We start from the raw sequence: 72,089 nt of genomic DNA, 5'->3' as shown, positions 1-72,089 counted from the left end.
AAATTCCTCATTGATAATTAAATTCTAGACAATAAGCCTCTCTTCCAACTTCAGAAAGAAAGTTTCTAGAAAAATGCTTTTCTTCTCCCTGATTTTTTCCCACTTATTGTATATTCATCCATCTGGCTTCAACATTTCTCTCACTCTGAAACTGTTCTGATATAGTCCAATAGGACAGATGGTCCCCAGAACATCTACTATGAGCTGGTGATGATGAGAAAATTCTAACCAACACTTACTTTTTTACATTTTAAAAAGAAGCGTGAAGAAAATCAGATTCCAAAACATTATATATATTCATTTTCTATTTCTCAGATAAAACCCTGACAAAATTAGACTCTCCAATATGTATTTAAATTGTATGTACCTAATGGTTACCCTATATTGTTTTGAAATATTTGCTACTTTTATTTCCTAGGTTGAAAAGTTATTTTACAGGAATGGGAGATAGTCATTTGCAGATTCAACATATTATACTAATTAAAAATAACAATCAAGCTTTAGATTATGGTTTATACTTATATTCTGAAAACTGAGGCGTCAGAGGCAGGTGAATTTCTCTTTGATTGGGGATAGTCTGCCTACATAACAAATTTTGCCTGTTAGAGCTAGCTACACAGTGAGACTGTTTCAAAAACAAAAAAGAATCAAAGATATATGTATGTGTGTTTGTGTTTGTGTGTGTGTGTGAGTGATTATGTGGAGACAAGTCAGGCCTCCTTGACCTAAAACTGCAAAATGTTTTATGACAAATAATCTTGGAAATGTAGGCAAATATCTGTTCTAAGAAAACAATAGTAGAATCACTACTAAGAACACAGATATAGGTATTATATGATTTGCTTATTATATAAATGTTTATATGTACATTCAGAAAAAAATTTAAGGCTGCATACAAGAGCATGTAGAAACAGGTCTCTCATAATTTCTGAGATAAGAGTAATTTGGTATTGTATTTCTTGAAGAAAATGTGTTTAAAAGTATCAAATGGCACACTAATTGCCTTCGGATTTCATAGAATTAACATAATGTGATGTATTCTTTAATAATAAAACCTCATATTTAAAAGCAAAAAGTGGATGGTATGTTAAATAGGTACACATAAAACAGCACATATCAAGGACTTTGAAGACTGTAGAAACTAGATACAGAGTAAGAATCAGTGATTCTACATAAAAAGAAGGTTAAATGATAATAACTTCTGAATCAGTGTGTACAAAATGGCTGCAAAGCAACTTACCATCTCAACCTTTATGTGCAAAAAAGAAAAATATTTTGGAAATAAACCAAATGCTAGTCTTTTTTAAAGTGTATACTTATTTGCCATGCATTGGTGTTTTCCCCACAGGTCTGACTTATGAGGGTGTCAGATCCCTAGAAGTGGATTTACAGACAGCTGTGAGCTGCTATATGGGTGCTGGGAATTGAACATGGGTCCTCTGGAAAAACAGCCAGTACTCTTAACAGCTAAAACATTTCTCCAATCCCACTGCTATGTTTTTTTAAATTAATGATGAGTTTATTAGTATTTTCTGTTTTTATCCAGTTTGTTTCACACAGTCGTTTATATAATTTTAAAATAAAATGAAGTATATTAGCATGAGACCATCATATGAAGAAATGCTGGGAGGGTTTCTCATTAGCGGTCATCAATTAACCCATGCAAATAGAGGAATTAATTTAGTTAAGGGGTAAACTGTGAATCTCACCATAACACACAAGAAATCATATCAGACTTGCTACATCATTTTCCAATGATGATATCTGATTTAGAGTGGATATTTTAAAGATTTTTCAGCACACAATAAACAATTGTGATTAGCTCCACGGTTTTTAAGTCATTGAGTCAAGAATCCCTGCATTGAGTTGAGATTAAAAGCTAGTACAATAACAGGCTCTTCACAAAATTGTCTAACTTCTCCATTTCTTTTTCTTGCAATTCTCTGGGTGCCTAGTCACAGCTTTCTGTTTCAAGATGAAATGGCAATGCCCCCTCTAATTGGACTCTCACCTTTTGCTTCTCAGATGTAGTAAAGTTCAGGTTTACAAGGACCATTGTGCTGATGCTCCCTCTATAATGAACTTCTTGGTCAATGTCATGGGTAGCCTGTACATAGTTAAGAAATGTCTCACTGAACTGAAACGTTTTAAAAGCTAGTATTTTAATTTTCACATTTATAATTAATGTGAAAGGAAAATAATTAATAGAGAAATGTGTGATGATTTTCTAAATTCAACTTTCTTAATTTTAAACCATAACTTATAATAAATTACATTCAGCACATATATACACAATAAGAAATCTATATACCAAAGCTACATATTCCAGTAGTATATTCATACTTTATTATTTTTGTAGTTTTAATATTTATAATGGCAACAAATTTACAAATTTTCATAAATTTTAAACTTCATGGATTATTATACCTATACACTGTCATGTTAAAATATTACCAGTAGTTTTAGATTTCATCAAATATCCATTATATAAGAATTTAAATAGAAACATTTAAAGATAATTGTTATTTCTTTTAGAACAAAATGACTTTGTGTATAGACTACATTACTCAGTGATTTCATTTACTCTTCAAATTATGCATGATTTATTTATAAAAAATTTTTAGGAAAATTGTAGTTTGTTTATCTGTAGATATGCTTCATAATTTCTCATAAATTTTCCTGGCTGCCAAAGTCAAAAACCCATTTTATATAGGAAGAGAGCAAAATATAGTAATTTCTTTAAATTAAGTTTGTTATTATTTTAATTCTTGTGCAGTGTTTTGCCTTTATGTATGTCTATGAGCAACGTGCAGACAGTTGCCAGAGTCCAATAAAGGGAATTTGATGCTCTGTGAAAGGAGGTACAGACATTTGTGAGCTGTCATGTGGGTGCTGGGAACAAAATATGGACTCTCTAGAGAGCTGTCAGTGCACTTAGCTGGTAAGCTTTCCAGGAACTCTTAAAATATTTATTATACTTGTGTGTGTGTGTGTGGGGGGGTGTTTGTGGTGAGAGAATAAATTGCAAGTCAGTTTTTAATGTGGGTTCAGGGGATCAAGTTCAGTTCGTCATGTAACTTTATTTGCTGAGCCATCTTATTGGTTCTGCATTCTGTTTTAGTTTGTTCAAATTTAAATCATCTGTAACTATATTCTAAGATGATAAAGTATAATATGTATACTTTCCAAGGTATTGGTTTTATATGTTTATTTATTTAATGTGATCAAAATTTTAAAAACAAAGACTACACACAATTAGGCAATTTAAGAAGACCCACTTAGTTTGAAGGAAGCCATTTCTGGTGTTGTAAAACTGACCAACAATCCAGGGCTAGAAGAATAATGGATCATAACAGAGAACTCACTAGTATCCTCAAATTTTTAAGACATTCATTACTTTATATTTCATCTCATCAGTTTAAACACCTCATGTCATTCAATTTTGCAAGTTATGAGACTACACAGATTCTTGGATACCAACAAATATATATTTTAAATATATTAATTTAGAATTAAAACAAATTAATTGAAATGCTCAAAAACTTTAAAGGAGCAGAACAGTGTCTTCACCGCATCATGCTCTGTTAACAAGACTTACAAACTCACCTGAAGACCAAAGTGTCTTTATTTCTCACATGAATGCCTTCAGTTGTATAAAGCACAACTTGACCTATCAGTGTGTAAGCTTATGGGCATCAATAACATGGATATACTAATCTATCCTGTGACCACAAGCATCATTTAAACAAAGTTGAAAACTTCTGAAATGGCCATCATTTTGTAACTTAGCTGATATTTGTCATAAAAGCACAATTCAAAGAGAGAGCATAATATATTTCCCCAGAGTCCCAGTCAGGTCGAGTATCAATAGTATCAGGAGGCAGACATCATGAATTTCATATACACTTATTGAAAAATGCTCTCCTCCATTAAAGACTTCAATATCTCTTTCATGTATAAATGTGTGAGAAAGAAAAACAAAATACAATTATGAATAACTGATACACAATGTAAAGTTTCATTGTGGAAAGCGCCCTACTGTTTTAACATCAGTTTTCTGCTTTCCCACTTAATCTCTGTTGTTTTAGCTAACAAAGATGATGAAAGGCACATTGTAAAACACAAAATATTAAAAATCTGAAAAATTTGTGTTAGACAGATGCATTAAATATATGATTATCCCATGGAACAAAAGTGTATAATACAGTTCATTCAAATATAAAAATGAACAGACATAGTAAATATAACAACTTTGGTAACTTATTACAGTTTTAAAAAGTTCACTGTATGACATGAGGGTCAGAAACTTTATTCCAGCCTTGGCTTTGTCCATGGAAAGTCCCTTCAATTGAGATAAATGATCTATATGATATTTTAATGATTACATCCAAATCTTTATGGTATTATTTTACCCATAGAGTCAAAAATAGAAAAGCAGACTCTAAACAAGTAGGTTATGTTTAAGCTTGTTCAAAAGGACAAACATTATTATGCTTATAATAATTTGACCAAGTATAAAGGAAATAATTTAAACACAATTTGATCTAAACTTCATATAAAAATACTGGATAAAAATCTGTCTCAGATTTTCAATTAGTTCAGTTTGTAGGAACAAAATAAGCTTCCTACAAAATAGAAAAAAATGCATTTATTTAGAAAATTTATATGAAGCAAACGTGATAATGGTGCCTATATAACATTTAGACACTCAATGAAGGTATATGCTATAAAAATTCTCTATATATATAAAAATTCTAAAATTGAGTATGATCTATGTGAATAAAAATCTATTTTGATCTTAATAAGCAATGCTGTATTTTAATCATAAATGGACTATGGAAAATGACTTGAAATTAGTGTGTCCTCTGTCTTTCTCTATTTATAAGTTCACCAGAAATAATGTGAAGTCATTAAATAATTTCACCTTAAATTATATATATATATATATATATATATATATATATATATATATATATATATGTCATGATGCATTTCTCTATATATGATTTGAAAACTTTCAACAAGCATTGTTTCTCATCTGAACATTGTCTTGATCAGTTTATGGTGCTAAAGTAAGGTATCACTCCAGACTGTGAAAAGTCCTAAATAACTACTCTGGCAGGACTTGGAAACTGGACTGGATTTCCCAGTAAAAGCTACAATTTGCTACTGAATGCAATTTGTAGCCATGATTGGTTCTTGAAAACCAAAAGTGTCTTTTCAACCTTAAAAAAGTGGTTTCTGAAGTAGCTTTAAGTGCCTACATGCCAACTGGTGACTGTGATGAAAATGAGGTAATATATCAGGGAGAAAAATAAACAGTAAACAGAGTGAGTGAAAGTCATCGTTTCTGTTTCAGGTTGCCTCCTAGTTCTAGCAAGTTGATGAGATTGATTCTACATGTATGTCCTCATGCTTTTCTCATTGCATCATGAGCATCCTGTGATACATGTCATTATGGAAATATAATGTGTGTTACTTGTGTTTGTTATTTGCTTCCAGTTAGAAAATAATATAGGGTCTTACATTCTGTCAAAATTTCCTTTAGTTAACTGCCCCCAGACTTCCTTATATTTCTAGTTTTGTGATTTGTGGAAACTGTGGATTATTAAAACAATCCAAAATAAATTAGGTAATTGTTATAAGACTTTGAGGCCAACCCCAAAAAGGACATGGGAAGGTTATTAAGAGGAATAAGAACAGCAAAAAGTAAGATGACTCCACACCTGCAACTTGTTTCCACAGTTACCATTTCACAAATTTATCAGTCAATAAATCTTATAGATGGTGTAAAACCAACATTGTCTTTCTTCCATGTGCTTCAAAAACCTATGTTCATGGTAGAATCTTCTGTTTCTTTATTAGGACACATACTACTCTGTTACTTTGGATTTTCTAACTCAGTCTCTCTGCATATACATTTATGGATTCTTCATATTGGTTGTTCTTATCATTAATTTGTTCTTGGAATTGGCAACATTTTTATTAAGTTGTCAATAGCTTGATGGCTTAACAGTCAATGAATCAGTATTCTCTGTTGTATTACGATAGCATAATTTAACAATCAATGAATCAGTGCCCTTGGTTGTATTAGTATAGCATATTTTTGAGTTGTTCACAAATTTCAGTAGGCCTTTGGCTATACAACATTTTCAAGCTTCATTATAATCAGGTGCTATCATGGTTGTACATCTTGCTGAAGATTATGTGAGGAGAAATGATGGGGGCTTTTCTAGAATGGTTCTAGGTACTAGCTGATTGCCATTCGTTTTCTTAGTATTAACTGTCAAGGGAAGTATTCTAAAATTTCTGATTTGGAAGAACTATGATGTAACCTAAGCTGTGCCCCTGACACTCAGAAAGAGATGGCTGCTTACCTGTCCTGTAATTTGAACTGAGAAAGGTAGAAACTTAACTCTGTGTTAAGATAACAGAGATGAGCACAAAATTTTGAGGATTGGAATTTGTCAAACACTGTTATTGGTACTTATTCCTTAGAACAATTGCTACACTGCTATCCAACTATTCTAAAGCATAGTTTCTACTTCATTAATTTATATTTTATGAAAATGAACTTTTAGAAACGCACTAAAGTCTTTTAGAAACTTTATTCAAAATGGTTAATTTTGTAACTAATATTTTTAGGGGTTCACCAAGAATTTTCAGGAGATCTTGTTCCATCAAACCACATTAGCCTGGAAGAAACTCAGTTTTCCATCCTCTGTGGAAACAAAAGCAGAACTTCTTTTCCAAAGTAACATATACTTAAACTCAAATTTTGAAATTAAGATACCTTTAAAATGAATATGTTGGTTTAGCATCACAGTTCCCAGAATCAATTGTTTCTCTGCAGTCAAAAAATTTAAAGAAAAAACAATAATATACATCATCCAGAATCTCTCTGTATTTTCCATCTTTATGTGGTTTTTTCTTTACTGTTTTAAACTATGACTGTTCTCTTGTATATTACTTTTACTGTCTCTTTAAAGACTTCATTTATTTTTTAAAACTATTTCTTTTTATAGCTGTCTATACTCTTTTTCTTTGCTCTCCCAAGACTACACACATTTTTTTAAACACACTATGACCCATTCAGACGTTTCTTTTTTGTCTGAATCTGTCTTTGTTGCATATCTACAATCATTTTGTTATTAGGAGCACCTTTAAATAAATGATAAGCAGGTGTGGCTAAATAAACCCTGCCTATTTACTCCACTCTGTAGTACAATGGATGAGGTATGTTTACCTCCTCTGCAAACAATGCTCACCACCCAGCCCCAAGGACACAGTGGGTCTGCATCACTATTAACTAGTAGCAGCACACTGCTCAAAAAACCCGTTAAGGTGAAGGACTTCCCAAAAGAGCCAGAACTATTTATGGCACCAGCACAAACCTGGAAGCTGTCTCAAAGAAGTCTCATAGGTTTTGCTGCTAATCTAATGTCAGGAAACCTTCTCTTAAAGGAGTCATGCCAAGCAAACAAAGCACACCTGAAAAAAATGCTACTACCAAGAAGCCATGCTTAACTCTGTCCTTTTTTGTCTAGAATTTCTTCCTAAGCTCTCTCAGGTTTTATGTGGATGTAGTTGCCTCATGTCGGGTGCCAGTAGTAAACCGAGACTGCTCTTTCATTCCTGGCCACCCAGACCTAATAATCACACAGAAACCATAACTGTTTGGTTTGTTGCAACACTGTTTGGCTAATGGTTTAGGCATATTCCTAGCTAGTTCTTACATCTTAAATAACCCATTTCTATTAATCTGAGGCTATGGCTTATTGGAAAAGTTCCAGTGGCATCTTTCTCTTTCAGCATCTGCATGGCATCTCTTTGACTACACCTACACTCTCCTTACAGTCAGTTTAGTTTTCCCACCTTGCTCTATTCTTCCCAACAATAAGCTGATGCAGCCTTTTTATTAACCAATGGTAATAAAACATGTTCACAACACCCAAAGGGGAATACCACATACGGTGAAAAGCAAAATTAGAATAAATGTTTAGTTGTTGTTCATTCTATACTATAGACATATATTTAGACTTAAATATTTCCAGATACTGTCTTTCCCTTTGTGATTTCCAAAGTCATTGAATATCTACAAATCACAATGCTATTGCATCAATTTTTAATCAAGTTTTACTTCAAATGATTGCAAATGCTAAATGCTTCAAAAGCTGAGGTTTTACCTCTCCATTGAATGTATATGGTGATAGAATCTTTTCTCTTTTATCAATGTCCACTATTGCAAATTGGGAAATTTACGAATGCAAGTTTGTCTGAAGACATATGTCTTAGTTAAGTTTTTTAATGCTGTGAAGAGACACCATAAGCATGGCAAATATTACAAAGGAAAAAACATTTAATTAGGGTGTCTTGCATTTTCAGAGGCTTAGTTCATTATCATGGTGCGACATGATAGTGTACAGTCAGATAAAGTGCTTGAGAAGTGGTTTGAGATACTAGGAGATATCTTGAGCATAAAATAGCTCAAAACCTGATTCCACAGTGAGATGCTTTCCCTAACAAGATGACAAGCACTCCAACAAGTATATACTTCCTGACAGTGCCATTTCTTTGGGGCTATTTTCTTTTAAACCACCACAGTACATATTTCTAAAATATCAAGTGGAAAGATACATAATATTATGCAAAAAAATTTATTGTTTTCAAGAACTGCATCATAAATTTTGTGATTCATTTGTGTGAACATACATGTGTATGAGTCTCCTTTGTGTGCTGTGATTACCATTAATGAATAAAGAACCTGCCTTGGCCTATTGATAGGGCAGAAATTAGGTAGGTGGGGAAAACTGGACTGAATGCTGGGAGGAAGAAGGCAGAGTCAGAGAGAGACTCCATGGATCCGCTGCTGGAGAAAGACGTGCTGAAATTTGCTGGTAAGCCACAACCTCGTGGTGATATACAGATTACTAGAAAATGGTTAAAATAAGATGTAAGAGTTAGCCCATAAGAAGTTAGAGTTAAGGGTTCAAGCAGTGTTTTAATTAATATAGGTTCTGTGTGATTATTTTGGGTCTAAGCTAGCCAGGTGGCCAGTAATCAGCAAGCGGCTTTCTTCTTGCTACATGTGTAAGTGTGTATTTGTGTGTGTGTGTGTGTGTGTGTGTGTGCATGTGTGAAAGTATCTTCAACATGTATTTCAGAAAGGAGAAGAAGACTAATAATTATAATAACATTCAGATTATTTTTTTGGTGACTATCTTTTTACAGAATAATATTCTATAGGCTTCAAGTTAATCTGTAAACTGGATGAAAACACTGATTTAAAAAGCCTGATTTAAAAACTTAACTGACTTTTAAACTTTTACTAAAGTTGTGATTTGATATTTTTCTTGTTTATTTAATGTGTTCTGATGCTCTCAGCCATAAATTCTTTTAAGTCCCTCTTACTGTGTCAATCTTCTTCCTCCCTGAAAATAACCTTTTCACATGAATGTCTTTTGAAATACTTATTGGCATTATTATAAACTAATCTAAGAGATTATGCTAGTAGAGCCATGCATTGCTTATTATTTAGCTTTTCATAGAACATAAGAAAACCTAAGGTGAAAATGGAGAAAGAAAATAGTTGAGAGCAGCACACAAAGAGAAGGACCTCCTACACCAGAGAGAAATCCTGGACTGAGTGAAACTTCGTTTTTCTTGGGTGATGTGTACACACTACAAAATTCCAGTGAATGGAGCATTTCATTAGTGAGCACAGTTCCCTTGTCAATAAGATCCTATTGATTATTTTCAACAGATAATACTTCTGAAATATTTGGGCTTAATTGTGCCACCAATACGATGGTCAAAATGCATAAATAATTTTAAAATGTGCTTTTATGATAGTGCTCTTAATGGAAAGTCAGTCAAAATTAATTTCTTATTTAATATGTAGTTTTGCTACTGTATCTTTTTAATAATATGCAACTACAAAGACAAAAGCATGTTAATCCAATGACTATCAAGCTGAATTTGAAAAAAAATTCAAAAAAAATTGTTTGTTCTAATGTAAATCTCAATAATCTAGATAGCCAATAAAAGTTCAAAGGTAGCCAATAAAATTTTGTAGCAACCCTGCTCCCCTTCACTATGTTTTATGTCTTTGAATCATAGGCAAGGACCTTTAGGAGTTTTATAGTCATAACTTCAGAGTATACAGTATGTAGTAACTGTAGAAACCAAGAAAGTATGAAGGGAACAGGGTGTAAAGGAGGGTTGGGACTTGATAGGTGAAGAGGAGGATACTGGTGATATGAAGTAGGAGATGGAAAAAAAGATGGGGATTGTGCTTTAATAAACAGAAGAGAGGGAAGACAAATAATATCAAGACTAGGTGAAAACATCCTCAAGTACTCTCATGATTTTATATTTAATTAAAAAGATACATTTTATATACTCACATATCTATGTGGGGATCTATGTGCACTTGCATGCATGTATACATGTGTGCATGTATGTCTGTTTAGGAAATTATGCCTCTTGGGATAACAATGATCACAACAGGAACCAGAAACCCACACCCCCCAGTAACCGGAATGAAGAACCTACTTTTGAATAGTTGATCAGTATAAGTCATGTGACCCCCCACAACAGTGTGAACCATTGCCGTGGTCCTTAATTGCCTCAGTTATGGATGATACGTCCCTGTTGCTGAAGATACAGCATGCTGAGTGTTGAGTTAAACAAGTTGGATCTAACCTGGAAGGCTCCTTTCTGTGCTCATGATACCATGTTGTGCAAGCTGTCAAAGGAGGAAAACACGTAAAAGTCCTATCACAATGTGATAACTTTGAACCACAGCGGTGACCAGCATGGAAAGATGTATGTGAAGACACAATAAGAAGCACTCACACTTTGGAGGTCTAATTTGGCCTTAGAGCTCACTTAAGAGTTGTAAAGTTATGCCTGGCACTAGAAGCAAAGCTTCCCAGGGAGAGTGGGGACATGGACATCAGAAAATATTCTACTACTACCACTTTGTTAGACTTCATGGTTCTAACTACATTATGAATCATATCCTTACACATACAGATAAGTATAGCTAACATAATTGTGTATGGTAATCTGCTGAGAAACCATCATTATATCACCCCTGTTACTGAGAATCTCTCTACTATAAACCCACATTTAAAGCTTTCTCCTTCACAAATTTTCTGATTTTCTGCATTATAAAATGTGACTTTCTTAGTCTTTCTAATCCCCATGTGTTGCCAAGATTAAAGTTTTAGAAAGAAAGAAAGGTAGATAGCTAAATATATTCAGAGTATACATCTGGAGGAATAAATATCCAAAGAAGTTTAATCTCATTTTTAGTCCTGTCCAGTGGTATTTAAGTGCACAGTCTTTTTAATAATCGGAATCTGAAACCACAATTACCCAGTATTTTATGTCACAGTGAAAATGATAAAAACACTTGCTATACTTTGAGAAGAAAATTTACTTGATTACAGAATACTTGGATATTGCTTGTTTGCACAGTTAGAGGTGTGAAAATGAGACAGTGTAAACAGAACATGAAAGTCCCTTTGCTCTTGACATCTGTTACAGTCACTGTTATTAATATTGTAAGCATTTTAGCAGCAGGAATGGTTCAAACTTTCATTTCATATTGCACCAAATAATTTTGGAAATGATTAATGAGATTTTTAATTATGGATTGAGTTTCCTTTTAGAACAATCTGTGCCATTACAGCTGGAAAAGATCAAGCTTTAATTATATAGAGGGGAGTCTCTGCAGTAGAGCCAAACATGTGCATTTCGGGAGCCTGGAAGTGTTCGATCCCTGGCTCACCTTCACACATGGCTGCACATGCCTGTTTCTTAGAGCTCAGTGCTAATGAGGTTGTGGTCACATTTTCACTCTCCATATGTGACTGTTAGCTTCATTCTAGCAGAGTGTTACATACTGGTTTGGAAAGCTTGGGCTCTCATCCCAAGGATCTCTCCATTTATATACCAAGGAGAGTTGGAAACACACACACACACACACACACACACTCTACCACTATACCACCATCACCAACAGCAACAACAACAAAAACCACCACCACAACAAGGAAAATGAAAATTCATTATAAAATAAAAATATCTGATGATTTCTTGAGGGTAAAGGAAGAGGATTTAATCTTTAAAGTTTATTTGATCACATTTTTCAAAACTACACACTTATCCATTTGACTTGACTACTTTTCCTTTTTTAAATGGTAGGTACTTCAGAAAGGTGATATAGAGGAAATAACTCTTAGGTAGAATTGTGAAACCTTACTTTTATTCCATTCTCTTTCCCAAAGAAGATATGACCTCAGCCTGGTATCTCATTAGTCTACATGAATTATCTTTTTCTGGAAAGTTTTAGAACTGCATTAGATAATTGCCCACAAGGCAAGCTGCACATACTACTATTACTCTATATGCCTGATATCAGAAGTACCACTTGAAGATGAAGCTGCCAGCTGGGAATGAGACTTGATGTATCTTAAAACCTTGAACTGTCTCAAGCAGATGGTTGCTAGTTGTCAGGATATCTTGTTGAGCAAAAAATGTACTCCCCTGGTCTAACATGTGCTTCTGTTTGTAGCCGCAGTTTTGCAGTTTTGTTGCTTGCAGGAAAGTACATCACTGCCATCAAGCCAGAGGGGAAAACACGGGATGCTGGTGTGGATGAATTTGCTCACTGACTATATTTCTCCAGTTTATCTCTGCAGACTTCTGCCTTAGGCCTTCAATGAATACATTCATTCCTGTCAAGTTTTAAAAATTATTTCTCCTCATAGACATAGACTCATTTTCAGTTTTATAACACAGAATAAAGGTCAGGAGTAAGAAGTAGTCCTACTTAAAATGACTTTTTAATTTTACTCAATGAAATATTTTTGAAATGAAAGGTTAGTATGAAAATTTCTGGTGAGTCCACAAACACAGAGTCATACTCACACACACGCATACACACACAAACAAACACACATGATTGTGCACTCAAGGGTACTTATATACATAAGTAAGGACATATTCACAGAGAGACACACAGGCATATACACAGACTCATATATACATGCACACATATGTATACAAACATGAATGCACAGACATGGACACACATGTAAGCATGATTGTGAACATACATCTGGGAAAGCTTCTGTTTGCTAATTCAATGAAGAAAACTACAGTGAAGAAAAGTCCATAGTAGGAAATACAGTGTTTGTTTTAACAAATATCCCCAGAAAATAATTGACTGAGTTTTAATATAAGCTCTTCTTGAGGAATTAAATTATTATACATTCCAAGAAAAGAAGAAGTTACTTTACACTTTATCTCAACATAATAGTTATGTTGAGAGAGACAGAGTAGAAAGTTTTTATTCATAAATGAAGAGACATCTGTTCCTTTTGTGAGAAATGCCCAAAATTAATGTTCCATATACTAGTAGTATTATATATTGACAAATTACTTCACTTTTTTGTATTGACATGCATGCATTTATATATCTGGACATTTATATGTCTGCACAGATACACTCGGTATTACTGATCTTTTATTATATTTTTTTATTTATACTCTATCTATTCTTCTTCCTGTAAATATGTGACAGTGATCCTAAGTGGATTTATAATACTACCCTTTGAGTTTTAAAAACTTTGTAATTAAGACTGATTCTGTCACACAAAGAAAAATAATGTGATTTTAAGACTCATAGGGATTTTTAATTTGCATATTGCATACATTTAAGAAAATGAAAAATGATAAATGAGACTGCACCCTTCTTGGTAAAGAAAAATGTCCCCATTCAACTGAAGAAGCATTTAGAACTGAGTTCTGCTTCAGTCATCATGTATGTTGGTGATGAAATGTGCTATGGTATCCACATTTTAGGGAGAAAATAACTTACAAAAGATAAAATGCCAAGTTTTCCGGACACAAAATCTCCAAAGAACAGCCAGGCATTTGTCTTCACCTATTCTCCACACCAATTCTTCTACACAGGCACACACTGAGCAGGAGGGATTCGTGAGCCCTGTATTAAACAGAGGAACAAAAACTAATACAAGAACGCGTAGATGACTCCAACAATAGAGAACAAATAAAAAGAGCTGAAATTTCATGTTACTATCATTCTGTACCTGGGGGAAGCACGATAGAAGAATAAAAATAAATAAAAAGCGTAAATGGGAGAGTGGTTTTATTGTTCTTAGTGTGTTTGAGTCCTTACACAGAAACTGTAAAATAATTGGTCATCTAATTTAGATATAACAATTAAGTAAGACTGCAGAATGCACAATCAAGAGTAAACCATAATAAAATAATATTCTAAAAGACAATATATAGCAGGTCTTTCTTTGGATCGCCATCTCCTGAAAAATGACACAAAGACATTTTATTAACTACGAAAGCATGGACTTAGCTTAGGCTTTTTCCCAATTAGCGCTAAGAATTAAATTAATCAGTTTATATTAATCTATATTCTTCTGCATGATTTGTTACCTCTACCTAGTAGTGTCTATTTGAATTTCTCTGAGTTTTGCTGGCAAATTCTCCCCCTGAGATTTTTTCCCTGAGTTCCTCTCTCTCCCTGGATGCCCCAGCTATCGTCTTCTGCCTAGCTATTGACTATTCATCTTTTTTTTTTTTTTTGGTGGCAGGGTATTTAATTGAGGGAGCTTCTTCCCATCATAGTAGATTAGTAGATAAGAAGCAGAGAGAGTCTTTTTAATGAAACCATTCAGAAGATGTCTGAGACAGGTGAGGTAAAACAGAGATATCTTCACTCTGTATTCAGGATTCCATAACAAAAATATTCCTTCCAGCGAAGGAGGCACTGAGGGTAATGGCAGATCTTTTACATCTGTCTCTTCCTCCAAACCTGGTCCCCAGTCTCATTCCCGAGGTTCCACCAGATCACTGGTGGTAGCCTCTCATTATAATCAGAGGCTGTTCATTCATTTCCCACCTTCCAAGATCCAAATTAATCACACAGAAACTAAACTATATTATTTTCAATACTATTTGGCCAAGAGCTTAAGCATATTTCTAGCTAATTCTGACATCTTGAATTAACCCATTTCTATTGTTTTATATTTTAACATGAGGCTGGTGGTTTACCAACGTTCCAGCTGGCAGGTCATGTCTTTCTCCTTTGGTGGTTACATAGTTTCTCCCTGTCTCTGCCTAATTTTGTCCTCTATATCTGGAATTTCCGCCTTGCTCTATTCTGCCCTGTGATAGGCCCAAAGCAATTTCTTTATTAACTAATGGTATTCACAGCATACATAGGGGAATTCTCCATCATTCCTTTGCCCCCTCCTCTCTCCAGCTGATGACACAGACCTTCTGCCCCAAATTTCCTGTGGAGAACTGATAGAAGGATGCCTAAGAGTCATTAACACCTGAAGAATTGCTTTAGTTGCTCTCTACTATTGTCAGATTGGCTGCATAAGGAGAATAAGGGCTAACAAAACCACCAATTAATGCATGTATGAACATCCAGGAGGGATCCAATAGCCATTTTATATTATGCCAAACATTTTTTTTAAATGAGTAGTCAAAGGCCATAACCTCTGACCTTAATAATGGGGACTGATTGAGAAGCCATTGATAAAGGCACTGGGGCTTGTTTTTACTGCATATACTGGCTTTTTTGGAACCCTAGTCTATTTGGATGCAAAGCTTCCTAGGCCTGGATATAGAGGGGAGAGCCTTGGACTGCTCATAGGTCAGGGTTCCCTGCCCTCTCTCAAGCAGGGAGGGGGACGGAGGAGGGTAAGTGGGGGAGTGGGGAGATGAGAGGAGGGGAGGAAGTGTAAATTTTTGAATGGAAAAATAAAAAAATGTGAAAAAATAAATTCACTATGACAATGAGAGGAAGAAAAAGGAGTAATATACATTACTCATTCTGGGTTATTCCCTTATTGGTGGAAGCAGGCTGATCCATGGATAGACATACATCTCTTACAGGGTCCCATATTGGCATTGTGGCAATCTGAGAAAAAACACAACATACCCTCTCCCCCAGGTTACCAGGGAGGCTGGAGGTGGCCGTTGGAGCAAGATAGGTTCTCTCCATCTCACCAGGAACAGGGGTATGTTCCTTGGCAGGGATGCACAGTGCTTGTAAGCTGGGCTGAGGCCCTTGTCATCAATACTGAGGAAGTTCGTATGGAAAAGGACCTCTGTTTAGGCCAGGTGAGGATCTCCTTTAGCCTCTGGAAAGATAGTCCTGGCCAACAGCTCCTTAAGAACTCTGTTGATCTCCTCCACAGTGACTCCTCCCTGTGAATTGTAAGACAGGCCAGTGGTATGGGAAATCTTCCAAGAGGTCAGAAAGTCATTGAAATTTTGAGAAGCATAGGCAGGGCCATTATCAGTCTTAAGTGCCCAAGATACCCCCATAACTACAATGGCCGACTTAAAGGCCTTGATAGCATTGACAGTTTTCTCTCCAGAAAGAGTGAGGATATGAACCAAAGGGTTCAAGTCCCTGTCTGGGTGCCACGTTTTGCTGGGTCCTAAAGTCTTTCCTGGGGGAGAGGGTGAAAAGTTGTGATGTCCAGAGACACAGATGCTGGGAATCAGGTAAGAGATTTTACAGCAGACTCATTTATTTAACAGCAAGAAAAAACTTATATATTCTCCCAGCACCCAGACATTCTGATCCATTGACAGCTGACATTTCAGGCTCATCTCTTATTGGCTAGGCATCATCAGGACCTCTGATAGTGCCTGCTGTTTGTTGCTCAGGAAATAGTGCTTGGTCACTCTTTATTGGGTAGGCACAGACTGGACCTTTGACAGCTCCATGCAGGCACCAGGTTGGCTCCTTTTGTCCAGGAGACAAGATACCTATCACTATTTTTTTTCGAGCCTGTCCTGGAACTAACTTTTGTAGACCAGGCTGGTCTTGAATTCAAAGAGACCTGCCTGCCTCTACCTCCTGAGTTCTGAGTTTAAAGGCGTGTGCCACCACCGCCTGGCTGACATGTTATCAGAGTAAGTATCAGAGCTAGAGGTTCACAAATTGATTTTGTGTAGCTGTACATTAGAAGTGCATTGCAAGATTAGTGGCCATTTGACACCTCTCTTAAATGAAGGATGCCTTTGATATTTCAGTATATGTATCATGAAATAGAGGTGCAGAGAAAGTCTGGGTCTAAAACATATGAAAAAGTTTCTGTGCTTATGTGAGTTGAGGGCCTTTCCCACATCTTCTTATTTACAGTAAAGAGGATAAACCATTAGTCCCACAAGGGATTCAATGTCCCTCATTGTCTCCATAAAAGTTAACCTCACTAAAACTTGGAGAAATTACTCAATCTTGATATTAAAAATCAGTATAAACAACACATTTCCTCCAGGGTAAAATGTGCCAGAGTGATATGCTCTAAAAATTAATTCAGTTAACCAGCAGTTTAATGGGTTTAAAACAAAAATTAGAGAAATGGAAGAAAGGGTAAGACTATTGGCAAAACACAGTAGGGAGTGTCAGTAGAGTGTAAAAACTGCTGCGGAGCAGATTGCAGTTATGATTAGCGACGGCATTTCACTCTCCTTTAAATATAACTCCCTAGAAACTGCTCTGTAGAAAGGGAGCCACAGCTGTTTGGGCGTGCAGCTGGTGAGAATGACAGGGACCAGAGCCAGTTATATGCAAACATTAAAAATTAAAGTTGCTAAGTCTGTAACACCTGGATTAAGCCACAAGCACAAACTATTTTAAAGAAAATAAAATATAGAAAGTTAATAATATCTTTTTAAAAATGACTACATTATGCAAAATATATTTAGTACATACATATAATGATTTGCCCAGGCTTCAAAGTACATTACAAAAAAACTACAACTGCAAAAAGGGCTCCTTTATTCATTAGTATTATAAGCTCCATAATTAGATTTATTTTCAATTATGGAATCAGTTTACATTAGTTTACATTATATTGAACAAATGACCTTGTGGTCTAAGAAAATACCATTACTTTTAAATACAGAGAAATGTTTGAAAGAAGCAAAAGTAAAGCTAAAAGCTTTTTTAATTTAAATTTTAATTTATCTTTTAACTCATGAGTATATATGTATCTGTGTGTGGGTTTTTGTGTGTGAGTGGTGGGTGTTCATGGTTGCCAGAAGGACGTGTCAAGTCCTCTGTTGCCTAGAGATACAAGTAATTGTGAGCTGTTGGACATGTGTTCTGGGGACCAAATTTCAGACATCTACAAAGACAGCAATGATTCAAAACTACTGAGCCATCCCTTCCACCTTGCTTCAAAATTTAGTTACTTTCCTTTTCAGCCAGGGACTGGAATACATGGATAGATGGAATGTAGAAATGATAGATAAGTTTGCATATTTGTTTCAGAATACATCTTTCAATAACCCATATATTAAAGATCATGTGATCAATAACACTATTGCATTTCTCACATGAAAATTTCTCTTTTCTTGACACTTGATAAAATGAGTTTCTTCAGTAGTTATACTAAATTGACATCTAGAAATGATGTTTACACACTCTATGGCTGAGTTCTCAATATCTGTCTGCGCTCTTTGGGAATAATCTTATTCCTAACCCTTCTATTCTTTTTTATTTTTATTTTTTTATTTTATTGATTTTTATTGAGCTCTACATTTTTCTCTGCTCCCCTCCCTGCTTCTCCCCTCCCCTTCAACCCTCACCCAAGATCCCTATGCTACCAGTTTACTCAGGAGATCTTGTCTTTTTCTACCTTGGTCCATATTGCTCCGTTATTAAGGAATAAGGAAGCCATACTCTTTTGCCTCAGAGCTGCAACCAAAATTTCAGAAATACTTTATATTACCTTCTTTTTCTCTCATCTTTCCATGTTATCAAATATTAACAGCATCATCAGAATATTCTTTCAGAGAAGGCAGAGACCAGCTCTTCCAGTTCATTAGCTGCACAATTGCACAAATGGAATCATCTTCTAGATAATTTTTCCTGGGGTGGCTGTTAGGATCTTTGTAAGAACAAATTATCAGTATGTCTGAGAGCTGGCTAAGGTGAGACTGAGGCTTAAGTGAGCTAACTAAAATGAGCCTGAGCATGAGAGCTGCTTGTCATTGAAACTATAGAAAGGTGGCCAGGAAGAATTTGAAGGCTCCATGACCTCGTTCATTCCCATTATTTGTTCCCATCACAAGTCTTTGCTATTCAGGAGGGTCAGATAGTGCCCTTCTCTTTCTCTCAGGAGTTGATCAGTCTTCTAGGATTTAATGCACTCCATGAGGAAAGAGATACATTTAAAGAAGGTCAAACATCTGACAGGAATCCATATAGACAATCAATATTTTTAAAAATCACTTCCAGTTTACTTCTTTCTTATAAAAATTCTGCTTTAATAACAAGGAAAATGAAAAATAACCCTTATTAATCAATTGGAATTTAGATATTTAAATTTATATATATGAAGTTTACATCAATTTGGTTCAATAAATATTTGTTAGTTGGTAGTTGATAAACTCTACAAAGTTGAGATGGAGAAACCAACTCCAATCAATAACTCACTTATTTGTAAAGTGAAATATTTGCTATAGTTGCTATGTTTTTAATAGTCACTACTTTGTGAAACTTAACTGTTTCTAATAAGCAACATACTAGCACAATTGTTTGGAAGAAAACATAGTATACACAAATCAGACAAAGATTTTTTGAGAAAATTGATAGTGAACAAAGTGTCAGAACTTTACAGACCAGTAGAGAAGTTAACTTCTACAGTATCTAAAATCAGCTGGCTTTATACAATGTTGGAATAGTTTACACATCTGACCAAACAAATTTTTAATTGCTCTTCTCTGAAGCTCCAGTTTTATATTATAATCTCTCATTATTTTACACAGTTATACATATTTTTTCCACACTAGTAGTCATTTCATACCACAAAGATTTCCTTCTAAAGCAGACATATTTTCTTTTTTTCTCTGAAGAAGAAATGGGAAATTCTAAATGCAAAATATATTATTTATTCAGTTACCCATTATTTACTTACTAATTCCTTACGTGTGGAATGTCTGCACTTACAGAGTTTCCATTCATTCTACAAGAAAGTACAGACAATGACGATGTGGAAATCAATTTCTCAGTAAGCCAGGGTGAAACAGTAGAAACAAAAGCAGAAGAAGTTTGAGCAAGATTTTGGGTGCTTTTCCAAGCAGTGGATGAGATAGCATTTCCTGGGAGAATGCTGGAAGCATAAGCTTGAAAACATGAGACACTGCCAGGAATTTCCCAGGAATGTTAGGAAAAAATCTGACATCAGTAAGAAACAAAATTCCTGTCAAATATGTGGCACATATCTCTGTATGTTTGCATGTCACCTCTGTTTCCAAAAGATCCTTTGCATATTTGTTTGTTTGTTTACTCACCTTAGAGTGGCATGAATAGATTATCCATGAGCTATGTTTCACTGTTTTGATGACAGGAAACCAAATCCTTTTTTGACACCACATATTGCTTCTCCAACAGAACACTCACTTGTTCCACCTGAAAAAAAAATGGAGAAAATAGAGTTTAGGTGTAATAGAGCTTAAAATCAACTTTACAAAATTGAATTTCTGCGAAATTGAGAAGACACCTCACTTTTTCTATAGCCTTCAGGTAAACACTTACAAAGAGCTATTTCAATAATCATTTAAGCACACAAGGACAGTTGTTCAGGTGGTCTCAGAAAGGATGAAAAATTGCCTATGTCATCTGCTGGAACAGATACTAAATTGCCTTGGCCAAAAGAAACTTCTTATATATCTAGAAGGCATTTATTTTCTCACTTGAGGTGTTGAGAAAACAATAGCCTAAACTTCCAAAGACAAGAAAATACATCAATGAAAGCGCAGCACTGCTTTAATCTTTTATTATATCCTCTGTTACTAGTGGTGTAAACTTTCGGTGACAGATGATACATCAATAGAGATGCAACCTCGCTTTGATCTTTTCCTAGATCCTCTGTCACTATATCTCATGCTTATCATGAATGTATGTCATGAATTTGATCACTTTATCTTTCTTTCTTTGTCTTTTATTGATTTATCTATTTATTTTTCAGGACGATCTTTTGTAGTCTAGGCTAGACTAGAACTCTGTAGCTACAGACAGTGACCTTGGACTTCTGATATTCTTGGCTTTTCTCCTGGATTTTATATGAGCAAAGTTGAGCCCTCATACTTAGTACATGCAGCTCTAGAGTTAAAACTAGAGTTTGATGCTTGTTCAGCAAGTAAACTGCCAACTGAATTATATCCCTAGCTTTTGTAATGTTTTTGAGGTTTATTTTTTATCTATGAATATGTGTGTCTATATGTATGTGTGATTATATGTTCTAGTTTATACAACCACATGATTAGGCAGGTTGATAGTATCAAGCACTGGGTTTATTTTATACAACAGGGGCAGGCTTTGAATCTAATAAATATTTCTATCAGTGTTGGATCACTGTGTGTATCTCACAAGGCCAACTTTTATTGTAAGTCAATAAAATTGGCAATTGGATAAGACTGTTTGTCATCTATTCCCCCAGAAACCTATATAGAAACTTCCAGCACTGAGGGTCAAAATGGATGAAGTTTTCATGTGAAATTAGTTCATGTCCTATAACTATGGTATGTAGTATCTTCAGTAGTAATGTCTTCATCAAGTAGTGATGGGTTGTGGTCTGGTTATCCATTGCTTTACCTCTAGTATCCACTTTTGAAAAAGTACACACTTGTTTGTCTTTCTGGGCTTCACATGGATCACCCTGGAAAGCGGAAATGTAGGAATCTCCTGGGTAAACCAGGGGCTGGAGAGTAGTAAAGGGGAGGGGATGGAGGATGAAAACATGAGGGAACAGAATGGTTGTTGTGGAATGTTCTTCTGTTTATTGGATGCTTTTATGGATTGATGAATAAAGCTGTTTGGGCCAATGGTTTAGCAGAGTAAAGCAAGGCAGGAAGTCAGAACAGAGATAGAGATAGAGAGTAGGCAGAGTCAGAGAGATTCCATGGAGCTGCAGAAGGAGAAAGATGCTGCTGTTGGAACCTTTCCAGTAAGCCACAGCCATGAATGCCATATAAATGGGTTAATTTAAGATTCGATATTAGCTCAGGCTTCTTACTAATAGTTCAAACAGTGCTGCAATTAATACATTTCTGTATAATTACTCAGGTCTGGGCATCCTGGAAAAGAACAAGCAGTTTCTATTATAGATGGCCGAGTTAGGGAGTGATAGGGTAGGAGAGCAAGGAAAGAGATATTTTGATAGAGGGAACCATCATGGGGTTAGGAAGAAACCTTGTTCTATGGAAATTCCCAGGAATCTACAAGGATGATCCCAGATAAGACTTATAGCAATTGTGAAGAGGTTGCCTAAACTGGCCTTCCCCTGTAATCAGATTGGTGGCTATGCTGTCATCATAAAACCTTCATCCAGTAACTGATGGAAGCAAAGGCATAGATCCACATCCAAGCAGCAGGCAGAGGTCCAGGAGTGTATTCAAGGAGAGGGAGGAGGGATTATATGAGTGAGTGGAGGTCAAGATCATGACCTCGGTCCGATACTCATCTCCTAGCTATCACTGTTCACACCTCTTACTAGATTTCTGTGTTCTATGGGCACTGCAAATTAAACAAGCATCAGCAGATTCTATGCTAGCTTGCACATATGACATAATTTGGTATCTTTCTTTCTGGGTCTGAGTTATCTTACTCAGAACAATTATCACCAATTCCATCTATTTTCACGTGGATATAAAACTATTGTTTTATACATTGTTTGACAATATTTCATTGATTGTATAAACCACAGTATTATTCTCCATTTATAGGCATCTAGCTTGTTTAAAATTTCTGATTCTTCATATCTGTTTACAATGATGAGTAGAAAAAGAATGAATGTAAACAAACAAGTATCCCAAAAGTAAGGTATTGAATCCTTCCAAGTATTCCCATAAATTGTAGAGTGGGATCATGTGTTATATCCATTTGTAACATTTTTAGTACCTCTGTACAGAATGAGAAAAAAAAATTCATAATTTTATATATTTGATAGAGGATTGGTGCCCAAAATACATGAAGTGCTCAAAAAGATAGCATCAAGAAAATCAACAGCCCAAATATAAATTGTGGGCATGGAACTAAACAGAAAATTCTCAAAGTAATAACTACAAATTAATAAAAAATTATTCAACATCATTCATTATAATATAGCTAAATATCAAAAATTCTTTGCCATTTCATCTTGTATTTGTCAGAATGGCTAAGGTCAAAAAATAAGTGACAGCAAGCAGTTATGTGGATATGAGGAAAGGGAACACAGTTTTTTTATATGTGTGTATATGGAAAGTAAATTTTTAATTTATATAAATATGTGTATTTTTTTCAAAGTTTATTAAAATATAAAAGTTTCCATTTTCGCCCCTCCTCCCAACACCCTCCCACTCCCCACACTCCCTCTCTTCTTCCCTCTCCATCCCTAAGAGCAGTCAGGGTTTCCTGCCCTGTGGGTAGTTCAAGTTCCTCCCCCCTCCCTCCAGGACCAGGAAGGTGAGTATCTAATCAGACTGGATCCCCAAAGATCCAGAATATGCAGAGGAAACAAGTCCCAGAGTCATTGTCAATGGCTTTTTAGAAAGACTTCAGGCCAGCCACATTCAGAGATTCCAGCCTCCTCCAGAGACTCTGGTTGGATCAAGCGCTCCTTCAGTCCCAGTCAACTGGCCTTGGTGAACTCTCATTAGATCAGTCGCCTTGTATCAGTGGGTGATCGCTCCCCTTGCCGTTCTGATTTGCTTTTTCATGTTCTTCCTCCTTCTGTTCCTCCTTTGGACCTTGGGGAGCTCAGTCCGGTGCTCCAATGTGGGTCTCCGTCTGCATCGCCATCCATTGCCGGATGAAGTTTCCCTCTGATCTTGCCCTCCCTGCTCACGTTCTTCTTCCTGCTGCTTCTCGGTTGGACCTAGGGAGTTAAGTCCAGTGTTCCAACGTGGGACCCCATCTCTGTCTCCATCTATTGCCAGATGAAGGATCTATGGTGATAAGCAAAATATTCATCAGTATGGTTATGGGCCAAGGCCAGTTCAGGCACCCTCTCCTCTGTCCAGAGAACAATCTGGGGATCTCTCCTTGGACCTGGGATTCCATTTACAATCAAGTCTCTAGTAAACCCTAAACTGACTTCCATAGTTGAGATATATTCTTCCCTGAACCCATATCTATCCTTCCTCCCTCCCCCACTCCCAGTCCCCCGAGCATTTCCCATTTCTCCCCTGCTCCCTTCTCTCTAACCTCCTACCCTTCCAACTACCCTCCCAACCCCCCATGCACCCTTGGTTACCTGGAACTCTTGTCTATTTCCAATCTTCAGGAGGAAAACTACCTGAATTTTCTTCAGGTTCACCTTCTTATTTAGCTTCTCTAGGATCACGAATAATAGGCTCAAAGACCTTTAATTATGGCTAGAATCCACTTATGAGTGAATACATACCTTATTCCTCTTTTTGGGTCTGGCTTACCTGACTCAGTAAAGCGTTTTCTTTTTCTTTTTCTTTTTCTTTTTCTTTTTCTTTTTCTTTTTTTTTTAAATTAATGTAATGGTTTTGGCCTTAAAAGTATGTATGGAATACCATTCTTTTATAAATTATAAACACTTTTATAGACTATAAATTCATTTTATAGTATTTACCACATTGGATTAAAGGACATATGAAATATGATACCATATTTGCCTTCAAAAAGCTTATCATTATTGAAGAGTTTAGATATATAAAAAATAGTGATAATATTTATATTGTAAATATTTGGAGAGGGACAAGGGAGTCTAGATATAAAAAACTAATAGAATTGTGGAATTGCTAGTTGTAGCTATCTCTGTAGACATTCTTGTACAGAAAAAAAATCACTTCTAATCACAAGCACTTGCATTTCACTGAAAACAATGAGAAAAATTTTATCGTCTTTACCCGTTAAATTAATATTGCTGCTTATGTCACTCCTGTACAGATATTTACTGGCATCAGTAGATAGGTCAATGGCAAATATACTTGCAGTGAAGACATACCTCCTAAATATTTACTGTAGCACCTCCATGGTGGAAGGTCAGAACCCATTTCCGCAGGTTGTCTTATGACTCCCACACATGCTTTGCAGTATGCACATGCCTACACATGCATACCCAAACACACACACATATAAAAATTTATATTTATTGGTATATGCTCTGTTTTTTTTAAATAGTATTTGTCTATATAGCCTGATTGACCCCAAGGCCATTTACTGAAGCATAGAAAAATATCAGTTCCCATATCATCAATAAAGAATCAATGATTCTTCTGTCTCCCCCTAACATCTATCTATTGCTAAAAGCTCCATAGTATGAGTTGGGGAATGAAGATTACATAATATCCAGAATAGCAATTCATAGCACTTATCCTCACCCTCTGGCTTCTACATCCTTTCTGCCTCCTCTTCTGTCTTGTTTCCCAAGTCACTAGTGGTGGCAGAGTTAATAAAAATATTCTGTTTAGGGTTCAGTCTCAGTCTCTCATTCTCAGAACTTAAGTCAGCTATATATGTTTTCTACTCACTACAGTCCTCTGCAAAAAGAAGCCCCATCTGACTAATGTTGAGATTAGACTGAATCAATGGGTATGACATAAATATAAATAGAAGGCAATTTGACAGTACGGCCGGTAAGGAGAATAACAATAGCAGGCTCTTCATTGTGGAGTATGACCGCAAGTTGATGGCTGTGGTCCAGAAATATAGTACCAGGCTTAAAATAGTTTCCTGTGGAGTAGGCTTCAAATGAATCAGCAAACTGTTGGTCATCCTGTTAACAGTCTCAGCACTATTGCACCAGTAAATGAAGCTTGCCTGGCAGGTTGGTACTGAAGCATGCATGGTCTAGTACATTATAGAACATTCAGTGTTTTATTTCCCAGCAGCCTAAATAGTATTTTAAGGTACTGTGAATGCTAGTCAGAAGGGAGGAGATCTTTACGTTCTGAAGATAAAGCATGTACTGTCTATAGTAATAGCGTTTTACCTGGTAGCTATGACGAAGGTAACATCCTGTGTTGTTATGAAGTACACTGCAGCCTCAATGGCCAATGCCCTGCTTTGTACAGGGATTTTCGTTGAGTAACCCATGTCTTCTGGAAGCAGCATGCCCACCTATGCAGGCAAATTGCATTCCAATCTTTTTAAAAGCTGTGCTGTGAAAGTAACATACTAACTAGCAGGTTGCCATAAGGTTTATAAAAAAAATGGGGAGGGGGTTAAATGGGGAAAAATAATTCCAAACTGCCAAAGCTGTCTCCCAGGCAAAAACAAGTCACAGGGGAAAGATTTTCAAGGTTTACAAATTTTAACTAGTGAAAACTATTGTTTTGTGGCCACTTAAGAAAAAGTGTATACTCACACCTTGATTCCCATGATCTTGCATCCCAATATAGGTTGCTTTTACCAGTTCTTTTTTTAGCCAAATAAGGATTAATTTCTGTTATGCAGGTAAGATGGAGAATATGCAGTAGAGGGATCATGATTCTTTTATATCACACCTGACTTTTCACTTATGTTTGTTTTCCATTATTATATTTATCATTTTTGTGCTTACAAAATTGGATCCTGAACATGGAAGCATCACACTTGTATCCCAGTGAGGACAGAATAAAGGTTAAGGCCTATATTCCAGTGGCACAAATGAGTTCTCACTAGCATTTCAGCTCTAAGAATCTATACACAAGACATAAATCATATATTAATATATGAAAATACATAAATGTATATTTGATTTTTTCCATATATAGTTTAGAAAAAAGAGCTGGATAGATTATGGTCAAATTTTGAAAATTAAGAAAACATTAATAAGAATAAATAAATTAGGAAAACAAAATAGTAAATGAAGCATTTCATAATATTGATAATCATAAATAGCCTTAAAGAGTAGAAGCAAATTTTAAATAAAGGGTAATATCAAAGGTGTTACTTATCAGTTACTGGAAAGTGAAACATCAAAACTCTTCATACTTTTAATAATTTCATCATAAGAAAATAGTTGTAATTAAATTATATTCATTTTTCAATATAATAAAATTTATTTTAAATACATTACAATATATTCACTTCCCTTATGTGTTTTAAATGTTCATATGTGAGCAAAATTGGAGACTAAATATGGGTGATCCACAGATTAGAAAGGAAAGTGGTAGAATCACATGGGAAATTCTGCGAAAAGTTATTTTCATCTTACTTAGAGTATTTAAAATTACAAAATCAGTAGCAGATAAGACATGACACTCTACCCTATTCCACTGTTTCTAAAGACTAGGTTTGTATTTTTAAAGAGACTTTAGTTTCGTCATAAAGTTGAGAAGAAAGCCCAGTGATTTCTCATTTTCTTCTTCCAGCAACACTGCATATGTAATCAGCACGTGTGTTACCAGAGTTAAACTCAGAAACTCACATCCCTGCCCACTGCTGACCTTGGACTTACTTGTGCTTCTGTGGACACATTTAAATAAGCAGGAACTTATGGTGAGGAAATTCTCCTCATGAATACAAAGAAGGTAAATACTGTATTATCCTCTCCAGTTTAGTACGACATAATCCCTCATCTTAATATGACAAAATTTTGCAAAACAAAAGAATGCTTATCTCAAAATTAATTAATTTGCAAGAACAAGCTTTCACAACATATTTAAGTGAATATACAAGAATGTTCAATATATACACATTTTCCACAGTAAGCACATAAAATAAGTTTAATTAGGGAAGAATATAGTCATTTCCATAAACAATAAAATTCTTTAAACAAACAATTATTTCTTAATCATCTATCTAAACACTGACTTTTTCTGAATTACTCATTTTCAAATTTTTTGGCCTCTGAACTCTTTTGTAAAATATCTGTACAGAGATCTCTAATATAGTAAAAGTTAGAGGATAGTCTGAATTGAAAAGCAAGTCTCCAAAACACTGTTTCCTATCTCTCAGCCCAATTCTTTCAAGCAATACTAAAAGAACTTATTAAAAGAAAATAAATTAGTGCACTTCTAGTGTAACATGGGGCGTGAAACACAAAAGGAAAGGCTCTGTATTGTTGATCGTCCGAGAATGAAGGATTAAGAACAATAATGACATGCTATCAAAATTAGTCTTATGAATGTTCCCCACTGCAATCTATTTCAGAACACTCTACACTTGTGGGAATCAAACTGTGAAGCTGAGCTGTTTGCTTGTGTCTCCATTTCTTCAAACTTATTATATTGTACTGCCCACTACACATATTAATCTATGGATTCAAATTTCATTCTTTGGTTTATTTTAACAAGTTATTATTTGGTATTTAAATACATTGTGATTAATATAAAAGTGATATTTATTAAATTCCTGTCATTGAACAACTCAGTTGCATTAGGGCAGTGTAGAAGTCCTTACCATAAGCTTTGTCAATTATGAATGTTTTTATTATTTCTGAAGTCTGTCTTAATAAATATTTTAAAAACCTCCACTTAAAATGAAATCTTTGTTTAAATATTATCATAGACAAATCTAATTTTTGAGAAGCTTATTTGTTCCTTAAACTTTATGTGGTTTTCTTACACATTCACAGATATATTCATGCTACACACACATACACACACACATTCATAAAATGCATATATGTGCACATAGTATGTAAAGCTACATGAAAATATTTTATATCTATTTTTTACTGTTGAGAATAGATTTTTTCTCATATAATAATATTCCACAGTTTCTTCTTCCCCATGTCATTCCAGCCCTCCCCCACCTTCCTAATCCCCAAGATCTACTCCGCTCCATTTCCTTCCAGAAGAGAATAGTCCTCCAAATGAAAAAAAAAATATAACAAAACAAGATGCAGCAAGACAAGATGAAAGCCATCATATAGATGCTGGACTGGGTAAGTCAACAGAAGAGAAAGAGGGAAAGAGCAAAAGGGAAGGGAAAGATTCCCAAAAGCAGGGAAAAGAGTCAGGGCCACACCTGCTCCCACTGTTAGGAGTTCCATAGGAAAATGAAGCTAACAGTATTGTATATACAAAGTACCTGACGAAGTCCTAAGTAGTCCCTGTGCTTGCTACTTTAGTCTCTGTGAGCTCATTTAAGCCCTACTGAGTTGATTCAGTGGGCAATATTCTCCTTGTGTCCTTTATTCTCTCTGACTCCTGGAATCTTTCCTCCCCATTTTAAGCATGATTCCCCAGACTCTGAAGGGAGAGACCTCTAATTTAGACTCTTACAGAGAATTTTGTGTATTTTGTTTCCTTTTTGAGTGTCCTGTTTGCTGTTATGTTAATGGGGACTACTAGTTGGTTTTGTAAGCTGGGGGAAGAGAGATCGCGGTGTTGGTCTGTGAGATTGACAGGTGGCACTGTGGAGAGAGGCCACAACTGGTATTCTGTGGCAGCATTAGGAATGATCCTGAGGGTTGGGAATGGGATTACGGAGTGGAGACGGTCTTGAAAATGTTCTATTACTAGACAAAACAAAAGAAAAAAAGAGTACAAAGAAAACTTCACTCACTTTTCTATGCCTTTCTTAGTGTGTGTGTGTGATGCTATAAACACTGTAGCTTTCTTACGACTAAGAAAGGACTGATTTGAGAATTAGGACATAAAGGCAGTAAGGGCTTGTGTTCTTTATATATTTCAAGGAAAAAACCATGCAGACAGCATCCTCTATTACGCTATCATTTCTAGTTAATCCATTAATTATCATAATAGCAAGTGTCACTATCAGTTATATTTTGTTCCTGAGCAATCTGTAGACTCGCTGATACGCTGATTTGACTAGATGCGCTATTTTTATTATAATACATATTTGATCATATCTTAAAATACACATTTATATTGACTACATGTGCAATTTTTATTATAACACATATTTTATTATATCTTAAAATAAGGACTTGTATTATAAGAAAATTAAAGGAATCTTATTTATTATTAAGCCAGTCTCTCACTGCGTAGGAGTGGCTATCCTGGAACTCTGTCTGTAGATCAGGCTGGCCTTGAATTCACAGAGATCCTCCTGCCACTGCATCAGTAGTACTTAGACTAAAGGTGTGCACTGTCATACCTGGAAATATGAATACAAGTATTCTTTACACCTCTGAATAAAATACTAGGATTTCAAGTTTATTTTATTTATACTACAGAGACTGTTTTGGCCTTGGAATAGATGAAAATGTGCGTCAGACTCCTTTGTGGTGATAACCAAACACTTTATGAGGAAGAAAGAGGGAGGTTCAGGTAAACAATTGTACCCAACAAATTGGCCTGTGTCCATGTCTACATAAAACTTTTTTTTAAATTTACTTATTTATTTATTTATAAAAATTTCCACTTTCTCCCATCCTCCCAATACCCTCCCATTCCCCCCACTACCTCTTCTCCTCCCTCTCCAGTCCTAAGAGCAGTCAGGGTTTCCTGCCCCATGAGAAGATCAAGGTATCAAGGTCCTCCCCAGTCCCTCGAGGTCTAGGAAGGTGAGCATCCAAACAGACGAGGATCCCAAAAAGCCAGTACATGCAGATGAAACAAGACCCAGTGCCATTGTCAATGGCTTCTCAGTCAGCCCCCATGTCAGCCACATTCTGAGAATCCGGTTTGATCACATGCTCGTTCAGTCCCACTCCAGCTGGCCTTGGTGAGCTTTCAATAGATCAGTCCCCATGTATCAGTGGGTGAACACACTTCTCGTGGTCCTGACATCCTTTTTCATGGTCTCCCTAGTTCTGCTCCTCATTTGGACCTTGGGGGCTCAGTCCAATGCTCCAATGTGGGTCTCAGTCTCTATCTCCTTCCATCATCGAATGAGGGTTCACTCTGATCCTGCCTTCCTTCCTCACATTCTCCCTCCATCTGCTTCTCATTTGGACCTAGGGAGTTAAGTCCAGTGTTCCAATCTGTGTCTCTATCTCTGTCTCCATCCATCGCCAGATGAAGGTTCTATGGTGATATGCAAAATATTCATCAGTATGGTTATGGGCCAAGGCCAGTTCAGGCACCCTCTTCTCTGCTGCCCAAGGAACAATCTAGAGACCTCTCCTTGGGCCTGGGAACCCCTCCAGAATAAAGTCTCATGCAAACCCTAAAATGGCTCCCTTAGTTGAGATATATACCTCCCTGCTCCCATAACCATCCGTCTGCCCTCCCCCCAATCCCATTCCCCCAAGCTATCCCTAATCCTCCCCCTCTCCCTTCTCTCTAGCCCTCTACCCTTACTTCCACCACTCACCCCCCATGCACCCAAGTTTGCCTGGCAATCTTGTCTACTTCCAATATCCAGGAGGATATCTATATGATTTGCTTCAGGTTCATCTTCTTATTTAGCTTTTCTAGGATCATGAATTATTGGCTCAAAGACCTTTAATTAAGGCTAGAATCAACTTATGAGTGAGTACATACCATATTCCTCTTTTTGGATCTGGGTTACCTCACTCAGTAAAGCGTTTTCTATTTCCATCCATTGGCATGCAAAATTCAAGATGTCATTGTTTTTTTACCGCTAAGTAAAACTCTAATGTGCATATGTTCCACACCTTCTTTAACCATTCTTCTACTGAGGGGCACCTAAGTTGTTTTTAGGTTCTGGCTATTACAAATAGTGCTGCTATGAACATAGTTGAACAAATGCTTTTGTAGTATGATAGGGCATCTCTTGGGTATATTCCCAAGAGTGGAATTGCTGGGTCCTGAGATAGGTTGACTCACAGTTTCCTGAGAAACCACCACACTGATTTCCACAGTGGCTGCACAAGTTTGCATTCCCACCAACAATGGATGAGTGTTCCCCTTACTCCACATCCTCTCCAGCATAGGCTATCATTGGTGTTTTTGAGTTTAGCTATTCTGACATGTGTAAGATGGTATCTCAAAGTGGTTTTGATTTGCATTTCCCTGATGGCTAAGGAGGTTGAGCATGACATTGAGGGTCTTTTGGCCATTCGAAGTTCATCTGTTGTGAATTCTCTGTTGAGATCAGTACCCCATTTTTTAATTGGGTTAATTGGTGTTTTAGTGTCTAGTTTCTTGAGTTCTTTGTATATTTTGGAGATCAGACCTTTGTCTGATGAAGAGTTGGTGAAGATCTTCTCCCAGTCAGAAGGTAGCCTTTTTGTCTTACTGACAGTGTCCTTTGCTTTACAGAAGCTTCTCAGTTTCAGTAGGTCCCATTTATTCATCGATTTTCTTATTATCTGCGCTACTGGGGTTCTACTTAGGAAGTGGTCTCCTGTGCCTATGTCTTGTAGTCTACTTCCCACTTTCTCTTCTATCAGATTCAAAGTGGACAGATTAATGTTGATGTCTTTAATCCATTTGGACTTGAGTTTTGTGCATGGTGATAGATATGGATCTACTTGCATTCTTCTACAAGTTGACATCCAGTTATGCCAGCACCATTTGTTAAAGATACTTTCCTACTTCCATTGTATAGTTTAGCTCCCTTGTCGAAAATCAGGCGTTCATAGGTTTTTGGGTTAATATCCAGGTCTTCTATTTGATTCCACAGGTCCACTTGCTGTTCTTATGCCAATACCAAGCAGTTTTCATTACTGTTGCTCTGTAATAGAGTTTGAAGTCAGGGATGGTAATGCCTCCAGAAGTTCCTTTATTGTATAGGATTGTTTTGGCTATCCTGGGTTTTTTGTTTTGCCATTTAAACTTGATTATTGTTCTCTCAAGGTCTGTGAAGAAGTTTGATGGGATTTTGATGAGGATTGCATTGAATCTATAGATTGCTTGTGGTAGGATTGCCATTTGTACTATGTGGATCCTCTTAATTAAAGAGCAAGGGAGATCTTTCCATTTTCTTATATCCTCCTCAATTTCTTTCTTCAAAGACTTAAAGTTCTTGTCAAATAGGTCTTTCACTTCCTTGGTTAGAGTTACCCCAAGATATTTTATGCTATTTGTGGCTATCGTGAAAGGTGATGTTTCTCTGATTGCCCTCTCTGCTTCTTTATCCTTTGTGTATAGGAGGGCAACCGATTTTTTGAAGTTGATCTTGTTTCCTGCCACATTACTAAAGGTGTTTATCAGCTGTAGGAATTCTTTGGTAGAGTTTTTGGGGTCGCTTATGTACACTATTATATCATCTGCAACTAACGAAAGTTTAACTTTATCCTTTCCAATTCGAATCCCCTTGAACCCCTTATGTTTTCTTATTGCTATTGCTAGAACTTCAAGCACTATATTGAAGAGGTATCGTGGACATCCTTGTCATGTTCCTGATTTTAGTGGAATGGCTTTGAGTTTCTCTCCATTTAATTTGATGTTAGCTGAAGGCTTGCTGTAGATAGCTTTTATTATATTTAGGTATGATCCTTGTATCCCCAATTGCTCCAACACCTTTATCATAAAGGGGTCTTGAACTTTGTCAAATCCTCTCTCAGCATCCAGTGAAAGGATCATATGGTTTTATTCTTTCAGTTTATTTATATGATGGATTACATTGATAGATTTGCATTTGTTGAACCAACCCTGCATTTCTGGGATGAAGACTACTTGATCATAATGGATAATTTTTCTAATGTGTTCTTGGATTCAGTTTGCCAGTATTTTATTGATAATTTCTGCGTCGATGTTCTTGAGTGAGATTGGCCTGTAATTCTCTTTCTTGGTTTTGTCTTTATGTGGTTTTGGTATCAGAGTAACTGTAGCTTCATAAAAGGAGTTTGGCAAAGATTCTTCTCTTTCTGTATTGTGAAATACATTAAGGAGTATAGGTATTAGCTCTTCCTGGAAGTTCTGGTAGAATTCTGCATTGAAACCATCTGGTCCTGGGCTTTTTTTGGTCGGGAGATTTTTGATAACAGCTTCTAATTCTTTGTGACTAACAGGTCTATTTAGATTGTTCACCTGTTCTTGTTTCAACTTTGGTATATGATACTTATCTAAAAAACTGTCCATTTCTTTTACATTTTCCAATTTTGTGGCATACAGGCTTTTGTAGTAAGATCTAATGATTCTCTGATTTCCTCTGTGTCTGTTGTTATGTCCCCCTTTTCATTTCTGATCTTATTAATTTGCATGGTCTCTCTCTGCTGTTTGATTAGTTTGGATAGGGGTTTGTCGATCTTGTTGATTTTTTCCAAGAACCAGCTTTTGTTTCATTGATTCTTTGGATTGTTTTCTGTGTTTGAATTTCGTTGATTTCAGCCCTCAGTCTGATTATTTCCAGTCTTCTGCTCCTCTTGGGTGAATCTGCTTCTATTTTTTCTAGAGCTTTCAAATGTGCTGTTAAGTCTCCAATGTGTGCTTTCTCCATTTTCTTTAATTGGGCACTTAGTGCTATGAACTTTCCTCTTTGCACTGCTTTAATTGTGTCCCATAGGTTTGAGTATGTTGTGTCTTTATTTTCATTGAATTCAATGAAGACTTTAATTACTTTCTTTATTTCTTCTTTGACCCAGGGGTGATTCAGTAGTTGACTGTTCAGCTTCCATGAGTTTGTTGGTTTCCTGGAGGTAGCATTGTTGTAGAATTCTAACTTTAATCCATGGTGATCTAACAAGACACAGGTGGTTACTAATATTTTTTTTGTATCTGTGGAAGTTTGCTTTGTTACCAAGTATGTGGTCAATTTTCGAGAAGGTTCCATGAGCTGCAGAGAAGAAGGTATATTCTTTCCTCTTTGGGTGGAATGTTCTATAGATGTCTGTTAAGTCCATTTGATTCAATACCTCCAATAATTCTCTTATTTCTCTGTTAGGTTTCTGTCTGATTGACCTGTCCATTGGTGAGAGAGGTGTGATGAAGCCTCCTACTATTAGTGTGTTTTGTTTGATGACTGCCTTGAGTTCTAGAAGTGTTTCTTTTACATAAGTGGGTGGCTTTATATTAGGGGCATAGATATTCAGGATTAAGACTTCCTCCTTACGAATTGTTCCTGTTATGAGTATGAAATGTCCATCTCCATCTCTTCTGATTGATTTTGGCTTGACGTCAATTTTGTTAGATATTAGAATGGCCACACCTGCTTGTTTCTTAGGACTGTTTGCTTGGAAAACCTTTTCCCAACCCTTTACTTTGAGTAGGTGCCTGTCTTTGTGGTTGAGGTGTGTTTCTTATAAACAGCAGAATGTTGGATCCTGTTTTCATATCCAATCTCTATGTATGTGCATTTTTATAGGTGAATTGAGTCCATTGATATTAAGTGATAATAATGACCAGTGGTTGTTTTCTTTTTTTCCTTTTTTTTTGGTGGGGGTAGTAGAATGTGTTTGTTTCCCTTCTTTGAGTTTTGCTTGTGAAGGGTCGCTAAATGTCTGAGTTATTGTAGGCAGTATTGGGAATGTTGGATTCCTTGGGTTGTGATTTTCTTTCTAATACTTTCTGTAAGGCTGGATTCGTGGCTATGTATTGTTTAATTTTGTTTTTATCCTGAAATATTTTAATTTCTCCATTGATACTGAATGATAGCTTGGCTGGGTATAGTAGCCTGGTCTTGCATCCATGGTCTCTTAGTTTCTGCTGTACCTCTATCCAGGACCTTCTGACTTTCATGGTTTCCATAGAGAAGTCTGGTGTAAGTCTGATAGGTTTACCTTTATAAGTTACTTGACCTTTTTCCTTTGCAACTCTTAATATTCTTTCTTTAATCTAAATGTTTTGTGTTTTGATTATTATATGGTGAGGGGATTTTTTTTTATCCAGTCTATTCAGTGTTCTGTATGCTTCTTGAACCTTCATAGGGATATCGTTCTTTAGGTTGGGGAAGTTTTCTTCTATAATTTTGTTGAATATATTTTCTGGGCATTTGATCTGCAATTCTTCTCCTTCTTCTATCTCTATTATTCTTAGATTTGTTTTTTTTATTGTGTCCCACATTTCCTGAATGTTTTGTGATGAGAATTTGTTTTATTTGCTGTTTTCTTTGATCAGAGCTTTTATTTTCTTTATGGTGTCTTCAGAGTCTGAGATTCATTCTTCTATCTCTTGTATTATATTGGTTATGCTCGTTTCTGAAGTCTCTATTCTTTTACCTATATTTTCCATAGCCAGCTGGCACTCAGTCTGTGTTTTCTTCATTGCCTCCATTTCAATTTTCACATTTCCTCCATTTCAGTTTTCAAATCTTGAACTGTTTCCATTACCTGATTGACTGTTTTTTCTTGGTTTCCCAGGGTTTCATTTATGGATTTACTCATTTCTTCAAACTTTTTTTTATATGTCTTTTCCATTTCTTTACTCATTTCTTCAATCTTTTGCTATACTTCTCTTCCATTTCTTTACAGCAGATTTTCACCTCCTGTTTAAGTTCCTCTATTATTTTCATAAAGTTCTGCTTAGGGTCGATTTCTTCTGTTTCTTCTTGAGTAGGGTGTTCAATTCTTCTAATTTCATGATCCCTTGATTCTGGTGATGTCATGTTGCCTTTCAGGTTGTTGGAGGAATTCTTGCATTGGCGCATGCCCATCTCTTCCTCTCTGGATGGGACTCCTCAGCACTCTCTGGACAGAACTCCTCAGCACTCAGGATAGAACTTCTCAGCACTGAAATAGGGACAGCTGTTATTCCAAGGACACAGGAGACAAAAGGGCCACATTGGGGCAGGGAAGATTCAGCAGAACACCGAAGATCCTGCAGCAGAAACTGGGGGGGGGGGCGCTATGCTCTCTTTTGAGACAGTCTTCCCCAGCTAGCACACACTCATCTAATACTTTTTTTCTTGATTTAAAATTTATGTAGAAGGGTTCACCTCTTCTGGGCAGTATCATCCACAGACAGGAAGGCGTAGGTTACAGAGGAATTGTAGCTGAACATGAGCCGGAAACCAAGTGAATAATCAATCATTCGTCCTCTGTTTCTCCTTCAAGCTCCTGCCTTCTCTTCCTCCTTGGCTTTCCTTGGTGATGAATTGTAACCAGTAAGCTGAATAGGGTCTTCACCAGGTGTTTCTGGTTCTGTTGTTTATCATAGCATCAGAAACACCATGTAGCTAGGGCTCTCCTCTAAGCTAGTTGTTCACCTAGAGATTTGGTATCATTCACGAATAACCTTCCCACTTTATTAAGTCTCCCATTTTCTTAAATGATCACATACGATAAAATTCAAAACTTATTGTCATTAATGGCAATAAAGATGTAAATTTGGCTAAGCCTCAATAACTCTCTCTTATTATCAAATTTACTTTAATTTTTCAAATGTGTTTTGAACAATGATCCATTCTACCCTCATCAGTACTTTGTACAACACAACAGTAGCACAGTCTACTCAGAGTGTTGGCCATTTTCTATCTGCTTGTTTTAATGCAAATATTTCCAGCATCAAGAGGATTTTTATGTTGACTTGTGGATATTTGATTTTCCAGATTTCTTTTTAGGTTTTGCTTGAAATTATAATACAATTGCAACAAAACTCCTTATATTTCTTCACTGAAAATTCTAACAGATATTTTTTCCTTCTCTCTTCAAATTCATTGTCTTTTTCACATTAATGCATTATATGTACACACACACACACACACACACATATATATATATACACACATATATATATACATATATATGAGCATATATATATATATGTGTGTGTGTAGTCTGTTTAATGTTACTTATAGGTACATGTTTTCAGGAATGACCATTTCTTTCTTCTGCAGACCATTTCTCCTGGTCTCAGTCTTTGTTTAAAGTTTAGGTTTGAGCCCTCATGATTCTTTTCTCATCCATAGTAGCACGTAGCTTGATGTTGTCATTCAGTTTTCCATCTTTAGTAACTACCAACAGTTGTAAAATAGCTTATGTCAGCTTTCCCACCTGGAAGACCCCTACGGGTTCTCTCATCTTGTTTTCTTCAACACTATTTTAAGTGCACTCTAGTTAAAGCATAGATTTTGCCTTTTTTGGAAATGATTATAAATTGTACCTATAATTCAATTCACGAGACAAAGATGATCTTCGGAGTATAATTTAGGATCATAACAGATTCAGAGCACAAAGGGCAAATACTTAGCACTAATATTGACAGTTACGTTTCTAAAATTTCCATAACATTTATAATGATGTTTAGATACTTCTGGAAAATAATGATCTCTTTAGTTGTTTTCTCATCAATATGATAATTGCATAGTTTCTGGGTGTTTTCTAGAGTAGATGAGTATAATTGCATATAAAAATGATTTTAGGACACAGGACGAATATAAAAAGGAAAATGTGGAACTCTGGTGTCATTATATCTTATATTTAGAAAACAGATATGATGAAATATTTTTATATTTATATTTTTATCCACATACATTGTATATTAATGTAAATTATATATATATATATATATAAAATATACATATATAAAAGTAAGGTTTGTATTAGTGTTTTCCTCCTGCTTTGTGTTGCAATTCAGAGCACATTTTTGCAAAATTTTATTTTAATACTTCTCTGTACTTTATTAAATTACTTTCATCTTTAGGTCACCAACTGTTTTCTTACTGTAAGTGGAAGCTCCAAGTTATTAACTATTTTTATTTTTATTAATATAACTTTTACAACATTAAAATTTATTTTTAAGTGAATTCAGGTTAGACCATAAACTTTTTCCTTAGTTCTTCAATATCACCACTTCTGTATGTTCTCTCTTCAGCTGTACTTCCCTCTGCTGTGTGTTCTCTTAAAAGTTATCATGACCGATGCTAACATGAACCTCGTTTCTTGAGAAAAGCTCAGATCTGAAATACATATGGCACTCTACGTGAAAAGCAGCTATCTTCTAAAATGTCAAAAATAACTTCATTTCAAACACTGTGAGGCTGTTTCACAAGATCAGGAAGGGATTAAGATTCAAATTTCTAAACTTGGAATGCAAATGTTAGAAACTTTCTTAAAATCAATAATATCAGGACAAGGAAGACAACTCGGGAGGCATTCTGCTTAAGCATGAGGACCCAAGTTTAGATTCCTAGTATTCATGTAAAAAGAACTTAGCACTGTGGTGTCAGAGATAGTCTCATCCCTATAGTTTGCTGAAGAGATGATTTAGCAAATCAATGAGCTATAGGCTCATCCCTGGGGCTTTTGGTTGGCTGCTCTAGCCAATAGGTGATCTATAAGCTCATCCCTGAAGATTGCTGGATGGCTAGTCTAGCCAGTTGGTGACCTATAGGCTCATCCCTAGAACTTGCTGAATGGCTGGTCTAGCCAATTGGTGAGCTACAGGCACAATGAGAGACCATGTATCAAAACTTGTAGTTAAGTACTGCTCATTCCTAAAACGAATATTTCTGCCATACCACTTTAACACAATGCCCAAAGGTTATCATGGAAGAGAAAGAAGAAAATTTTAAGGGAGCAAGGGTGTGGAATCTGATGTGAAAGAGTGTTTTCCAGACATGATGGGGCCTGTTTATATAGGAACTCACATGCGAAAGATTAAAGCAAATTACATATGTAATTTGTGTATATATATGTGTGTGTGTGTGTGTGTGTGTGTGTGTGTGTATATATATATATATATATATATATATAGAGAGAGAGAGAGAGAGAGAGAGAGATCAACAACAAATAAAAGAAAGAGGCCACGAGTTTGAATTAGAGCAAGGTTGAGATACATGGAATGGAGGAAAGGGAAGGGTGGAACTGAGGCAATTTCTTATAAACTCAAAATAAAGTTAATATCAGAAAGCTGTTCAAATAAGAAGAAATTGAACAACTTAGAAAATCAGAAGAAGAAAGTGTTGGTTAGAGCAGTGAAAATGGCTGTTACATTTGATCAAAACACTTTATGGGTAGGTATGAAATACTTCAAAAACTCATTAAAAAAATAAGGTAGTGAATGTTTGAGGAAGACAGGCGCATCAATCACTGGTCTTCATAAGTGTATACACCAACATATACATCTTCACATACACATCTGCTCAGATATATGGACATAAACAGAGACTAAACCACAGAAAGAACATCAATGTTTTAATCATTTATTTTAGCTAAAATAAAATATAAAATCATATTAAATTGGTTATGGTGGCTTTACATGTGATATTTCTCTTAGAAAGTATAATTAATTTATTTAACCAGTTACAATACTGGAACAAAATTTAGAGGTTTCTTGTTGACATTCTGGTAAATTAATTAATTTGAAATTTATTACTATTTGTTTAAATACCTTTTATAAATTTTTGAAAATATATCCAATATTACTAATTGTTTATAATTAGTATTAACAAAGTATTGATATCACTTTTTAATAGATTTTAGCTTTTCTTCTGTAGTAACTAAAATAGTACACTTCCATTAATATATTTCACCATTTTTTATAAATGCATTTAGGAGACTACTCCACAGATACTACTTGCGGTTCTTTAAAAAGCTACCATGTTTCTCATTAATACTTAGCATGGAGGATAATCTCATTCCTTCAAATTATGACATACTATTATTATTTATATGTCTTTTTGTTGAATTGCAGCTGACACCTGCTTTAGTCATCCAAGCCTTCTATGGAAAAACTGTCCTTGGTACCTCATAGATTGTTCCGTTCTTTATTTTCTACACACCCTTTCTGGTCTCCAGTGATTTGTCATTCTGTATTTTCAATTCCATGCTGCTTTCTCTCACAAACTATTTCAAGTCTGTGATCCAATTCCATCTGGTCGGTTAAATCAAGTTGAACTTTCACCATCTGCTCTATCTGTCCATGCTCTGTTCAGTCCAAATGACAGAACGGGACTTTGATGAAGGCCCTTGACCTCTCGCTTCAGTATCTCCTGGAGATGCATTCCAAAGGTCAAACAGCATATTCAAGAAACATTCACAGAGGCCTCAATTCTAAGGCAATGGTCTTACTGCATGAACAACATTCTTTACCTTCAATCTTTATCTTGTTATGTGAACTCAGGTGGCCCATTTCCATCCCCAGTTCCAGCCACAGCACAGTTCCAGGTATGTACTGGATATAAATCAGGGGAACACTAAGTAACACAGTGTAAAACTTTTAAATGGCAAAGAATACTCAGTACTTGTCACTCATCATTTATTATTATATCAATAATTTATTAATATAATTTACTAATATAAGTATCATTATTGTGACAATGTTCCCTTATACTAATGATTACTAATGATATAAGGAAATAATCCAATGAAAATATTGGTAAAACTTGTATATTAGGAATTAAGACTTTTTAGTTATTAAATGAGTTACATTTTATTCCCATAAAATAAGCATATACAAAATCATGTGTTACATGCTAAAATAAGAAGAGTGGAAAAGCAGTAAAAGATTTGCTATTTTATCAATTTTTGTTTAAAGATTTATTTTTAATTTTGTGTGTGTGTGTGTGTGTGTATGTATGTGTGTATGTGTGTGTGTGTGCCAACAGGCTAGAAACCTCAGATAATCTGGGTCTGTACTTGAAGGCTGGTTGTCAGCATCCTCATGTGTGTAACTCAGAATTAATTTGAAAGAGCAACAGACACTTTTTACTGTTGAGCCATCTGTTTCTCTATATTTAACTTCTTATTAATAGCAAATAGTAAATGTATAAATGGCGTTCGCCAAAATCACCTTTAAAATAATGCATGTGAAATTTGACATTTGAACTGTGAATCTCTTAACTTTACACATTTTCCTCATTGATTTCAGCATTATTATTGTTCTTTTTTCCTGTGTATGTGTCTCTGTGTGTGTGTGTGCATGTGGTGTATGCATGTGTGTGTCCAAATGCCCATACAGACCTTGGGTGTCTCCTTCAGTGTTAATCTGTCTTAAGTTTTGAGGCGAGGTCTCTTACTGAGTCTTGAGATCAAAGATTTGGCCGAGTTAGCTGTCAGAGAGCTCTTGGAATGTATCTTTTTCCTCTCAGACACCAGTTATGGGATTTCAGTGAATTGCAAGGCTCTGGGTTTGTCCTGAATGAGCTAACAGCTAATGAAGAAATGATAGAAATACATTAAAAAATTCTGGGAATGCTGGGGGTGGGGAGATGTGCCCTCCAAGAAAAGTCCACGAGCAGCACGCCAGCAACTCAGTGCATTTACTATGCATAGCATGAATGAGTAGGAAGGTTCTTAGGTCGTCTATGTGAGAACAGCCTCAGTCTGCAGCTCTCTGAGAGAAGAAAGTTGATAATGTCTGCACACACTGTCAACATCTGCGTTTGGACCATGGGAGGCATTGCCATTCCTGTGGGTCAGGACATTGGGTTACGTGACATTCTAGGATCATGTGAATGGAACATACGCACTCAGGCTTTCTTCTGCTTCCTACATGGGATTACTGACACTCCACATAGCAACATTTTATGTAGATGCCGGGAATTCAGTCTGAGGTTTATTTATTTGCCCCACAAACACTTACCCACCGAGACACCTCAGCAGTCACTTTATTATAGCTTTAGCTTTCATTTAAAAACTACAGTTTGCATTCTGGATTCACCATCAATAACTTACTTGTTTGAAAATGTTTTTGTTAATGTATTTTTAAAAAGTAGATTATTTTGCGCAATAGTCTAAATATTTTATAAATAATGTTAGTTCAGCCTTCATATAACTCTATAACATAGGTGCTCCTATTAGAACCCTTTGTATAAAGGAAGATTTAACAAACGAAGACAGTAGTTAGTGCCCTGTGTTTGTACACGGAAACTGTGTACATCTTTGTTTCCCAGTCATAGTCTTTGAATATGCCTCAAGTGACTAAACTAACAAGTTCCTTGGGACTGTGTGGAGTGAGCAACATCAGTGCTGCGTTCCTGAGTATTTTCTTACAGTCTTTCAAAACTGCTGCTTGGATGTGTATGCATCAAATGATTCCTTGCTGTTCCACATCTCCTTTGTTGCTTGGTGACATATTTAGAGCAAATGTCATGCATTTCTGGTAATTGCACAAATGAATTCTGTAATTGGAGAGCTGCAGTGTATTAGAAATTGCTATCATGATTCCTCTGCTTTCTTGATGTTATGCTGTGCATAACAGTATCCAAGGACGTAACTTAATCATTTCACTTTACTGCCATGGTTTTAATTGTTTAAATTTCCTAATAGTATAGATGAGGTATGACTCAGTATATTCCTCAATTAGGGTTTTGTTTCTTTTTCTTAGGTTTTTTAGTATCCTTTTCTATTGATTTTCTTTTCAAGAAAATGTGTGCTTAGATTTTATAATATGTAAGAGATTAAGGTGGCTAATTACCCGATTCTAATTTTATCACAGGGTTTATGAAACATACGTCTCTTTGTTATATGCATTCCAGTTATTGCCTCTGTGGAGAGTGCAAGTTTTAGATTTTCATTTCAAAAAGAGAATTGCAAGGCTTCTAAAGAATACAAAAGAAAAAAATGCCTGTCTGGTTCTTGCCTTGAAAATAATACTCAAATTCCATGAAATCTGCAAGGTCAACTGGAGTTCTAATAATACTCTTATTATATAAACAGTATATTTGCAAGGTATATATTTTCAGACTGTTTCTTTCTTTTGTATTTTTGCTGATAATGCAGAGATTATGAAAATAGTTTTAAAAAGAATATTTGTTAAAAATTTTGGAAATATATGAAAAAATATACCATTACTCTTTCTGTATACAGATCAGGTTGGAGTAAGTGAAGTATTAAGCCATTCAAATGAAGAAAGAAAATCACAATAGATCTTTTCCTTATGGATCATTTACATCTCTTTGTATATTCAAATCTATGATATGTGTTGGGATGTTATTTATAAATAAGACAGTTTTACTCACCTTAAATATATAAAATTGACCTTTGTACAATAATTTTTATTAGCACAAAAATCTCAAAACCTTAAGGCATCATGCTTGGCATCAAGAACACATATATAGATTTTTTACCTCCTTTTGTTTACAGTGGTGTAAGGCTACACACTACCTGCCAGTCATTGTAAGTTTCCAGTACAGTGAAGAAATATCGTACATAAGAATGAAGCTACTGCCACCAAGAAAAGCTAAAAAGGGCTTTCACAGAAATACTGAGCATGTTGAGGAATGACCAATGTATTTATATTTCTTCAATGGGTAAGAGACATTGATGTGTGGTATCAATATTGGGAATATAAAGTATTGTTTTCTAGTCATTTGTTGATGGGCATTTGATCTAATATTTTTTTTCAGCAATAGAAAAGTTTATGAATAAACATGTTAGTCATTGTTTAACAGTTCATAAACATGCTGTGGAAGGATCATCTGGTCATCTCAGATAAGAGCACCAATAGACACACTAAAGCATACATTCTGCTCAGTTCCCCTCTGGTAAACTGATGAAGTTGATTAAAACTACTTACTGGAGCATCAGTTAAGGGTTTTTACAAGAACATGGACAAGTTACGAGTGGCTGTATCATTTAAGAAACTGTCTCTTTTTTCATTATTACTTGTCTACGAATCCTCAGGGAGGTGTAAGTCTGTTTGAGCCTCTCTCACTTCCATGAGTCTTATGTGCAAAAGTCTTAGTAGGCACCCACGGGTTCTGAGAGTTCCACAATGCAAAGAACAAGTCATAAATTCCACAATATGTGGGGATAAGTTTTCACATGTTTGTGGTAACCGTATTTAAGCGCACCTGTTCAATTAGACTTTTTATGTTTAATTGGTTTTCTGAACAGGAAAACAATGTTTTATTTATCCTCATCTCCCTTCTACTCTTGTTTTTTCTTTTTCTTTTTTTTAGTCTCATCTACTTATTTTCTAAAACATTTATGTGTTTTCAGTGTCATCATTCCTGTCATGGGTATCAGCTTCCTCACCTTAGCAATACATGGAAGCTCTTCATTACTGTCTGTGACATCCATGATTCATTTTTCTTTCTTTTTTTTCACACATCTCCAATAAGATGACAGGATTTGTGGGTTTGACTGAAGAACAGAACTCTGAAGACAAAAGGAAGAATTTTTTGGATGACTTCAGATTCTTTTCTTTGTTCTTCTTCTCTTATGTCATCTATATTCCATATTTTCTTGTTGTGGTCTACTACATAGTCTCCCTTACCAAACTTAAAACTTCATCAAATCTGAACTCTCTGAGACATTTTCTTCTAACTCAGAATATTGTCTTGGAAACTTCTACATGATTGCCAAAGTTCTGTGGTTCACTATTATTGCGTAATTATTTGGAGATTGCATAAGAAGACATCTTGGTTTTGGATTCTTGGGGTTACCATTACCTATGCTTACTGTGGCAGTATTTCCAGTTTTTGTTTACTTATTAGGACACCAGTAAACTCAAGATGGTAATGGCAATTTACCATCCTATCTTTAGTGAACAAGAGCTCCCCTTGCTCAATATGCTTGCAGAAGTTTGGTAGAGTTAGTCATTTCTCTCTGCTGTCCTGATGTCCATTCTGGGGTTGGATTGTGGTTTCACTGTGCATTTCCTTAATGGAATTCTAAGCTAGCCTGCAGGTTATCTCATAATGAGTGTTGAATAAACTTTTTATATTCCAGATCAAAGAAAGTTATCACATGTAGGATGTGTAGATATTAATAGACAATTTATACATTCTTTATTATTGTCTAACTTTTTTCATATAATTTAAAGTATTTTTCTCATATAATATATCTGAATTACTGCTTCTCCTCCCTCCACTCTTCCCAATTCCTCCCCACTTTCCTGTTCAGCTACATCTACTCCTTTTCTCTTTCTCATAAGAAAAAGGACACCCAAGAAAATATAGTAATATAATATATTAATGTAATAGAAGATAAGACAAAAGCTAATACATTAAAAATGAATAAAATAGAAAAAAGGACATGAAATAATACAAGAAAGAGAGATCCACTTATCAAGATCCCATAAAACCCTAAACTGAAAGCTACAACATGTGCACCAAGGACCTAGTGCACACGCATTCAAGTCCTGTGCATGCTGCCTCAGTCTCTCTGTGCTCACATGTGCTTAATCATGTTGATATAGAGAGCCTTGTTTCTTAGTATCTTGCATTCCCTCTGGCTCTTACATTTCTTTCATCCTTTTCTTCCACAGGTTCCCTGAGCCCTGTGGAGAAAAAGTTGAGGGAAATACTCAATATGAAATAGAATGTTCCAATATCTTTCTCTGTATAATGTCTGGGTGCAGGTCTTTGCATTTGCTTCTATCTGCAGCAGGAGGAAGCATGCGTGATAATGTCTAACCAAGACAGGAGTCTAGGAATGGAGGGATTGTCATTAGGAGTCATTTTATTTCATTTTTTGTTGGTTTGTTTTTTTTTATTTAGATAAGTAGTATTTGGTATTGTCCTAGGTCCAAGCACTATCTAGGTTAAGGTTATTGGTCAGCTAAGCAGTGTCAGGTACAGGTTCCATCTAATGGAATGGTTCGTAAGTCAAATTAGATATTGGCTTCTATTTGTATAAGCTTTGTGCATCCATTATTCTAGCATATCTTGAAAGCAGGATATCTTTGTAGATCAAAGAGTTTTTCACTTGCTTAGTTACAGTTCTTGTTTGGTAGCAAGCAGAGCAACTTCCCATATCAAAGATAATATAAATTAGGGGTGAAGACTCAATGTAGACACTAGCTTGACCTCTACATGGTCAATGAGTTGTGTCAATAGTGTCTTCAGCAATACAGACAAGTGTTTGATTTGTGGAAAACATCCTGTAATCCTGAGGTAGATTGATCCCTGTCTTCTTGTAAAACTGAAACACTGATTTCTGCAATAGCTGTATAGATTTATATTTCCACTGGCAATGAAAGAGTGTTCTTTTTGCTTCATATTTCTAACATTATGAGAGTTATAAGATGAAATCTTAAAGTAGTTTTTATTTGCTTTTTCCTGATGAGTAAGGATGTTAAACATTTCTGTCAATCAGGCTCATTGTATCTACTTTTATGTTCAGGTCTTTGATCAAAAGAGAGATATTCTTCAGGGTGAAAAATATGGACCCATTGTATTCTGCATCAGATGTCCATTTAGTCCAGCATTATTTGTTACAGATGTTGTATTTTATCCAGAGTTTTTTTTCCAAATTTTTGTCAAGAATCAAGTATCCATAGTTGTAAATTTATGTCTTGGTGTTCAATTTTATTCCATTGATCAACTTGTCTCTTTTTTGTGCCAATAGCATACTGTTTCTATTAACGTTAGCTCTATAGCACAACCTGAAGCTGGGGGATGGTGAGATTTCCAAAAGTTATTTTATTTATTTTTTCTTTATTTATATTTTTTATTGATTTTTATTGAGCTCTATATTTTTCTCTGCTCCCCTCCCTGCCTCTCCCCTTCCCCCTTCAATCCTCCTCCAAGGTCCCCATCCTCCCAATTTACTCAGGAGATCTTGCTTTTTTCTACTTTCTACTTCCCATGTAGATTATATCTATGTAAGACACTCTTAGTGTCCTCATTGTTGTCTAAGTTCTCTGGGATTGTGGTTTGTAGGCTGACTTTCTTTTCTTTATATTTAAAAACAACCTATGAATGAGTACATGTGATAATTGTCTTTCTGTGTCTGGGTTACTTCACTCAAAATGTTTTGTAGTTCCATCCATTTTCCTGCAAATTCAAGGTGTCATTATTTTATTATTTTTTTTTTTGCTGTGTAGTACTCCATTGTATAAATGTACCACATTTTTCTTATCCAGTCTTCAACTGAGGGGCATTTAGGTTGTTTCCAGGTTCTGGCTGTGACAAACAAAGCTGCTATGAACATAGTTGAGCACATGTGCTTGTGGCACATTGAACCTTATAGAAGAGAAAGTGGGAAGTACACTTGAATGCATTGGCACAGGGAACCACTTCCTAAATATAAACCCAGCAGCACAGACCCTGAGAGAAACAATTAATAAATGGTACCTCCTGTTGCTGTTGGAGCTCCTTCCGCTCCTTCAGCCAATAGCCTCTGAGAGACCAGCCCATTGAGGCGTGGTCTCTCCCTCTTTAAAAAAGCAGCAGCTGTCCTCCACTCTCTCTCTGGCTTCCGGCTCCACTTCTGGTTCCTAGACTCCTTTCCTGTTCACGCAGAGGGGCTGTTGTCTGGGATGGTAATCTGTAAGTTTTCTCCCCTTTGAATAAATAACCATTCTATTAATCATAATTCCAAACTGGTGTGGGACTGTTTGTGACTTACGCCTTCATCTCGTGCCCCACATTTGGTTGTAGAACCCCACTCCCCCCCACTCAACAGTTTACTGCCAGTCATGAGCCCTCCCTCAGCTGCGGCCTGTGCCCTGTGTTTGGAACCAGCAGTTCAATTAAACCCCACGCCTCCCGAGCTTCACAGGCTCGGAACAGTCTTTGCCTGCCTGGTCTGCTCTTTTCTGAGTTGTTTTTAAATTTCCCTTGTAAGTGCAGCACTTGAGTGGCATGAATCAGAACGCAAGCAGTTGCCAAAAGCTGCAATTCCTCGGGGCAACTCGGTCACGTGGAGGCATACGCGGCTTCCCGGTTGCTCTTTTCTACCCCTGGATTCTGGGTTTCTGGTTCCGTGTATGGAATTGATTTAATTACATTTTCTTTGTTGAGCAACCTATATTTCCTAGTTTTTAACAAATACTAAGGCGGACACTGAAACAGGACCCTGTTTCTGGCACCATTGCAGTGGTTCTAGTCGCGACTTGGCAACAGCGCTGCCTAGTAGACAAAGAGGTAATATGGCAGCTTTTGTTTCCAATGCCAGTTCTACTGTTTTCTTTATTAATACAATGGATTATGTCATGCAAGGTTTATATGACCATGAGGATATATCAATTTACTTGTTACTAGGTTTCAGTTTTCTTTTTAATATTTTATCATTAAGAAAGATACAATTTTTATGGACTAATAATGAACAACTAGTTGAAAGGATTAAAATTGTTGAAAATCAGGGGTTATCTGAACAAGTGGATACTATGATAGACAAAATTGACTCCATATCCAAGGGTACTAGGAAGTTACCTGAAACGGTTCAGGCTGTTGTATTTGACGTTCAGACCTTACCACAAAGTTTTGATAAGGTAACAGATAGAATGTACCTGCAGAATGGGAACCAAAAAACTGATACCTTAGTGAAATTCCTAGAAATACGGGTAGGTCAGGAGATTCAGGGTTTAAGGGAGACAATAATAAAAAGATTAGAAATGATTGAAGAAATTATTGGAGCTGGTGAACATCTTTACTTTTCTTCATATCTATCATACCTTTCATTAAATGTATCAATCATACCTTTCATTGAATATATGTATATCTGTATATGTCTATATTATTACTGTTTAAGTTTTCCCCAATGAACAATGAGTTTTTACTGCAGTGACATTTGAAGTTTCCAGGAAGAAGATGGGGCCCCATAACAACAACTCCACCTGGTTGATATGACTTCATGATACTGATAGCGCTACTAAAAGACCTGTTTTGGGTACCAGCTACACATGACGGTTCCAACGTGGTTAGCTGAAATGGTGCACATCTTGTACAACATTCTGGCCAGACCTCCACAAAATACTCAGAAACTATTTGCAATTTTAAAAGACATTGATCTTGAAATTTAACCATCATTTTACTTTCACAGGATCCCCCAGAAAGAACGTCGCCCCCATGACAGCTGGAAGTAATTCTAGGGAACAATGTCCCCTCTCCCAGTAAAGTTTGTCCTTGGGTTTAGGGACATCATTTAGGGGTTGGTTATAGTCAATAAACAGTTGAGGGTTGGGGGAGAAATTTTATGATCGCAGGAATCTTAAAAAAAAGAGGGATAATTGGATTATGGAATAATATATTTGTACTTGTGAGTTATTGTTTTTAGACAAATATATTGATATCGATTCTTATATATTGATACAAAGTTAAATTATGTTGACTATTGTATGTATGCATGATGGAGGAAGGCTATCTGTCTATTGTGTTATTTTCATTGGTCAATAAAGAGACTGCCTTGGCCCTCTGATAGGACAGAAAATTAGGTAGGCGGAGTAAACAGAACAGAATGCTGGGAAGAGGGCAATGAGGCAGACACCATGGAGCCAGTCACCAGGTCAGACATGCTGAATCTTTCCCGGTAAGCCACACCTCGTGGTGCTATACAGATTATTAGAAATGGGTTAATATCAAGATATGAGAGTTAGTCAGTAACTAACTCTCTAGAGATAATGGGCCAGGCAGTGCTTAAATGAATACAATTTGTATGTTATTATTTCTGGGACTAAGCTAGCAGTGCGGGAGCCGGGTGAGGCGAAAAACAGGCCTGCCCGCAGCCCCTCACTATATATGCATGCTTCTTCCTCTGTTTAAAACATTTTTGTGTATTGATATATATATATATATATATATATATATATATATATATATATATATTATTGATATATGTATATTTACCATATTACATTGTACACTTCTACCTCTGATTAAGATACTCATATATTGTTGATGTATTGATATATATATATTTACCATATGGCAAAGTATATTTGCACATTGTTTATATTTGGAGGTCATATTGTCCTCATTTATTGCACAGTTGTTTATTGTCTCAGTCTTTAAGTTAGATAGGTATTGAGAATTATATAGATCAATAGTCATCTAAGTTTGCTATTTATAATTAGACTAATCAGGTTCTTTAGATACATAGAGATTATATTCAGTGTAGATAGATAATCTTCAACCTCTTCAAAGAGCTGTAGAAAATGGCCTTTAATCTAATTCAGAGTTCTGTGGTAGTGAGACACAATCGCTCCTGGCAACACTGATCTATTCCCGAGAGAATGTTGAGCACCAATGACACTCCAACTGGAGCCTTTCTTCTTGCCAAAATTGGCCTTTGGGTAAAGAAATGTCCATACCTCAACTACTGACAGAGTTACAGAATATTCATAAATGGATAAAACAGGACTGTCATATCCTGCCAAGACAGGTTAAGATGGTTTTGAAAAGTTTCTTGCCTTTGAAAATATTATGTCAGTTACATCAGGCCTTAGCTAAAGTTGGTTGCTTCAACACTGCAAACGTGACTTTGGGTGTTTGCCCAGGTAGCCAGTTGTCTCTGTGATTTGTTACATGTTCTGGAAGTTGTTTGATTACACTTCCTAATTACTCAGGTAACATTATTTCCCTTCTCAGATCTTCGATGGGATTGAAGATTATATAAATGTAGTTACTTTCCTCTCATGACTTGGCCAAGTTATTTGTTGTACAAGACTTAGGCTAGTTAGAATAGGATATTTGTATTTATTGTATATAATTTCGTAGGTATGTACTTATTGTATATAATTTTGTAGTAGGCTTAGAACTCTCTTACTTAAACAAAAGGGGGAGATGCTGCAGGAGCTCCTTCAGCTCCTTCAGCCAATAGTCGCTGAGAGACCAGCCCATTGGGACGTGGTCTCTCTCTCTTTAAAAAAGCAGCAGCTGTCCTCCACTCTCTCTCTGGCTTCCGGCTCTGCTTCTGGCTCCTAGACTCCTTTCCTGTTTGCGCAGAGGGGCTGTTGTCTGGGATGGTAATCTGTAAGTTTTCTCCCCTTTGAATAAATAACCATTCTATTAATCATAATTCCAAACTGGTGTGGGACTGTTTGTGACTTACGCCTTCATCCTGAAACTGAAAAGCTTCTGTAAAGCAAAGGACACGGTCAACAAGACAAAACGACAGCCTACAGAATGGGAAAAGATCTTCACTAACCCCACATCAGACAGAGGTCTGATCTCCAAAATATACAAAGGAAATTAGTCATCAAAAAGAACACACAATCCATTATAAAAATGGAGTACAGACCTAAACAGAGAACTCTCAACAGAGGAATCTAGAATGTCTGAAAGACACTTAAGGAAATGTTCAACATCCTTAGTCATCAGAGAAATGCAAATCAAAACAACTCTGAGATTCCATCTTACACCTGTAAAAATGGCCAATTTCAAAAACACTGATGACAACTTATGCTGAAGAGGTTGTAGGGAATAGGGAATACTTCTGCATTGCTGGTGGGAGTGTAAACTGGTACAGCCCCTTGGGATGTCTGGGTGATGATTTCTCAGAAAATTGGGAAATAGGCTTCCTCAAGACCCAACAGTTATTTTCACATTCAACATTGTTTTAGCTATCCCCAGTGCGTTTGTGTTTCCAACTGAAGCTAAAATTGTTCCTTCAATAAATTTGGAGAATTTGTTGGAATTTTTATGTTCATTGCATTGAATATACAGCACACACACACACACATACACACACACATGAGTTTTTTTGAGGTAGGGTTTCTCTGTGTGTAGCACTTATTATCTTTGAACTCTCTGTTGACCAAACTGACCACAAACTTACCTAGGTCACCTGCCACTGCCTACTGAACACTGGGATTAAAAGTGTGCCCTATCAAAGACAGCTGAAAGCTTTTTTTTCTTTCTTTTTTTTGGTATAATTTAAGCAACATTATCCTTCCTAAAGGATGGAAACTTTGGTATTGTTTATAAGAATCTTTCCGGGCAGTGGTGGCTCATGTATTTAATTTTATCTCTGAGTTCAAGGCCAGCCTAGTCTAGAGTGCAAGTTCCACGGCAGACTATAAAGCTACACAGACAAAGCCTGTCTTGAAAACCAAAAAAGAAGAAGAGGAAGAAGAAGAAGAAGAAGAAGAAGAAGAAGAAGAAGAAGAAGAAGAAGAAGAAGAAGAATCTTTAATTTGAAGTTGAAAGTTGAAGTATATCATTTTCCTTTTCTGGTAGAAGATGTTTAGATTTCACATTGGTCTTTGATTCATTTTGAATTTCTATTTTAAAATATTATGAAGGAGAAACTAAATGATATATTAATATATAATATTTCAACAAAGACCCTACGTTTTCTTTAAATTACTTTTTTGCCCTCTTGAAGACCAGAAATTCACAGAAATCAACTTTCCGGTCTCTTTTCTGCTTCATGAACTTTCTTTCATTTTTGTGTCAGACTATACTGTGAAGTTAAGTTCTGTAACTTCTTATGTTATTGAAGATTGTTTTGGCTTTTGAAGGTCCTTTTCATTTCATTTCAAAATAAATCCTAATCTTGATTCCTCAAAAAAAAAACACTTGCATTGATTTTAATAAGGGATGAATTAAATATCAGGATATTTGAGCAATTTTACCCTTAAAAATACCAATTCTTGCTTTCATAATAAATGAACCTTTTTCATTTATTTATATCTGTTTTAATTTCTTAAGTGATTGTGCTTGTTTTCATGTTTTTCCTTGAACAGTTCAAGAATTGATAGTATGTAAATTTAATTTTTGTTTTAATTTTCAGTTCCTTGCTAGGTTGCAAATGCAATTCATTTTCCTTTATCATTATTCCTTTTCTATCTTAAACTTGCTGATGTTATTAGTTTCTTTACTAGCTTTATACTGATTTTCTACCTAAATAACAGTTTCATCTACAAATATAGGCATTTTTATGTCTTATTACAGTTTTGAATATATTTTGTTTTTCAACCCTTTATTTTCTCAACACAGCAGTTTTATCTCAAATATCTTACTTGAGTTTATCGTATGATAAGTGACCTTTGAATTAATGAAGAATTAATATTTATAGATGATACATGACTTAGTTTACTAAACATCATGTTTGTAGATTTATGAAGGAGAAATGTTTATATTGATGGTAAGATGCACCCTAAAAAATTGGTTTATAGCTAGCTAGTTGTTTAGTGTGAAGGGCCACATCCACATTCTCCATTACAAGATGGCGCTGGCATCTGGTTTCACCGCCAGGTAAACGCACATGTGCTCGGTAACTTTCCACTGCTGTCCCCGCCTACTCCTGAGGCTTCACCTGGGCTAATGGGCAGCGGGCCAATCCAAGGGTGACACATCCGAATCAAGGACTGTTTCCTATATAAGGGATGGGTTCCCCTCATTCTGGGTCCCCGGTCATGTTAGGTGATGCTCTCTCTCTCTCAGGACACATTAAAGATTTTCTGCAGAAGAATCCTAGTGTCCCACGTGGTTCTTGCTGGCGAGACGATAGCGTGAGACATTTGGTGCCGAAACCCGGAAATGTTACAGGGAAAGAAGAGGCTGATGTTGCGTCGTCATTGCTGATAAGGTGGACTCGACATCTGGTGCCTGAAACCCTCAGGATGCCGGGAAATCCTGACCACCACTCACACCAACGGGGACATCTTGGATTCACCTTGGATTCAGGAAGGATTCAGAACTGCGGGTGCATGCTCAGAGAGGTATGACTATGAAGTCCAGGATAGCATATCAGAAACTGAGCTCAGTGAGAGGTTAGATGCGTGCACAGTCCCAAATAAGTAAAAAGGATCCCCCCGGTTGTTCTAAGAAAATAAAATGGGGGAGAAGACTGATGTTATATTGTTTATGTTGTCTTTTGTGTACTGGACAGGAGAAAGACATTCGAATTTAGAAACTGCTAAAAAAGGTATTTTTAATTTAAAATATGGGCCTAAGGATATGATGTTTTGGAAAAGAGGTTCCGTTTTCGTCTCCACAGAAAATGAGAGCCTAAAGGTGTACTTGGGATTTATGTGGTTTGAATCACCTAGACCTCCTGAAATGTTGTAGTGTATACCCCTAAAATGCAACATCCCAATTCAGCAGGAAATAGCCAGAGAGACTAACAACGCCCAAATTCCCTGAAAGATTAAATGAGGCCCTTTCAATGGTTGCAGAGCAGCAAGCCTGTTTCTCTGAGTTGCACTTTGCTCCATGCACCAGTTTGGGCTCTGAATGGGTGCAGCTATGACTGCTGGAATGGAGCATTGCTAGGTGGCTATGATAAGGTAACAAAGGCAGATCAATTGCCTGGGGCAACGAGTGAAACAAACAATGCTAAACCTAGAGATTTTCCATCTAAATAGAGAGCTGGAGAGATGGCTTAATGGTTAAGAATGCTGCTTGTTCTTCCAAGGGTTGTGAGTTTGACTCCCCAACAACCACGTAGCAGCTCACAACTGTTTGGTTTTCTTTTAAAAAAAAAACTCAGGTCCTCCTGGAAGATTGTTGTATGTGCGCTTGACTTATCTAATGTTTCGGTATCCACAGGGAGATGGATGCGAAAAGCCCTTGAATTTTTAAGATGATAGGGTCATTGGCTAAATCTGTGACTGTGGCACAGATGTTGAGAGTCTGCTAATTATCCCATCTGCCCCGTGAGCTGTAATGACTCCGGCGAGGACCTTGAGATGTTGCCGGCCTGTGCCACACTCCCTCACCAACACAGCTTTGGAAAACTAGGCTAGCCCCGCGGGGAAGGCGGGGGCGCCTGGGGTTGGAGCCGCCACTTCCTGGCCTGGGACACGCGGAGCCACGCAGCGAGCAGGCCCAGGGCCGTGTGCAGCTCTCGGATGGCGGGGCGGGCTCTGGAGCCCGAGGCCACCGTACCCGGCAAGGAATACGGGAGCCAATAAATCTTAAACCTAATATCAACAAACAGGGCTTGGGTTTTTCCTAGGCGCCACTGGGGCAACACGGCCTATACCATGAAAAACAGAGACCCTCAATCAGTTACCTACCACAGTGGCTACAGCCCTGGATCAGCAGGCTACCATAGATACATCTATTAGAGGTAAAATAATGGTTCTTAATCAAATAATTGACCAAGTACAAGAACAGGTGGATATCTTATGGCAGCTTGCCCAATTGGGCTGTGAATGGAAAACTCCAGCCTTATGTATGACCAGTGTACCATATGAGAACTTTACAAAAGCAGCTAACTTGTCCCGAGAATTGTCTTTGTATCTTGCAGAAAATTGGACCGAGAGATTTGATGAATTGCTGTCCTCCTTGAGACGGTCCATTGTGACAATCAACTCCACACGAATGGACATAAGCTTGGTCGAAGGATTCCAGTCCTGGGTTGTGTCCTTCATCTCCTACTTCAAAGAATGGGTGGGGGTGGGAATGTTTGGAGCAGCCCTATGCTGTGAAATAATGTTTCTCCTCTGGATGGTCTGCTGACTCAAATCCCAAATTCATAGGGACAAAATGGTTATTGCACCAGTGCTGGCTGCCCTGGAACAGGGAGCCTCTACTTATATGTGGTTATCTATGTTGAAGCAGTAAGGTTTATGCCAACCAGCTCCTGCACCCCTAGGACAGTGGTCCATGGCACAGGATGGAATGTTTGGCTTAGCTAGCCCTAAAGGTTGTCGAGCTAAAGAGCATCGCACAGAGAATGGCCCTCTCTGAGAGATATGTCGCCCTGCATAAGGGTTTCCTGCCACATATTCCCTTTCCCAGAAAAATGGCAGAGGGCAGGCCGGATAAGTTCCAGATGTCCTGAACCTAGGGGCAGATTCCGTGTAAGCCCATTTTAATGTTTCCACTTTGGGAAGTGCGACCTCTATCATTGCCTTCTGAGGGAGTTGCCTTTCTGCAAAGAAGTAAAAAAAGGGGGAGATGTGAAGGGCCGCATCCACATTCTCCATTACAAGATGGCGCTGGCATCTGGTTTCACCGCCAGGTGAACGCACATGTGCTCGGTAACTTTCCACTGCTGTCCCCGCCTACTCCCGAGGCTTCACCTGGGCTAATGGGCAGTGGGCCAATCCAAGGGTGACATGTCCGAAGCAAGGACTGTTTCCTATATAAGGGATGGGTTCCCCTCATTCTGGGTCCCCGGCCATGTTAGCTGATGCTCTCTCTCTCAGGACATATTAAAGATTTTCTGCAGAAGAATCCTAGTGTCCCACGTGGTTCTTGCTGGCGAGACGATAGCGTGAGACAGTTTAGTATCTTAAAAAGTTAAAGAGCGTGTTATTATTTGTTTGTAAATTATTGGTTGACTAACATTAAAGTGACATGAATTGCATACATTCCATAGGGGGTATTTTAACTAGTAATCAACGTTCTTATTTTCACTATTGTTTGATATACTTTGTTCTCCATTCAAAAATTATCTATCAGGCTAGAAATTGGCTGGTTAATTGCTCTTGTGGAAACAGATCTTAGAGTTACAGATTTCCTAACACTTTATTAATTGCTTATTTCTGTTCACATCTTTTTTTATTTTTTCTTTTACTACCTTCACTGTGTTTTGTTGTAATTACATATATTTTCCCTTTCATTGTTTTTTTTAAAATTTATTTATTTATTTATTAAAAATTTTCACCTCCTCCCTGCCTCCCTGTCTCCTCCCCCTCCCTACCTCCCCCTCCCTCACTAGCCTTAAGAGCAGTCAGGGTTCCCTGCCCCTTGGGAAGTCCAAGGACCTCTCCCCTCCATACAGGTCTATAAAGGTGAGCATCCAAACAAACCAGGCTTCCACAAAGTCAGTCCATGCAGTAGAATAAAAACCCAGTGCCATTGTCCTTGGCTTCTCAGTCAGCCTTCATTGCCAGCCACGTTCAGAGTGTCCATTTTGATCACATGCTCCATCACTCCCAATCCAGCTGGCCTTGGTGAATTCCCATTAGATCAGTCCCACCATCTCAGTGGGTGGACGCACACCTCGTGATCCTGACTTCCTTCATGTTCTCCCTCCTTCTGCTCTTCATTTGGACCTTGGGAGCTAAGTCCAGTGTTCCAATGTGGGTCTCTGTCTCTATCTCCATGCATTGCCAGATGAAGGTTCTATGGTGATATGCAAGATATTCATCATTGTGGCTATAGGACAAGACCAGTTCAGGCACCCGCTCCTCTGCTGCCCAAGGAGCAATTAGGGGACCTCTCCTTGGACCTGGGAACCCCTTTAGAATCAAGTCTCTTGCAAATCCTAAAATGGCTCCCTTAATTAAGATATTTACTTCCCTGCTCCCATATCCACCCTTCCACAATCCCACCCATCCCATTCCCCCAAGCTTTCCCCAATCCTCCCCTTCTCCCCTGTCTCTACTCATGCCCCTTACAGCCACCGCCACCCACAACCCGTGTACCCAAGTTTTGCCTGGAAATCTTGTCTATTTCCAATATCCAGGAGGATAACTATATGATTTTCTTCAGGTTCACCTTCTTATTTAGCTTCTCTAGAATCACAAATTGTAGGCTCAATGGCCTTTAATTATGGCTAGAATCCATGTACTTAAGAGTGAGAACATACCATATTCCTCTTTTTGGGTCTGGGATACCTCACTCAGTAAAGCATTTTCTATTTCCATTCATTTGCATGCAAAATTCAAGATGTCATTGTTTTTTTACCGCCAAGTAAAACTCTAATGTGTATATGTTCCAGGTATTCTTTAACCATTCTTCTATTGAGGGGTACCTAAGTTGTTTCCAGGCTCTGTCTATTAAAAATAGATCTGCTATGAACATAGTTGAACAAATACTTTTGTAGTATGATAGGGCATCTCTTGGGTATATTCCCACGAGTGGAATTGCTGGGTCCTGAGGGAGGTTGACTCCCAGTTTCCTGAGAAAGTGCCACACTGATTTCCACAGTGGCTGCACAAGTTTGCATTTCCACCAACAATGGATGAGTGTTCCCCTCATTCCACATCCTCTTCAGCATAGACTATCATTGGTGTTTTTGAGTTTGGCTATTCTGATAGGTGTAAGATGGTGTCTCAAAGTTGTTTTGATTTGCATTTCCCTGATCGCTAAGGAGGTTGAACATGACCTTAAGTGCCTTTTGGCCATTCAAAGTTCATCTGTTGTGAATTCTCTGTTCAGTTCAGTACCCCGTTTTTTAATTGGGTTAGTTAGAGTTTTAGTGTCTAGTTTCTTGAGTTCTTTGTATATTTTGGAAATCAGGCCTTTGTGTGATGAGGGGTTTGTGAATATCTTCTCTCAGTCTGAAGGTAGCCTTTGTGTCTCACTGACAGTGTCCTTTGCTTTACAGAAGCGTCTCAGTTTCAGGAGGTCCCATTTATTCATTGATTCATTAAGGAGTATAGGTATTAGCTCTTCCTGGAAGTTCTGGTAGAATTCTGCATTGAAACCATCTGGTCCTGGGCTTTTTTTGGTCGGGAGATTTTTGATAACAGCTTCTAATTCTTTGTGACTAACAGGTCTATTTAGATTGTTCACCTGTTCTTGTTTCAACTTTGGTATATGATACTTATCTAAAAAAATGCCCATTTCTTTTACATTTTCCAACTTTGTGGCATATAAACTTTCGTTGTAAGATCTGATAGATTTCTGCATTGAAACCATCTGGGCCAGGGCTTTTTATTGGTAGGGAGGTTTCTGATGACAGCTTCTATTTCCTCGTGACTTACAGATCTATTTAAACTGCTCTTCATGTCTTGACTTAATTTTGGAAAATTGTATTTATCTAAAAAAGTGTCCATTTCTTCCACATTTTCCAATTTTGTGGCATACAGGCTTTTGTTGTAAGATCTAATGATTCTCTGAATTTCTTCTGTGTCTGTGGTTATGTACCCCTTTTCATTTCTGATCTTGTTAATTTGCATGTTCTCTATCTGCCGTTTGATTAGTTTGGATAGGGGTTTATCAATCTTGTTAATTTTCTCCAGGAACCAGCTTTTTGTTTCATTGATTCTTTGGATTGTTTTTTGTGTTTCAATTTTGTTGATTTCAGCCCTCATTTTGGTGATTTCCAGTTTTCTACTCCTCCTGGGTGAGTCTGCTTCTTTTTTTCCTAGAGCTTTCAGGTGTGCTGTTAAGTCTCTAATGTGTGCTTTCTCCATTTTATTTATGTGGGCACGCACTTAGTGCTATGAACTTTCCTCTTAGCACAGCTTTCATAGTGTCCCATAGGTTTGGATATGTTGTGTCTTTATTTTCATTCAATTCAAGGAAGACTTTAATTTCTCTCTTTAATTCTTCCTTGACCCAGTGGTGGTTCAGGAGTTGACTGTTCAGTTTCCATGAGTTTGAAGGCTTTCTGGGGTTAGAACTGTTGAATTCTAACTTTATTCCATGGTGGTCTGATAGTACACAGGTGATTGCTACAATTTCTTTATATCTTTGGATGTTTTCTTTGTTACCAATTATGTGATCAAGCTCTGAAAAGGTTCCATGAGATGCTGAGAAGAATGTATATTCTTTTCTGTTTGGATTGAATGTTCTATAGATGTCTGTTAGGTCCATTTGGTTCATTACATCTGTTAGTTCTCTTATTTCTCTGTTAAGTTTCTGTCTGGTTGACCTGTCCATTGGTGAGAGAGGAGTGTTGAAATCACCTACTATTAGGGTGTGGGGTTTGATGTATGTTCTGAGTTTTAGTAATGTTTCTTTTACATATGTGGGGACTTTTATATTAGGTGCGTAGATATTCAGGATTGAGACTTCCTCCTGATGAATTGTTCCTGATATGAGTATATAAAATGTCCATCTCTGTCTCTTCTGATTGATTTTAGTTTGATATCTATTTTGTTAATATTAGTATAGCCACACCTGCTTGTTTATTTGGTCCATTTGATTGGAAAACCTTTTCCCAACCCTTTACTCTGAGGTAGTGTCTGTCTTTGTGTTTGAGGTGTGTTTCTTGTAGACAGCAGAATGTTGGATCCTGATTACATATTCATTCTCTTAACCTGTACCTTTTATAAGTGAATTGATTCCTTTGATATTAAGCGATATTAATGACCAGTGGTTGTTGACTCCGGTTATTTTTTCTGGTGTTATTTTTTGTGTGTCTCCCTTCTTTGAGTTGTGCTGGTGGAGGGTTGTCAGATGCTTGTGTTATTATGGATGTTGTTGGCTTCCTTGGTTTGTGGTTTTCCTTCTAGTATTTTCTGTAGGGTTGGGTTTGTGGCTGCATATTGTTTAAATCTGTTTTTGTCCTGGAATATCTTGTTTTCTCCATCAATCGTAAATGCAAGTTTTGCTGGGTATAGTAGACTGGGCTTAAATCCTTGGCCTCTTAGTTTCTGCAGCACATCTATCTAAGACCTTCTGGCTTCAATGTTTTCCATTGAGAAGTCAGGTGTAATTCTGATAGGTTTCCCTTTATATGTTACTTGACCTTTTTCCCTTGCAGCTCTTAATATTTGTTCTTTATTCTGTATGTTTTGTGTTTTTATTATTATATGGCGAAGGGATTTTTTCTTGATCCCGTCTATTTGGTGTTCTGTATTTTTTTTGTACCTTCATAAGAATATCCTTCTTTAGATTGGCAAAGTTTCCTTCAATAATTTTGGTGAATATATTTTCTGGGCCTTTGAGCTGCAATTCTTCTCCTTCTTCTACGCCTACTATTCTTAGGTTTGGCCTTTTCATGGTGTCCCAGATTTCCTGCATGTTTTGTATTAAGAATTTGTTGGATTTATATTGTTATTTAATCAGTGAGTTTATTTCTTCTACAGTATCTTCAGTGTCTGAAATTCTTTCTGCTATCTCTTGTATTCTGTTGGTAATACTTGTCTCTGCAGTTCCTATTCATTTACCCAGATTTTCCATATCCAGCCTTTTCTCGGTTTGTGTTTTCTTCATTACCTCCAATTCATCTTTCAAGTATTGAACTGTTTCCCTTACCTGTTTGATTGCTTTTTCTTGGATTTCTTGTTTATCTTGGGTATCTTTGAGAGATTTATCCATTTCACCTACTTTTTTGTTTGTTATCTCCATTTCTTTATGGCAGATTTTCACCTCCTGTTTAAGTTTCTCTATTATTTTCATATAGTCGATTTCTTCTATTTCTTCTGGAGTAGGGTGTTCATTTCTTCTAGTTTTGTGATCCCTGGATTCTGTTGATGTCAAGTTGCCTTTCAGGTTGTTGAAGGAATTCTTGCATTGGCACCTGCCCATCTCTTCCTTCAAATGGAGCCAGGAGAGTCTTGGTGTCTTGGTTCAGTTTTTGCTGTGACTGACTCTCTGGGTGAATTTCTTCAGTGCAGGAGAGGGAACTGTTCCTGTCCCTCTAGATGGAACTCCTCAGCATCCTCTGGATGGAACTCCTCAGCACAGACACAGGGATAGCTGGTATTCCAATGGCACTGCAGACAAAAGGGCAAACGTGGGGACAGGGCAGGGTCGAGTGGAACACAGAAGATCCTGCAGCAGGAGCTGGGGGTGGAACTGTGCTCTCTTCCAGGACAGTCTGCCCTGGGATAGCACACACTCACCCCTCTGGATGGAACTCCTCAGCACTGAAATAGGGACAGCTGGTATTCCAAGGACACAGGAGACAAAAGGGTGACCATGGGGGCAGGGCAGGGTCGAGTGGAACACAGAAGACCCTGCAGCAGGAGCTGAGGGGTGGGGGGGCAGTGCTCTCTTCTGGGACAGTCTGCCCCGGATTGCACACACTCACCCCTCTGGGTGGAACTTAGCACAGACACAGGGATCCTCTTTCATTATTTTTCAACAATGTTTTATCTACAGGTTCATTTGCCATCCATCTTTTTTCTGATTTTGTGGTAATTAATCTTCACCTGACTCCATTATGACAAGTACACATATTTAAATTAGTAAATTGCTTATTTATTTGTTTATTTAATTATTTATTAAAAATTTCCACCTCCTCCCCGCCTCCCTTCCCCCCCCCCCCATCTCCAGTCCTTAGAGCAGTCAGGGTTTCCTGCCCCTTGGGAAGTCCAAGGTCCTCCCCCCTCCATACAGGTCTATAAAGGTGAGCATCCAAACAAACCAGGATTCCACAAAGTCAGTCCATGCAGTAGAATAAAAACCCAGTGCCATTGTCCTTGGCTTCTCAGTCAGCCTTCATTGCCAGCCACATTCAGAATATCCAGTTTGAACACATGCTCCATCATTCCCAGTCCAGCTGGCCTTGGTGAATTCCCATTAGATCAGTCCCACCGTCTCAGTGGGTGGATGCACCCATCATGGTCCTGACTTCCTTGCTCATGTTCTCCCTCCTTCTGCTCCTCATTTGGACCTTGGGAGCCAAGTCCAGTGCTCAGCCAATTAAATAAATAATATGTCAAATAAGTTATAAATTCCTTTTATGTTTATTTAAAGTTAATTTTGTTACTTTTAGGGCAGGCTTTGAAGACTCCACGTGATTTTATGAGTCTTGTGTGCACACATTCACCAGTGTTCTTTTCAGTGACAGTAAATTGATGTGTTTTGTTCTGTTTCCATTCTATATCATCAGGAAGGTAGATTTCAACTTTTGTTTTACTTACATCAGACCAGTTAGTATTCAAGACCATAGCACCGACTCCACAAATGATTTGTTCATGGCATGTTTCTCTTCCTCGGAACCCTCTCAGTAGATCTCCTGAAATACCTGATTTAAAGCTGCTCCTCATTCTTCTCTTCTTCAACATCATCAACCAGTTTATCCCAGTTCCTGGGATAATTAGATGATGATGGGCACAGTTTTTTATCCATCTGTTGTGAATTTGTTTGGGTATGGGCTCATCTCCTTGTCCATCTAGCTTTTCCCATCTCACAGCTTCTGACTTTTTCATTTTTAATCTTTGTTGAAAGTACTTTAAATGTAATTTCTGTTGTGGCACTACAGAGTGAGGGCCCTAGAATTTCACCAAAACAGACAACTTTTTTTTTCTGAAAAATTCCACATTTGCATGATTTCTCAGATTACTCTTGATCATAACTATAATGATTAACTGAGTTTCCATATAATATCAGTCATACTTGATTTCTGACTGAGTTCTTGAGATGTAGATGTCAGATTCTAATCCATTCTTTGACTCTAGGCTCCCTTTATTCCAGATAGCAAAACTTGCATCTCCATGCTCTAGTTTTTGTTCTGCACAAGTTTCTATACCAGAAACCTGGTCTTTTTCATGGTATTCTCAGGTCCCTTTCCTTAGAATATCTGTAGAATTATTTATATTGAGTTCAAGAGACTTCTTTATATCAGCAACACCAACACTGTGATGTTGCAAGTCCTGCTTCAGCATCCCCTAACCCTAAGAGCTTCAGCCAGAGCCTTTTCTTCCTTGGTTACCAGCTCTGAGGCTTCCCTGGGAGAGAAACTTTTGAAAAAAAAACACTAACAAAGGTTTCTTCCTCCATAACCAATCAGCTGTCTTGTAGCATAGGGCTGTGTTACAGGAGTCTGTCAGCTATTTTGATGTATCAAAATCTCACACTGAAATCATGGCACAAACTTTCTACTATTAATGTGTGATTAATTGCATCTTCATTAGTTGTAATATTTGATTGTTGGATGTATGGATATGAACCTGATTGTAAATATGAATAGTCCTCAAGATACACTGTGACCATTTTGTCATTATGACAACATTGGGCTGGTTTTGCCCTGTAATCTGATACCAAAATGGCAACATCAATTATTTTTGCTAGTGTTATGTATGGTTAATTGATGGTTTTAAAATGTTTACACCTATGGCTGGCTTATTTCTCAACTCTTTTCTATTTTATTAGAAAAGATTATTTGATTATTTTATTTTATATGTTTAGGTTGCACTCTCAATTTGTAATCCTAGCTGGTCTGAAATTCTTGATGTAGTCCAAGTTACCTTTGAATTCAACATAAACTCCCCAACCTATATGATCACAACAAATATTCAACTCTATGAGACCATGTTGTAGAGAATAAACTTCGGGGCATATAAAGTGCATAAATACACATGTTAATAAATTATCAGGAGAGTGCCTGATGTATTCTAGTTCCCGAAGACATCATGCTTAAGAGTTGAAGTTAAGGACAACATCATTAGTTTAAAAAGGCATGGAGATGATCCCTTCTGATTTTCTTCAATTCCTTTCATAGTCTTCCATTACCTAATTCTTAAGACAAACAAATAAACAAAACTTTGAGCATCTTTCTTAATAATCCAGAACTCAGGCCACACAAGCTTAGCTATTACTAGATTTTGAAGTTTTAGTTCAATCTTCTCATGCTTGGCCTTTATTTCATAAATGAAATTACCTATTATGAAGTGTCACACATAACCAAGTTGAAATACACAAAACAGAATCCTCAGATACATGAAAATAAATCTAAATACATGTGGTATGTTATATTTTATTCCTGTCTCAAGCTTATTAATATGTGGTGTGTGTGTGTGTGTGTGTGTGTGTGTGTGTGTGTGTGTGTGTGTGTGTTTGTGGTATCCTGTATTGTCTTACTGTCTTACCCAGTTTACAGTAAGTTCTCCCACTAAGTTTTCTCAATACATTCACAGTTCATCTTCTACTCTTCTAGAAGAACAATTGGCATCATGAAAGAGTGATTTTGCCAAGTGATTTTTACTTCATAATGAATGATTAATAATCTTTTATTTCATAAATTTTGTTCCTTTGATTCTACATTTGTAATCTAAGTATATATTATTCCTTAGTTTATATAAATTGTAGGTATAAACCTTATTGAATTCAAAGGATATTTAAGTAACTTAGAGCATATAACAAGGATTACAGATTTTATTTCTGTATTAGTCATTGTTTTCACATGACCTGTAGACTTCAACATTCTACTCCTTTGGAGATAATGTCTTGACTTCTTCTATTTTAGTGCACATTCATCATAATATGAATAGGATAACCTTTAGATTTTATTTGCTTTTATTCACTAGCACCATTAGCTTGCAAAAAAATAAAACTGATATTTTTCAATACTACATACTTTTTACTTAACAAAAAACTCAGGAGTCAGTGTTGGGATTTTTTGTTGTTGTTTGATAATTTCTTTGGGTTAAGAATCACTGCTTCAGATAATGAGGAAATAGGAAAGGTTTAGTTTAGAAATTGGGTTTTTTAGATTAATATAGATTTTTTTATAATATTTTAAGGCATTTTTCTCTTAAATTTGAGGGAATATAAGACAAACAAAGAGATAATAGCTGATTCTAAGATCCAAGATGTCTAAGAACTTCATAAGTGAGAAATTAAAAAAATACAAAAGATGTTGTTCAGTTTACTCAGCCAACCACAGTGATTCCTTCTCTTGCCAAATTTCCTTCTCTATGCTTTAAAGCCATTGATATACAAGCTATTTTAATTTAAAATTATTTTTTCTACTAGACAAGATGGCACTGTCACTTTTCCTTGTTTCTATCTCCTTCAACTTATTGGAGAATAAGCACAGTGATTAGAAATCAGGAAAGAGTTGGTTTTGGTGATTCTGCTTTATTCTGTGTTCCTTGAATTTTCCCATCAATTCTTGACACCATCTATTTAATAGTATTTCTTTATGAAACAGTTATGCAAATATACCCCCAGAAAGCCTACAAACTCATGGAAACTGAACAGTCAACTCCTGAACCACCCCTGGGTCAGGGAAGAAATAAAGAAAGAAATTAAAGTCTTTCTTGAATTCAATGAAAATAAAGACACAACATACACAAACCTATGGGACACTATGAAAGCAGTGCTAAGAGGAAAGTTCATAGCACTAAGTGCCCACATTAAAAAAACGTAGAAAGCTCACATTAGAGACTTAACAGCACAGCTGAAAGCTCTAGAAAAAAAAAGAAGCAGACTTACCCAGGAGGAGTAGAAGAATTGAAATAATCAAACTGAGGACTGAAATCAACAAAATAGAAACACAAACAACAATCAGTTAAAGAAAGAGCTGGTTCTTTGAGAAAATCAACAAGATTGACAAGTCGCTATCCAAACTAATTGAAAGGCAGAGAGAGAACGCGCAAATTAATAAGATCATAAATGAAAAGGGGGACATAACAACAGACACTGAGGAAATTCAGAGAATCATTAGGTCTTACTACAAAGGCCTATACGCCACAAAGTTGGAAAATGTAAAAGAAATGGACTTGTTTTTAGATAAATACAATATACCAAAATTAAATCAAGACCAGGTGAACAATTTAAATAGACCTATAATAAAAAACCTCTCAACCAAAAAAAAAAAAAAAGCCAAGGACCAGATGGCTTCCTTAATTAAGATATCTAATTCCCTGCTCCCATATCCACACTTTCTCCATTTCAACCATCCCATTCCCCTAAGCTCTCCTCAGTCCTCCCCTTCTCCCTTCTTTCTCCCCATCTCCCCTTACCCCCACTCCAGCCCCACCCCCGTGCTCCCAGTTTTTGCTTGGCAATCTTGTCTTCTTCGAATATCCAGGAGGATAATTATATGTTTTTCTTTGGGTTCACCTTCTTATTTAGCTTCTCTAGGATCACGACCTATAGGCTCAAAGACCTTTAATTAAGGCTAGAATCCACTTATGAGTGAGTACATACCATATTCCTCTTTTTGGGTCTGGGTTACCTCACTCAGTAAAGCGTTTTCTATTTCCATCTATTTGCATGCAAAATTCAAGATGTCATTGTTTTTTACTGCTGAGTAAAACTCTAATGTGTATCTGTTCCACATCTTCTTTAACCATTCTTCTATTGAGGAGTACCTAGGTTATTTCCAGGTTCTGGCTATTAAAAATAGTGCTACTATGAACATAGTTGAACAAATGCTTTTGTAGTATGATAGGGCATCTCTTGGGTATATTCTCAAGAGTGGAATTGCTGGGTCCTGAGTGAGGTTGACTCCCAGTTTCCTGAGAAACCGCCACACTGATTTCTAGAGTGTTTACACTAGTTTGCATTCCCACCAACAATGGATGAGTGTTCTCCTTACTCCACATCCTCTCTAGAATAGGCTATCATTGGTTCTTTACAGAACTTGAAAGAACAATACTCAACTTTATATGAACAAAGTAAAAACATAAAAAACTTTAGGATAGTGAAAGCAAATCTGTATAATAAAAGAACTCCTGGAGGTATCACCATCACTAATTTCAAGCAATAATACAGAGCTGTAATAATAAAACCTTTATAGTATTAACATAAAAGCAAGTTGATCAATAAAATAAATCAAAGACACATGTAAATACACATATCTATAAACACCTAATTTTTTTTATAAAGAAATCAGAATTATACAATGATAAAGAGAGAAAGAAAGCATCTTCAACAATTGATGCCGGTCTAACTGGATGTCAACATGTAGAAGAATGCAAATAGATCCATTTGTATCACCTTGCAGAAAATTCACAACCAAGTGAATCAAAGACCCTATATAAAATAAGATACACCGAACCTGATAGAAAAAAAAATGGAGAATAGCATTGAACACATTGGTACAGGAGGCAATATCCTGAATAGAACACCAATTGCGCAGGCACTAAGATCAACAATTAATAAATGGGACCTCATGAAACAGAAAAGTATCTATAAGTAAAAGATTCCATCAAAAGGTAAAAAATGACAGCTAATAGCATGGGGAAAGATCTTCAGCAACTCCACATCTGACAGAGTTTGATTTCCAAAATATACAAAGAACTCAAGAAACTAGCCATCAACAAACCAAATATCCATTTTTTAAAAATTGGGCACAGGACTACTTTTAATGTCACCTAGAGGTTTTCTTGTTTTATGGTTCAGTTTCATTTAATTCCAGAAGTTAAAAATACATTTTTTTGATTCAGTCATCATTCAGTAATGTGCTATTTAATCTCAGTGATCTTGTTTAATTACTGATGATTCATTTGTTTTGTTTTGTATTGTTTTAACCTTTATTGTATGTGGTAGAGTGGATAAACGAAGTTATTTAAATCTTTCCTAACCTGTTAATGTGTTTGTGCCCACACATAGGTGCGCACATGCATGTGTTTATGTTCCAGTGAGTGGTCTACTTTACAGAAGCTGTGTGGATGCCTGAATAAAATGTATACTCTTTGGTGTTTAGCTGAAATAGTCCACAGATATTTGTTATATCCCTGTGATGTACGATGTCATTTAATTCTGATTTTTCCTTGTTTCCTTTTTGTCCAGAAGGCCTACCTAATGCAGAAAATGACATGTTGAAATCATGTTTCAAGAGGAGTGAATCTGTTATTTAAGACTATCAGACTTTTTATGGAATAAGGTGAGACAGAATAATATCCTGCTGTTTAATTCTTCCCTTAATTATGTTATAATGAAGTTTCCTTCATATTTTCTGCTTAACTTTAGCTTGAAGTCAATTTTAATAGATATTAGGATAGCAGCACCAACTACCTTCCTGGTCCAATATCCATCCTATTGTCTTAGAGGTTATGAGGAGATTTTTTTTAGACAACTGAAATAATTGTGAGCTTGTCTTGCCTTGATGAGAACTACCTGATCAGAGGCCATTAAAGGAAGGACTTTTTTTAGTAATAATTGGAGACACTTATGACTGTTGATCGCTTCTTGTTCATTTCTTTGGTTGACTCATTAATTTCTTGCATATATTATTATTACTATTATTATTAGCAATACTATTCCATTCAGTTTAGAAAACAAGAAAAATATAGACTCTGTATTATACATCATTAAACTCCATCTCAAAAATAAACTTTTGTGTACATTATTTACCAGACTTATATTTCCAAACTATATCAATTTTTCTTTTTGTAATAACTTGAACTTATGCTTTTAATACATTAGAAATATATGTTTTCTTTTACCCCTTAATGCAGTGCCTATTTTTATTTAAACAATATTGATTGCTAATTTATTTTCAGAACATTTATAGCTGACAAAAACAAGGAAAAAACCATGACTTGTCGTAAGTAAAAACAAGTAAACAACTGGGCTGAATAGCCTCCCTGGACCATCTGAATTCAGCCTCTGCTTCTTAGTAATGACCCCCACCATGAGTCCAGACAGGATATATCTACACATTTTAAAAACAAGTCATGAATCCTCCTTACTTTATCTTCACTTCCTTTTTATTGTTTGAGCACTATATTGCATACCTACATATAAATTATAAAATGAATTAAATGCATAACTGAGAAGATCATTGATATTTAATTAAGAGACTTAATTTGAATTTAATATTAATAGGCAAAGCTATATTATGACTTAGCTTAAAAATAATGAATTAAGTCTTATTATACCTTATGGAGTGGTCAGTTGAATGTTAGAAAGGTTTAAAGAGATGCTAGGAAATTTGCCAATCAAACCTAACATTGTCATTTTAATAGAAGACAAAGCTCTAAAATGTTGTAGAGAAATATTCTATTATAGAAAATCAGATGATCCAGATTGATTGGAATGAAAATCTATTGACGGAAAAATGTTTTGGGAGTGAACAGCTGCTGAAGTCGGCTGTCACTATAAATAAAGCCAACCAGACCACAAGAGCAGAATATTTGAAATTTTGAAACTTCGTTATGCCATCTGGAAATACACTAATCAGAGAATAGCGATTTGGAGAAAAGAAAATCATAAATAATTTACAAAGCAATAAGACAAATATATTATCTGTGTCCTAAATCTCACTATTCATTGTCCATAGGAATATTTGCTGTGTCTATTTCTGTTTCCCATGTCTCCATTAGTCTTAATCGCCTTTTATGCTCATGTAGTTGGTGATCTGTGTAATTTTTATGAACACAATAGATTCTATTTTAAAACTCACATTCAATAACCATAAACCAAGTCAATGAAATAAAGCACGTATTGAAATTTTCTATGTTGACATCACCGTGGTAGCTTTTGTGAGAGTGGTTTTGCCAGAACAAGGAGATATACAGAAGGGACAGGAGTACTGAAGAGTGGGAAACAGAGACAAAGGCAGAAAGAGAGAGAATGCCGAAGCAAACTGTTTTATACTCATTTTATAAAAGCTCTCTTTCATGTTTAAACTCAATAGTGCTTAGGAGAAGCATGTCAGAAAATGAAGAAAAAAGTAACTGCATATTTAATCACATGAATCAAACAAAAATGAAACTACGTCTTTAATGTGTTACTATCTCAGCATGAATGTATTTAGTTACTTCCCTAGGAATGACTGTATCACCTAAAGCAGCTATGCTACAGTGCACAAACTCTTCAACAAACATTGCACTCTTTCATTGTCCTCAACTAAATACCTGAGACCTATGCCTCAAGCATGAGCCCCCTAACTGCCTGGAGTACTAGGACCAAGGGGCTGGATGCCCAGAGACCTAGTAGAGATCTTGTGAAAAAAATTGTCAGTATAATTATGCCTAACAGTATTCTCCTATACTGATAGATTGGTGCTGAGCCCAGTAAACATCAGAGAGGATTCAACCAGGGACTGATGAAAACTAATACACTAACCAATGGTCAAACATTAGGCCGAGCTTGAGGGATCCTACTGAATAGAGTGAGGAAGGATCTTAGAAGCCAGAGGCTCAAGGACAACACAAGAAAACCTACAGAATCAAACAACTTGAGCTCATAGGAGCTGATAGTTTGAATCAACTACCAAGGAACCTGCATAGGACTGACAGTTGGACCCCTACATATGTGTAACAGTTAGGTTGCTTGGACTAGTGGTGGATTTTTAGCAGTGGGAAAAAGGTCTGTCCCTAAGGTTATGGTTGACTTTTGGAAATTTATTCATCGCACTGTGCCCTTTTTGGAATAGGAAAAGAACAGTAGGTGAGGCAGGGAGGAGAGGAGGGAGGAGAAGCTGTGGTTGGCATGTTAAATAAAGAAATAAATAAATGTAATTAAAAACAAAGAAAAATAACAGATGGATAGTTTTATAACATATATAACAGGGTACACTTTCATCAGGAGGATGTGACAATAGTCAAGGAGAACCCTGCCATAATCTACTTTCATGCAGACATGAAACTGTTCCAAACATCTAGAACATGTAATATCCACATAGTTCTTTCTTGTATATGGATAATTCACAAGTCTATTTGGATGTAGTTCAGTGGCAAACATTGCCTTCTATCAGAAAGTCCCCTGCTAGACTGTCATGTTATCTTTCAATATCCCAAAAGCCACCTTAAGCAATCATTTTCAATGGCCATTTAAGAATCCAGGATGTCATATCTCCAAGGACCAGAATTATTTACCAATAATTAAAATCTACCATTCTAGCTATTAGTTTTATAGGTTGCTGACTGTGGAAAGTGGCAGGTACTAGCGAAAACGTGCTTCAAGCCTTCTAATCTGCGATGTCATCTAACACAGCAGTAATAAGCATCCAAGTAGGGGTTCAGGGAACATTATTTTCTTGTATGGTATGACAAGTACCTTAGCTCGCTCCCAAGAAGGTTTTGGGGGAAGAAAATAGTTACTGGATACTTTTTGCATAGTGGCTACTTGAGAGTTTAAACTGATTCTAGAGAAATTTGTATAAAATAATTTACCTAAAGACGGATGCCTCAAGAAAAATATAGTTCACAGAACGCCACAAAGATCATAAGGAAAACAATGTGCTACAGCTGCATTTTGAAGGGTGAGTACGAGTTCAATATTGTTAGTTTGCAATAAATAAATGTGCTTTTAACTTAAAATGCTACAGACAAACCTTACAATCAGAAGCCTAAACCATTTATTCCCTAAAAGACAGAATTTTAACTCGCGATTTAGTTTACCATCTCTTTATTTGATCCTTAGTTGGTATATATGACATTATGTATTATATTATTCATTTAGGAATATAAAATAGATGAAAAATTATTTCAGGAAGCAATTGTGTATT

At 36.5% G+C, this 72,089-nt stretch overlaps 1 pseudogene; it reads right to left on the bottom strand.

The window, feature by feature from the left end:
- Positions 1–16,173: 16,173 nt before the first annotated feature.
- LOC125392266 (protein SGT1 homolog pseudogene) lies at positions 16,174–63,570 on the bottom strand (annotated as a pseudogene).
- Positions 63,571–72,089: the final 8,519 nt, after the last annotated feature.

The sequence above is a fragment of the Myodes glareolus genome, chromosome 12, assembly GCF_982192425.1.
Source record: "Myodes glareolus chromosome 12, mMyoGla1.1, whole genome shotgun sequence".
Lineage (NCBI taxonomy): Eukaryota > Metazoa > Chordata > Mammalia > Rodentia > Cricetidae > Myodes > Myodes glareolus.
The sequence above is the reverse complement of the archived record's forward strand: the minus strand, read 5'-3'. Positions and strand labels throughout refer to the sequence as shown.